Consider the following 70,104-nt stretch of genomic DNA (forward strand, 5'->3'; position numbering starts at 1 on the left):
AGGAAGTGGGCACTTTCTGAGGTTACCACGCGAGCCTACTGGCTCCAGGGCACAGAAGGAATGTGGTGGTGATGAGCCAGATGGGGTGAAATCAATGGGAAATAAAGCTGGTGCTGTGACCGGTGGTGGGGGGCTTCATGAAAGTGATGGTTTTGCAGGTTAGTATGGCCCCTGTGAGGCTGGTTGGCAGTGGGGTGAGGCTGAGGTCTGGGGGTAGTTGAATGGTCAGTGGGTGAGCACTGGACTTAGGAGGCCAGGGACGAAGGTAGGGGCCGCAAGGAGGGTCAGACTGAGGCCCCCACTGTGTCCTTCTCTCTGTCCCCCTCTGCATAGCAGCCTGTGTCCTTCTGTCACCTGATCAGTGTATAAAGGGGCTCAGCAAAAGCTTCAGATGACGGGTGCTGCCAGCAGTCCTAGCTGGCTTTGCAGGGCCCTGCGTCCATTCTTCCTTTAGAATGCAAGTGAGAACAGCTGCTGCTGGTTCGACCTCACTGGAGGCTAGAGCCAGGCGGGAGCACCTGACACCAGGCACAGCACAGCCCAGGGTGAGAAGAGGAGGTGACACCTCTGGGCTCCTTGAGGCCAGCTGCGTCCTCTACTCCAGGCCAAGGAAATCGGGTCACCCTGCCCCCATACACTGCTGGGCAGCCCCTGGGTGAGCTTCTCCACTCAGTCACTTTGCCGTGGGCTGGGTTTGGTCTACACGGCCCCTCCCATGATGTCACACACTCCCTTGCTCCCTTTCTACCTCCTGTATTTGCCTAAGCGGTCAATGGTGCCAGACCCAACTGTGGGGCAGAATCTGTCCCACTGAGGTCACTGCGCTGGGGTATGTGGGGAGCGCAGAGTGGGTCTTGCAGAAAGAAGAAGGTGGGGACGATGGGGAGGGCGTTCCCGATGGGAAAGGTGTGGGCTCCAGAGTGAGGATGCAGCACAAAACCAGGAAAGGTGTGGGGGTGGGTGTTGAAAAGAGGCACTCAATTGGGAGGGGTTCTAAAGGCTGTGGAGACTCACGCAGTGTGGACGGTGAAGGGTTCAAAGGCTAGGAGGCGCGAACCCTCCGAGTGTCTGAGAGACATGGCTCTAGTTGGTGACATGGAGGTCATGACAAGATGGCTGATCATGGGGTGGGTGACAAGCTGAGACTCTTTGGTGTAAGGGTATGAGTTTGATGGAAGTTAGAGCTGTGGACCGGGGGTCCCAGTATGACACGGGGGAGGCAGCCAGGGAGGAAGCCTGACTGGGGCTGGGGAGGGAGGCACGGTGCCAGCCGGGACGACAACCTTAGGAGGGGGCCGGGCAGAGTTTTCTGCTGCAGAGGCCGCGAAAGGGCTGAGCAGAGCCAAGGCTGGGGTTTTGCAGGGTGATGGGGAGGACAGGTGGGAGGAAGGCAGGCAACGACATTATCTCAGGCGTGTGGGGCACACAGAAGTGACAGTGGAGGCAAGAGGAAGCTCGTGAGTTTGAAGGCAGAAGGCAAGGAGACAGTGAGAGGGAAGCAGTGACTCAGCCAAGGAGGCAGGAGAAAAGGAAGAGAAAGGGCCAGACAGAGGTGCACCCGCACCCCTGGCTTGTGCCAGGCCCCAGGGTCCTCGGTCTGCAGCCAGGCTGTCAGCCAGACTTGGCACCTTCTGGGACCCAGAACACCAGCAGTTTTCATCCCTTTTGCCCTGGGTTCCTGTTTCCTTTGCCCGTCAAAGGCCCATCAGAACTGGTAGCTAAGGGTCATCCAAGGGTTGTAAACATCACTGATCCCTCTGACAGCCCATTTTTTAGATGCCCCAGACATAAGCAGACAGATGGTAGCGAAAGGAATAAGCAGAGGGATGGCCCAGCAAGGACTGGGTTAGTCATCCGAGTCCTGGCAGCAAGCGTTTGGCCAGCCTCTGCTGCGCGCTAACTACAGACGAAAGGTCTGAGCTGCAAAGTCTGTCTCTGCAGGGCCCGGTAGCCCACGCTGGCCCCACAGCAGCAGCATGCCAACAGGCCTGTGGCGGGAGGACTGTGGGCAGCCAGGAAGCGACTGTGAGGGTGACCTCACTGGAAAAGCAATCATCGGCCCCAGCGAAGGGGGTGCTGGCAGCTGGGCAGGCAGGCCGCTCTGGAGAGTGGTGACTGAGGGAGGAAAGAGCACTTGATGAGCTGGGGGACACAGTCTTGTGCAGGGATGACAGTACAAAGCTGAGAGCCGAAGGGAAGGCAAAAGCCTTTCCTGCTGAGTGAGAGTGGAGAGAGGCTTGGAGGGAGCTGGTGTTGGTGAGGAGCTGTGTGTGGGCCCAGAGACCCCGGCCAGGGGTGGCCGGAAGCGGTCGGAACACCCCCAGCCTCGTAACTGGCATTTTCTCTTCTGTACTGGGTGGATGGGCATCTACACTGGTGCAGTTTGGAGATACTGTGCAAGATGAAAACCTTCGCCAGCTGCTTCTCTCACACTGGGACACACACACACACCCCAGCATGAGCTGTGGTGCAGATATTAAAAGACAAGAGTCAGGCTCTGTGTGCCGAGGCAAACAAAGGTTTCTGAGACAAGGACAAGTGAAAAGAATAAGTCACATACCTGTGCATGGCACAATTTCATTTCTGAAACAAGAAAAAATGGTATCTATTATATTCTAGAAAAACATAAATACCTTACATGTTTGTGTGTGTGCATCACAGGAATTTTTTTTAAACAGCAATTTATTGAGGTGTGATTGACATACGAAAAGCTGCACACATTTAAATACAACTTGATGAGCTCCTAAGAAGTGTTAGTAGCAGTTGTTTTGGGGGTTAGATTAGAAAGTCGGGGTTCTGAAGAGGGACACTTTTATCCTAATACTTCTCTGTATAGTGTAGTTTAACACGAGAACATATCATTTAGCCTGAGAGTTTCAGTGACCACATTTGGTGAACGGAATAGTCAGAACGCAAGTCTGATCAGTATAGATTCTTATGGGGACAAGGGGACAGAATACAATGAGATCGTCCTGGTAAGTGAAGTTCTCTCTCCGTCATCTGACCTGACAGCTCCACCCTGTGAGTCACTCTGTGGTTTAAATCTGGAGGCAATGTGGGATGGGGGGAGGACACTGGGCGTGGGGTCATTCACTCGTCCAACGCCTGCAGGGAGGGACCACGGTACCAACGTCAGGCCCTCTCATTTCCCTGCATGAAGGGGTAATGACACTCGCTTTGCCCAATCACCGTGTTATGAAGGTACCTGGAACCAGGAGGGGGAGAGCCCTATACACAAATTTATGGTTTTTGTAAATCACTGTCAGAGGCAATATCCAAGGTCATAGTTATAAAGTTCAATTTCCTGCAGGTGGTGGGTGTGGAATAAATTAAATGGGTAGTCCTCAAACGAACATATTTTCGGGTAACAGTAAGTTGACCCCAGGAATAAAGTCCCTTTTGGAAAATAAAACTCGGAAGGATCCGTAAGTAGTGGATGAGACCACCAATTGCAGAGGTGTTTCCCCCGAAAGATGGTGAACATAGTTTATAGAAAACCTGGGGACCCCCACACCCAATTAGTGTCCCAAGGTAGAGGGTCCTTGCTGAATGTCAGTACAATGCTAAGCTCTTTACATAGTTCATCCTCGTGACAAGCCTGTTACCTCCACTTTACAGGACTGTGAGGCGCTGAGAGGTTTGGTCATTTTCCCAAGGTCACAGCAGGTAACTGGTAGACGCAGGGTTCAGCCTTTCAGTAGCCTTGAGCCTGTGCGCTGAACGACTCCTTAGCTGGGATGGTAGGAGCGCTGGCTCAGGAAGATAAGACTTAATATAGAAAAAGTAATGGTTTTCAACATCCGACCGAAAAAGAATGTGTTAATGAAGTTTCTAAACTTACCAGGTAACAAGAATCTTTATTCTTGTAGTTATGCCCCACATAATGATGTTTTGGTCAACCACATGCTGTGTACACCATGGTGGGGCCATCCGATTATAATGGAGCTGGAAATGCCTGTTGCCTAGTGACGTCACGTGTGTCGCAATGCTGGTGTATACAAGCCTGCTGTGCTGCCAGTCGTCTGGAGTAGAGGGCATATGATTTTGTACCGTACAGAATACATGACGGTAAACAATGTACAGGTTGATGTATTTACTGTAATTTTATCATTTTAGCGTGTATTCTTTTGACATATAAAGACAAGTGTGGTGGAAAACAGTATGCTGTGTCATGCCAACATACAGGAATGCACACCAAAGAGGCAAAAGGAAATTGCAGAACCGCCAAGAAAATGCACCGTGAAGGGCTTAGCAGGAGCTCTGCAGGCTCAACAAGCTCCTTAAAAAGTCTGGACACATGGACCCAACACCGAAAGGTTTAAATCATGGAGAGGGGTGTTCATGGTGCTTTACCTGCCTTACGAGAAAATCTGTAAAACAAAGAACCAAAGCAAGCCACCGGGAGCATTTCTGCAAAAAGTGACATGTCTGCAAGAAGAGCCCCAGGCACGTCCTTCAGGTATTCCAGAAGGCACCCTGCCATCATAGATGGAAACTCCATGGGTGTTATTGCCCAAGACCTTTCAGTGGGACAAGGTGTGGCAGTAGAGACAGTGATACTGATGACCTTGACCCTCTGTGGGCCGAGGCGTGTGTATGTGTGTGTGTGTGTGTGTGTGTGTGTGTGTGCATCTTAGTTTTTAACAAAAAAGGTTTCAAAAGTAAACAAAAAAAATTAATAGGAAAAACTTACAGAATGATATGAAGAAAATATTTTTTATTTTTTACAGCTGTACAATGTGTTTGTGTTTTAAGCTAAGTGCTATTACAATAGTCAAAAAGTTAAAAAAGTTAAGAAGTGTATAAGGCAAAAAGTTACAGTAAGCTAAGAATAACTTCTTATAGACAGAAAAATGCGTTTATAAATGTGGAATAGCCTAAGTGCACAGTCATGTCCCGGCTGTCACATCCAGTCCCCATTCACCCACTGACTCACGCAAAGTGACTGCCAATCCTGCAGGCTCCATTCACAGTGAGTTACCTGTCAGGTGTGCCAATTGTTGTCTGTTATACTGTATCTTTCTGTACCGTGTCTATGTTTAGCTGTGTTTAGATACACAAATACTTGCTGTAAGTCACCCTGTGATGTTCACACGAATACGGAATCACCTAATGATGGACTTCTCAGAACGTTACAGACTAAGAAGCAATTATGACCGTTAGGCATAAGAGTAATTGCTTCTCAGTGTAATGCACATGTGAACCACAGGGACCTTGTTAAAATGCAGACTCAGCTTCAGCAGGTTTGGGTGGGGCCAGTGACCCCACAAGGCCCTGGGCACAGGCCAGAGGGTCCCCCCATTGGAAACAGATTCCCCCACTGAAAAAGAAAGTGGGTTCTACTCAGAACCCACTGAAAAAGAAAGTGGGTTCTACTCAGAACCTCAGTTTCCCATGAGGCAGTCCCCAGCAGCTAAAGCCCCGCTTTGGGCCTGCAGACACCTGAATTTCTGGGCCTGCAAAGCTGAGGTGACCAGGTGCTGTTCAATTACCCAAGACAGACAGCTTTTCCCCAGCTTTGCCCATCGAACCCTGACGGGCTCTTCTCCAAGAGCGAGGGCCCCTGAGCTGGCCCAGGTGGGGCGGTCCTGAGATGGGCAGGAAGCTCTGCAGTGTGGGTGGATGGTGGGACGCATGTCCTGGCACAGTCCCTTGGCTCTGGAAATGTTTGCTGCGAGAGATGACAAATAAGGGTGTCCTGGAAGATGGGCTGCGTGGCGGGCACAGGAGTGGGAGGTGTGGTGGAGGCGAAAGGTTAACTTTGCCACTTGGGAATGGTGTTTATGGCTGGTTCTCCGTGTGAAATTCTAGGTGAGGAGTCTGTTTTCTGAGGGAATGGGCTGGTCAATCTCACGGACCCACCATCCACAGCAAGCGCACTGTTTGCTGAGTGAGTGATGGAAGAAGAGCTGGGGGAGTGAAGGAATGCCTGAAGCTGTTTGGGTGGCTGCGTGGATGATTCACACCCTGCTGCCCACTCACTTTCCAAAACCACGTGTCCCCAGGGTATGGTGGCAGTGAGCTGACCCCACTGCCTTTCAGCCGCAGGATCTTCGCTGTACAGTTCCTGGGCTTCCAGCAAGTTAGTTGCCTGTCTTCCCTGCTTCCTGGTATGAGCCGAGAATTTGGGCTGTCGAGAAAATGGAGTCTCAGTTTAGGTCTCCGGAGAGGTCATTTTAAAGACGTGTTCAAGGACAGGGTTGTTCTGACACTGGCTCAGAGGGAAACATTGGAGCTGCTTCATGTCTGAGAGCTGTGCTTCTGCCCCCTCTGTCTGGGTCCCATGCCACATCATGCCCGAGCGTGTGACCTCAAAACCAAAGGGAAGAGGCCAGGCGGCGAGTGTTCCGGGAGGGGTACATGAAGTCTGGAGTGGGTGGACCTGCCCCCAAGCCTGTGTTGGCAGAGGGACAGACCCGTCTGCCTGGCGTAACTGAAATTCAGCTCTTTAAGGCTGTGGGATAGGGCCTGAAACCTCTCCAAGCAGTGAGTGTCCACACTGGAGCTCCGCCGTCTGAGCCTGAGAGTGCCCTCCCCCACACTCTCCCTCTGTCCAGAACTTTCCGTGGACCTTGTGGGCAATGCCATGGAAACTGGGTGCCCAGTCCTGTTTGACGGGGAGTGAGGCAATGTTTGAAGATGGAGGCTGGCCACATCCAGAGCAGGTGGGAAAGGGTGTAGTGACAGTGATGTGTGGTCCTGAGACATTATTTTGAATCTGTTGCTGTGGGAACTGACCACAGGTGGGTGTGAGACAGACTTATTTTCTTGAGAAATCTCAAGAGAAGTTTTTTCAGTAACTTAAGTAACGGTCACGCTGCTTGTCAACTTAATTTCTGGAGAGAACACATGCCCTCGCCTCCTGCCTCTTCTTACCCTCGGGAAGCTGGGGACTGTTTGGAGTCAGGTCTCCTAGAAACGCCCTTTTCTATTCCAGCAGGGTCTGAGAAGGCTTAAAATACAGGCTGTAAAGCAATCAAGTCAACAAAAATAAGGAGGAAAGAAAAGGAAGTGAATGCATTAATCTGAGTGCAAGCTAGTGAGAATTAACACCTAAGGGCATCGCACTGGCCTGTGTACTTACTGTGTTTCCCTCAAAATAAGACCTATCCGGACAATCAGCTCTAATGCATCTTTTGGAGCAGAAATTAATATAAGACCCGGTCTTATAACATATAAGTTATATGTTATAAGACTGGGTCTTATAGTAAAAAAAAGACTGGGTATTATATCATATCATCATATCATCATATCATATCATATCATATCATATCATATCAAGACCCGGTCTTATAGTAAAAAAGACCGGGTCTTATATGAATTTTTGCTCCAAAAGATGCATTGCAGCTGATTGTCCGACTAGGTCTTATTTTTGGGGAAACACGGTACTGACAGCTGGGAGAAAGCACTTATACACTTGAACTTTGTTAGGTTCTTCACTGTGGCTTCATTGCCTGTACCTGTTTCTTTGCTTGTAAAATAAGGTGAGAGTGTCATCAGAGGTGCATTGAGAGTGTCCAGTGAGCTATATAATGCCTGCACAGAACCTGAAACAGTGCCCACCGTACACACAGGTATTACTGCCTCATTCACCTGGGGCTGCAGCCAAGAGCAGGGCAGGGGTGGGTGGAGCGGATGTGGTTCTCCCACCTTCTCCTCCCTGTCCATGTCCTGACAGATGGCCTCTGAAATTGCCTTTGATCCTGGTCTAGCCTCCTCCTCCAAGTGGACTATTCCCAGGATATTCGTTTCACGTCCATCCAATGGTGACCTCACACACATTTTCTTGACTGCATGTTTGAGCTCAGGAAGTGCACAAGTGGCGTTGTCGCCCGTTTGTCACTCGTATATCTGGAGGTGGTGGCAGGTCTGCTTCCCCAGCTCTCAGACACTCAGCTCCATTGCTGAGTCAGGGCAAGATGGACACATGTCCAGGAAACTCCAAACCCGGTGCCCAGCTTGTCCAGCAGCACCTACAGGACATCCCTGTCCATTCTCTTTGAGGATGAGGGTGGGAGGTACCCTCAGACTCACGGGCTCAGTGGCAGTGACTCACCAAAGATCCTGTGGGCAGTCAGGTCTGGGCCAGGCCCAGGCCTCTCACCCCTGGTCCAGTGAGCCTGTTCATGTACCCTGTGCCACCAACCCCCACAAAGGCAGCAGGTCCATTTTTGTGGCTCTTTGATCTTGATCAGGAATGGGAGAAATTTGAAAGAGTTTGGTCCAGATGGCAGCTCCTGGACACACTTCATTTTAAATGTGAGCCGTGAATAGTAGGCCTTGCTGAATAAAGACAGAGCACTGAGATGGCACCAGCCATGCCGGTCACCCTGTAGAAAGGCTTTACATCCACTGATGGAGTCTTTGCAACTGCCCCTGGGACTCAAAACCTTGCCTCTTTGCCATGAGGGCACTGAGGTTTGCCCATGGTCACATGACTGGCGAGTGGTCTATGTGCTTTAAGACCCTAGAGGGTGTGCCCACCCTGGGATTCTAATGGAGCAACGCGCGCTTAGGATCCCTACCCTCTTTCCCAAGTCCTGCCACGTCAGAACTAGCAGCACCAGTGTGAACTGGGGGTCCTCACACCTCCTTCTTTCCACTGTCAAGGCACTGTAACCTCTCCACAGGGCAGGGTGACAGCATCCTGACCAAGGCAAGCCCAGGTCTCCAAGGGCCTCTCCCCACAGGTGAGGTGGCCAGGACCCACCCCCACCCCCACTTTCCCTTTTAGCCCAGTTGGCAGAGGCCAACTTTGATTGTCCCAGGAGAAAGGATGAGATCGTTGTGGAGCTCAGAGATGTGGACAGAATTCAAGTGTAACACAAGGGGATTCCCGCTGAGTCTCCCACTCCCAGCAAACAGAACCAAGGGGCCTGAGTGCTCCCTCCCTGGCTGGATGTTCGCATGGCTGCCCCACCACCTCACACACAGGCTGTCCAGCAAGTGTTTGCCAACTGAAAGAGCTAACAGCACAGATGGACAGAATGCAAAAAACAGACTGGGAAAAGTTCTTGGCAATTTCTTCACAAATAACTGCTTTGAAAATCGTTTTAGATGGCAGAACTCATAGCACCTTTAACAGATCAGTCCTTTTATTCAAGGTTTTCATAACCTTGGAATGAAGTAAGGGTGAAGGGTGGGGTACATTTTAAAGATGCCAGAATTACATCACAATTGCTCTACAGGGTCAGTGCTCCCGGACATGCACTTTCTTTTCCCTGACATGACCTTGGGACTTGGAGCTTTGTACGTTACTCATGTAACTCCATCATAGGTAGGTCAGTGGACGCTCAGTGTAAACCTCCACAGGTGACCCAGACATAGCAATGATTTACAGATTTGCAAAGTCTTTGTTTCTACTATTCAGCTCTTGGCTGCTACAGATGGCAAAGGGGGATGGGGGCTCCAGAACATTCTAAGCCTGGGCAGTTTTTCTGGTTGGAATTCTTTAATCTCACAACCCTGACAAGAGGCCAGACCTTAATCCCCCATAGCATGATTGGTTGTCTTGATCTTAAGCTCTATAATGAAATGCCCCCAAATGTGCAGAGCAAATCTTATTAATGTGAAAACTAACAACATTATCGACTATGTAGGGACCAGAACTCAATTCATTTTCCAAGACGCAAAGAGAATATGCTTTTCCATCCTCTTCTACATCCTACAACAGGAATATCCACGGAAAGAGCTAAACGGAAGTCAGCATTTACTGAACATTTTTGAGTTCTAGTCGCACTCACACACGGTGACATTGAATTCCCGCTAACAGTTTACAATCGGAGATCTGGGACTCGCTCCAGGTGACGCACTGCAGCGAACAGAAGTCAGGACTGGACTCCGAAGTGGCGTCTTCCCCCCAGCGCTGTGTGGCGCTGAAATCGCAGGCGTCCGCGGGGGTCGGTGACCTGGAGCGTCCTGGGGCCCCCGAGCCCTCCCGGGGACCGCCTGGTCCTCGTGACTGCCCGCTCTGGGTCCGCCAGGTGCGCGACTGCGGAAGCGAGGCCACCCCGTGAGCCTCTCTCTCCCCCGTCCCCTCCGCCACTGGCGCAGGGCAGCGCCCGTCTGGCCAAGGGCATCGCAGGGGCGACCACAGGCCAGGACTGGACCTGCAGCCCCGGGCGCCAGCAACCCGCAGCGTCATCGGCCAGGTGTGGCCTCCGGACGCGGCGGGCCCCACGTGCGCTCGAAGTGCGGCTTGGGGCGCGCCAGTTCCGTAAATCGGAGCCCTCAGGAAGAAACAGGAACGACCGTGGCAGCGGACTCTACCACCCAGCAGAGGACCCTCATGGTCAGCAGGCTATTCCACCAGCCCGGATGGAAATGCCGGGAGCGGCCGCTAGTCTGCCAACCACGTGACCAGTAGCTCTTGGCGACCGGCCAATGAGCGCGGTGGTCAGGACCGTCCGCGGGGCCCCCCCAGGTCGGCGGGCGTGCGTCACGGGGGCGGGGCTCCAGGCTGGCGCGCGCGCGGCGGGTCACGTGGGCCGCGCGCCGGATATAAGGAGGGGCGGCGGCGGGCGCCGTCAGAGTGATGGCTGCCGGCGCGCGCTGCGTCTTCCTTCTTCTTCGCCGCTGAGGCGCCGCGCTGCTCCCTGGAGATCCCTGCCCCGCCCGTCCGCCGAGTGCTAGCTGCCTGGACCTCTCCGTCCCTGCTTGGCCCTCGTCTCCTGTGGTGAGTGGGGCGCCGCGGTGACCGGCGTTTTCTCCCCGGACGCGCGGGCAGGGAAGCGGGAGGCGGGCGGGCGGGGTTCCGGCCTCGTGCTGCACCCCCTCCCGCGGCCTTTTTGGCGGCTCCGGAGCGCGGGCGCGGCTTGTTCCGGTGTCCGCGGAGGGCGCGCTCGCGGGCGGGCAGGTGCGGGCAGGGGTCAGCCACGTGCGGGCCACGCGTCCTGCCGGGACTGGCAGGCGGGGGCCGCGCGACATCGTGGTCCCGTGTTCCCCCAGGATGAGTCCGCGTCCCCGCGCGACCCTGTCATGGCCTTCCGCGCCGCGCCGCTAGTCCTCCGGAGCCCGAGGTGCCCCGGACCGCAGATGCCCGCGCGCAGCGTATAGCAGTGAGCACCGTGTCTGCCGCAGTTTACGTTTACAGTATTTAATTTTATATAATATATATTATTTATTAGAGCGTCCGTGATACCTCATACTCGCATTCTGTTTACACGCCTGAAAGCCGCGCAGTAGTTCTTGTTAGTCAAGGCGGCTGCTCTGGGGATGGCGTCCACCGCGGCCACGCTGGTGGCCAGCACTGTGGCCGCGGCCGCTGGCCCACTGGTGGACTACCTGTGGATGCTGATCCTGGGCTTCATCATCGCCTTCGTGCTGGCCTTCTCCGTGGGCGCCAATGACGTGGCGAACTCGTTTGGCACGGCCGTGGGCTCGGGGGTGGTGACCCTGAAGCAGGCCTGCATCCTGGCTAGCATCTTTGAGACGGTGGGCTCTGTCTTGCTGGGGGCCAAAGTGAGCGAGACCATCAGGAAGGGCCTGATCGATGTGGAGATGTACAATTCGACCCAGGAGCTGCTGATGGCGGGCTCGGTCAGTGCCATGTTCGGTGAGTTGTCTGCATTGCCCATGCTGTACCTTTCACCCTACCTTTCACATGACGCCTTCAGAATGAACAATGGAATTTTGCCATTTCTTTAATAAAACTTGACTGTGTTTCAGGTTCTGCTGTGTGGCAACTAGTGGCTTCGTTTTTGAAGCTTCCCATTTCTGGAACCCATTGTATTGTTGGTGCGACCATTGGCTTCTCCCTTGTGGCAAAGGGACAGGAGGGTGTCAAGTGGTCTGAACTGATAAAAATTGGTATGTTTAGTTCTAAATGGTTTCTTAATTTTTATTCTTGTCACATTTCATGGCATAATATGTGGGAGAATATTGTGTAAAAGGGAGGGACAGACTAAAGTTCTGAAAACAGAATATTAAAATTTGAAGTAAGTTTTGGTTCCTGATTTTTGTTGACATTTGTTCTTTAATGTGTTCTATTCCAGTGATGTCTTGGTTCATCTCTCCGCTGCTTTCTGGTATCATGTCTGGAGTTTTATTCTTCCTTGTTCGGGCATTCATTCTCCGGAAGGTAATCTTTCTTTCCAAACCCCCTTTATGACCTTTAATGGGTCGCACTCAGTGGTATCGAAACCGATAGCATCCTTGTAAATGTAAATTGGTGTGTAGGTATGTGACCTTGGAGAGTTAAAAAATTCTGTTCTGTACACCTTTTGTGTGTCATTAAGGTCTCTGAAGGAAGTGAGTTTTCAGTATCCAAGAAGGCGTTCCGGAAGGAAAATTGAATGAGTGATGTCTGCAGAGGAATAGGGGAGACTGGGTTGGATAATTAGGGAAATTGATTTAGGGTGGCTTTGTCTAGCTGTATGCAGATTATTACTTTAAACCACCAGCATGCAGACTGTTGAATTGTAAGCTTTGGGTTCAGCAAGTCACAACGTCCCCTGTGGCTTTTTTTCAGCTGCCAGTAGAATGGAGTAGTCCACATAGTGAATTCGACAGTGCTTATTATCGTAACCTGTTTATAAGCTTCTAGATGGGACTACCTCGCACAGTGACTAGATTGATTTTTCAGAATAGGTAAAAAGAACCAGTAAAGACAGTTTTTGTTTTTTTTATTTGGCCCCCCAAAAAATCTAGACAGCCATTTCATTTCCTGTCCATTTGAAAATCCCTTTTCAGGGACCTGATAGCATTTCTTTTATTAAGACGTCTGGTGCTGGCTCCAAAGTGGACCACAAGGGGTGTTGTCATTGGACTGACTTACAGCAAGAATAAATGCATCTTTCTCAGGAAACAAAGCTGTCCTTTTCCTGAGGTGAATGGCTCTTAACTGTCCATTGTAAGTTCTTAAAATGCACCTAAACTGTAGAAATCTGAGTGAAGGGAGATAGGCAGCTTGATCCCCAGAGGTTGTTTGGTCTCGTTCTGGCTTCTCTAGGGAAAGACTGGCACCTCTTCTCTGCAGGAACTTCCTGGTGAAGTGATTCCTGACCACTGTTTCCCATGCCATGAGTCTGGCACAGTAGATCAGTTTAATACTTCGCAGACTCGAAACATCTGTAGCCTGGTGTAATCTGACTGAATGAACAGTGCACTGATAGTCCCTGACTCAGTTTGGTGTTTGTTCAGCAAGCAGGTACGACTGTGCCCACTCTGGCACTCCCCACAGCTGTCGCGTGTGACCCTAGCCAGGCTTGTCAGTTTTCTTACTAGAGCCACACAGCTTGCTTCACACCACACAGCCAGAGAATGGATATGGCTCCTTTGGGGATTCCTGTTAATAGCTCTATACTGGGTCTCTGCTGATCACCTACTGGAAGCACATGGTTCTGGTTTTGGAGGAGCTTTGTGTGTTGCAGGACAGAACAAACTTGTCTTTCCCGGAGGGGAATGGTGGTGCTCTGAGGTGTAAAAAGGGATTGTGAGGTGCTCAGACCTCTCATTAGGGGAATGCATGCCAGGGGTTTTTACCCCCAGTTACTGAGAGCTTCTCTTAGGTACATTAACTTCCTAGCTGTCTTCCTTGTGTGGGTATGAGGATGGGTGCGATCAAGAAGGACTAAAACAGTGTTTGAAACAATATGACTGAGGCTCTTCCTTATCTCCACTCACGCCCCCACCCCCCGCCCTGGGCACATGCACACAAGTACTCTGTCTAGTCTATCAGTAACATGAGTTTTCAGGTGACAAGTCTGAATATTTCTGTTTAGTTGGATTTTAAATCTCAAGAAAATATCCTTAGGCGAGTAACTTTTGGGGGTCCTGGCTGTTAAAATCTGCCAACTTTCCATTTTGGAAGTTAACATTGAAATTGTTTTTTAAAAAGTTTTTATTCTCCGAGTTTCTGTTTCAATGCTGTTGAATGGTCTCATGGGAAAAAGCCGACTGGAGGTGAGCTAGGTTCCTTAAGGACTGGGACAGTAATCAGTGACCAGAAGTAGGGGAGGGAAAGTTCTTCTCTTGAGTATTTCAAGACCAGTCAAAGAAAACGGGTCTTTCAGCATCTCCTTTCTGTTAGGAATCAAGCTGACTGTATCTAGGACATCTTTTCAAACTCAGGAACCTTTTTCTGTAGACAAAGCTTACTGCAACATTAAATATGTAAAACATGAACTATTCTGGTTGAAGATGAGGGGTTATGAAGACCCCTTTCCCATCCCAATAAATGGAGGATGAGATACACTATTTCCAGGTAAAGTTTTAAGGGTGTATTAGATGGGTCATATGGTGATAACTGCTCATAGTTTTCCTTTTTTTCTAGACTCTTGTGAACTTTGACTTTTTAAAACCATAAGCCTGTATTTCATAGTATTTAAACTATCAGTAGTGTCATTTACTCCCTACCCTATACCCAGCTAATTTATTACTGGTTACTTCAGTACGTAGTTGGCTATATAGAAAAACAAATATACGTGGGCTACTTCCTGTCAACTCTGACCAACCAATTACAGTTTGATTTGAAACCAAAATCCCAGATAGTACCTGAAAATCTGTTAACGGAAGCCCCCACTTGTGTCTGTAGAACCCTAATGGGTTTTGCTATTGGGGGTATCTTAGGTTCCTTGGAGAGTTTTCCTAAAACCATAGCTAGTTCTTACTGTAGGAGAAAAATGTACGTACACCTTAGCTTCGTGACGTTATTGGCTGCCCTTGGGGTGTGGCCCATGTTGTTGAGTTACTCAGGGACACTTAACAGCCCTGGGTTCTGTAGGTTATTGATGTTTTCAGTTTAGCTGTTTCTCTAACATTCTTTTAAACTGTGGATAGGATGCTAAAACTCCGCATAGTTGTCAGCGAGGGCCCATCTCTGCTGGTTTGGAATGGCACCTTCACTTTTCTCTCATGTCGTTGGTCTTAAGCCACTGCCTCCCTTTTCCCAGTGTACTGGTTATTCTTGTCAGAGCTTTAGAATCACTTTTGGGTCTTTTCCTCTGTCTCTTCCCCAGGCTTTTCCACTGGACTGTGACCAACATGGCATTAAACATTCGCCTAACATCTTTATAGTTTAGCCTTCTGTGTGTTCAGATCCGTGCTCTCATTCTTTAAGTGTTTGACTTCTTTGTTTTCCTGTAGAATTAATACACGTTTGTTATAAGTGGAACTCTTGTCCCCAGTCACACTGGCCTCCTTGCTGTTTCTTAAACATTTCAAATTTTTGCCTTGGGGCCTTTGTACTTGCTAACATCTCTGTCTGGAATGTTCTGCCCCCAGATAGCCAGGTGGCTGGCTCCTTCTCCAGCCATGCTCGTTGACTTACATACCACTGTTTTTGCTCCCCTGATACACCCACGTTGCCCCCTTCCATCGCTGTCTCTTCCCCCTTGGTTTTCTTCATAGCATTCAGCAGTACCCTACATTAACCCGCACTGGAATGCAAGTGTTTGTTCTGTGAGTGCAGGACCTTCGTCTCATTCAGTCCCGGATTTCAGCGCTCACAGTCATGTTCTGTTGAGTGAGGAATGACCTAGTACATGATTGTGTATCCTAGTACTTGGGTAAATTATTAGTAACGGTATACTTATCAAATGTTAGATAAGGTGGTTGTCACAGGTATATTCTACTGCATGTTGCATTACTAAGAAATCTTTGCAGATATAAAGTCAGGTAAGAAGTTCTAACATCTTATAGGCAACTTCTTGACATTTCTTATAAGTGTCTAGCCAATCCCCAGGTGTGTGCTCAGGTTTACGTCTGGACAACAGATACCTTAGAACACTGCATGTTGAAACTGATTGCCCACCAGTCACTGATATAGGTAGCCTTGTTAAAAATTGCAAAAAATAAACCCAAAAGAAGAAGCCAGACACAAACCTAACTGCAGGTAGACGTAGGAGATAGTCTTGATGGGCAGACTTCTGGGAGCAAATACAGAAAAAGCCCAGGCGGCCTTGGGAACTTCTGTGGAGGGAAGTTCCTGGCGCTGGGCTTCCTGAACCGGCCCTTTTACAAGGCTGTCTGATCACGAATTAACTTTCATAGCTTTTAAGCTATTGGTCTTGATGATGTTTTACAGGCAGATCCAGTTCCTAATGGTCTGCGAGCTTTGCCAGTATTCTATGCCTGCACAGTCGGAGTAAACCTGTTTTCCATCATGTATAGTGGAGCACCTTGTAAGTACCTGTCAGAACATTTAGATGTGAATTTGAAGTTGTTTATAAAACTTGCATTAAATGCGCAATTTACCCCTTTTTGCTTTACAGGGCTGAGATCTCCTAGAAGGTGGCTGGCCTGCACTGTTTCAGAAGGCTGCAGGCTAGTGTGTGCTGAGCTAACCTAGGTAGTTTCTCAACCAGAGAGACCTGCTCAGAGATTCTATATCACTACACACCTTTACCCTTTAGTCTTCCCAGGAGCCACGATAACACGCTCTTCTCCCTCCTCTGTCCTATCTGTGCTGAAAGTGCTGGCATTGACACTGGCCTCCTGCTGGCTGCCGAGTCCTTACTTGTACCTGGTCCTCAGTAATCAGTCACTTAGGACTGCTTGCTGGGTACTCTCATTTTTCTCTCCCAAGTGGAGCTACTTTGGTTTCTAAGTACTAAATTTACTCCTAAGTCTGCTTGACGAGAAGAGCCAGGAAATCTGACACCTGCCCTAAGTGCACTTGGAAGGGTTCATGCAATAAGGGGAAGTAATTTGTGAGCATGTGAAGATTGACACGTTGGTTGCTTTTATGTTGGGGCTAAAGCAGCCACGGGCTGAATTACGGTACATGTTTAGTTGAGCAACTGAGAAAGGGTGACAGCTTGTCACAGGCATCAGCTCAGGTGCTGTCCGATTCCTTGGGTGTCACAGTCTGGGACCATCGCGTCATGGGCTGTCTCGATTTTGACTGATGCACTGGAAGAAATGCCTAGGACACACATGCACAGAAGGGGAGGGACTGGAGTACCGTGTTTCCCCGAAAATAAGACCTCGCTGAACGATCAGCTCATGCATCTTGTGAAACAAAAATTAATATAAGACCGGGTATAATATAACATAACATCATATAACATAACATAAAAGACTGGGTCTTATATTAATTTTTGCTCCAGAAATCAGCATTAGAGCTGATTGTTCGGCTAGGTCTTATTTTCAGGGAAACACGGTAGTACCTGGAGGCTACGTACCCTTATTGTGTGCTGTGCACTTGTATTTTTAAATATTCTTTTTAGCTTTTCTTAGTGCTCATTGTAGCCCACTAAATTGATTTCATTTCTGACTAATGGATTGTAACTGAAGTAATGTCACTAACCAAAAATGGAGTTAGTTTAGTGTTTTTTAAACTTTATTGGAATAGTCAGGAGAGAAAATAGATAACATTTTGAGAATATTGGTCTCCTGAGGGAATACCAGCCTTCTTGCCAAGTAGTACAGGCGAAGAAGAGCTTGCATGCTGCATTTACAGTCTGTCTTAAATTGAGTTCTTTATGCTAAACGAGGAAGTCTCGCGTGAGGCTCTGAGCCCTGGTGTTTTATGTAGTTCAGTGAAATTAGAAACAAATTTCTCAAAAAACCATTTTTGCAAAGGGAACTTGGATATTTTTATTCTGACCTTTGTGGACCATTTACAAGAAAAAGCAGTCTCATTTCCCTTCTCTGACTGGAACGTGGGCACATTTAAGTTGTGGTAGCGATTGATTAAATTTGATGTGTATTTTATGTGACTTAACTACATAATCGAACTTTGATAGGATTATGATAATCATACAACTTGCATTTTGAAGGGACCTCAATTTATATCTGATTTTTAAATAGTAATCATTTTGGGGGGGCAGTAGAATTTGCATTTTATAAGTAATTTAATTCCTATTAAGCAAAACAACCACAAGTAACTAAGCTCTTGGATAAACTACAAATCAAAACATCTTTTAGGCTTAAATAGGATTCTGTGGTGTTTTGCTTCTGTCATTAACATAGGTTAGAAGCTTGGGGCCTCTTAGCATTTAAGTGATAAGCAGATGGTGACTAATAATGATCCCTAAGTCCAATGAACGTAGACAAGTCTCTAAGGGTAAGACTTGTAAATGAAACTACCACTAACCTTTTCCTTTTGTGAAGTAGCCCTTTGAACTATCCTTTGACAGATAATATCCCTGTTTTCTGTGTCTTAGTTTGGTAATGAGTTAAGAGATAATATCATTAGAGGATTTTGCAGGAGGCAGGACAATAGCTGTGATCACTCCACAGAAAAATTACATCAGTATGGCAGATGTGGCTACCAGGATCTTCCCCCAGAATGTGTGCCCCCTTGGAGCCTGAGAGTGCAAGGTTCCTATTTCTTTATAACTGGTTGCAAATTGTCAGTATAATAACCCCATCACCATCCAAGGCAAATAAAAGCTAGTTTGTGAAGATGTCAGTATGGCAGGTGTTTCAAGTGGGCTGGACTGGTGTGGGTTTCAGGTGACTGGATTTTTATCCCACATCTGTGCAACCCTGAGCACAATAGGTCCTGTGGACCTAAGCCTGGCATGGCAGCACTGGAAGGGGGAGGGGCTGGCTTGGGGACCCGAGTCCCCCCAGGAGAGTTTACACAGTGCTGCAGGGGCTGTGGCCCTGGGGTTTTCAAGATGCACCCTTTTATTTCCTAGTGCTGGGCTTTGACAGACTTCCTGTGTGGGGCACCGTCCTCATCTCGGTGGGATGTGCGCTTCTCTGTGCCCTTATCGTCTGGTTCTTTGTATGTCCCAGGATGAAGAGGAAAATCGAACGTAAGTGACCCTGTAGCACAACATTTTAGCTAGTAACCTGCTTATTTGTTTTTGTTTGGCCACCTGTAAGCATTCACTGTTTGCTAGATTGGCAAAGTCAGGAATGTTAGAAGGACAGGGCTCCCTAATGTCCTGGGTCCTCGCCTGCGGCTCGGCTGACGCCTAAATGGCCTTGTAAACACTGGGCACTGGCAGGGCAGGCAGCACATTCCCACCTGGCGTGGGGTTTAGGACCATGAGCGCGCACACCTATTAGGGAGCTGGCAGTGCGAGTTGTCACCTTCTGTTGCCTTCACTGAGCTATGCTGCTTCGCTTGAACTCAGAGTACGGGATTTGGGGGGAATTCATTTTTAAAAAAACATGAACTAGATGCAGTCCAAATTTGCAGTCCTATGCCATTCCCTGGTGGGCAGGGATCTGAGCACGGTTTCTGTTTGTAAAGAGGTGTAAAGAACAAGAGGACCCAGCAGAGCCCACAGAGCCTTTGCTGTCTGGCCCATTACCAAAAGAGATTGCAGCCCTGACACGGGGTGTCCTGCCTGCCAGTTTCTTCCCAAGACAGACGAGCTGTGGCAGACACAGCAGACAGGAAGATTGTCCTGAAGTTTCAGTGCAGTTCGCGTGGGTTCCTATTTTGAGGGGGGAAGGGGAGATGTGGAACTACTGAGTTTGGTGCAAACCAAACCCAAACCCTTCTTTTCCAGGAGAAATAAAGTGTAGCCCTTCGGAAAGCCCCTTGATGGAAAAGAAGAGTAGCTTGAAAGAGGACCACGAAGAAGCCAAGGTGTCTCTCGGGGACGTGGAAGCCAGGAGTCCTGTTCCCGAGGTGGGGCCGGCCACCGTGCCCCTGCGGGCTGTGCTGGAGGAGAGGACGGTGTCCTTCAAGCTGGGGGACTTGGAGGAGGTGCCAGAGCGGCCGCGGCTTCCCAGCGTGGACCTGAAGGAGGACAGCAGCCTGGACGGGGCCGGGAATGGTGAGCGGGGCGGGCGGTGCCTGTGTGCTGTGCGGGCGGGCGGTGGGGCCCCGCAGCGCTCGGTGCTGAGTGTTACCGTTTGCTCCTGGCCAGGCGTGGCGCGGCTGCCCGGTGGGGACCTTGTGCAGCTCAGCCAGGCCGTCAGCAGCCAGATGGGCTGCGGCCACCAGCAGTACCACACCGTGCACAAGGACTCCGGCCTGTACAAGGAGCTGCTGCACAAGCTGCACCTCGCCAAGGTGGGGGACTGCATGGGGGACTCGGGGGACAAGCCCCTGAGGCGCAACAACAGCTACACGTCCTACACCATGGCCATCTGCGGCATGCCCCTGGACTCGTTCCGTGCCAGGGACGCCGAGCCCAGAGCTGACGAGGTGGAGAAGCTGACGTGGCCGAGCGCGGACGGCAGGAAGCGAGTCCGCATGGACAGCTACACCAGCTACTGCAACGCCGTGTCTGACACCCGCTCGGCCTCTGATGTGGACGTGAGCGCCAAGGCCGAGATGGGTCTGGGTGACAGGAAAGGGAGCAGCAGCTCTCTGGAGGAGTGGAGTGACCAGGACAGACCGCAGGTGTCCCTCCTCTTCCAGTTCCTGCAGATCCTCACAGCCTGCTTCGGCTCGTTCGCCCACGGTGGCAATGACGTCAGGTCGGTGGCTGGAGCGTAGCACTGCTCGCTCTGCTTTCACACGCCTCACCTCTGAAGGCTGAAGGCTGTGCTTATGGCTTGGTGCTCCCGGCAGCATGGCGCACTGCGTGACGTGGTCGCATGAGGTCCTAACACTTGCTGACAATGACAGGCAGTCAGGCCTTTCTCTAGCGATTACAAAGAGCGTTTTTAACTGTCCCTGTGGATAGCAGACACAGAGAGCTTTCAGAGGGGCCTTTTGCCTTTTGCCTTTTGGCTGGGGCCTGGCTCCTTTTAATAAATTCTGGGATGTAAGATGGAAAATGTGCCGTCACTGCCCTGTGGGATCGATCTGCAGGCTGCTGACTGTGGTTACTTCTGTGGTTTTAGCGTGCGTTGGCTCCCAGACTTGCTTTAGGCTCCCTGGGGGCCACGGGCCACGTATGTGCATGGCGTCCGCTCAGACCAGTGCTCCTTCCTTTGTCCTCTCGTGCATGTGGGCTGTTCATTTGCTGTGACACAGGCCTGTTGCTAAGTGAGCTTTAAGCTCCACTCGAGACAGTAAGTCACCCGGCAAATGCGCTGGCCAGGCTCTGGTCTGCCCGAAAGTCATCCTGGTCTCACTTTCTTGCAGCAACGCCATCGGCCCTCTGGTTGCGCTGTATCTGGTTTATGACACGGGAGATGTGTCTCCGAAGGTCGCCATCCCGATATGGCTCCTGCTGTACGGTGGCATCGGCATCTGTATTGGCCTGTGGGTCTGGGGCCGGAGAGTCATCCAGACCATGGGCAAGGACCTGACACCCATCACGCCCTCCAGGTGAGCTGGCCTCGGCCCTCAGGTGCAGCGCTGGGGCCCAGCGACCAACTTGTAAGTCCTGGTGTTACTCTCATTGCTGCAGACGTTTTAGGTTTTGTTTACTGTCTGGCCCTGAAATATGATTTTGGTCAAGTATTCATGAATTCAACTCCAGTGGTCTCGTAACCTTAACTTTTCTGAGGAAAGGTGTGCTAAGAGTGAATTGCTAGGTATGCTTGACCTTATTTGTGTTACTTTGGGAGCTAAGACTGACGTTTCCCAAATTCTTCAAAGTAAAAGTGTGAACCTTAGTAATGGGCTTCCAGAAAAACTTAAAACGAGAGAGACAAGAGACATAGCATGGCTTGACGCAAAGTACATTTCAAGAGTTCTAGCAGTTAAAGAGGGCGGTGAAGCCTGTCACTGAGTGGAGCATAGCAAGAAGGCCTTAACTTTGAGGTAGTGTTAGTTTACCAGGAAAAGAAATTTCATTCTCGACAAGTCACCTTTTTGTGTCCACAGCGGCTTCAGTATTGAACTGGCATCTGCCCTCACTGTGGTAATTGCATCAAATATCGGCCTGCCCATCAGCACGACGCATTGTAAAGTAAGTGATGATGCCACCTGCTGTGACTTGACTGGTTCTTTCTGGTAATATGGGGGGTGGGGTGGAATTGTTTGTTTTTAATATTTCAGTCCTTTGGTGTGAAAAGTTTTATGTGGTGGGTATTGAAGAATTCCCAGTTTAGGACGAGTGACCACAAGAATGTAATTACTCACATCTTACAGTTTCTGTGTCTGTCACTCATTTAAGCAGATAATACGGATTCTCCCCAAATGATGCAGTCCTTTCATGTGCAGCCAGTAAGTCAGGCCTGCTTGACGCTAAGGCCAGTTTACTCAGAGCCTCTCAGGACTGAGGGCCCAAGAAGCGAGTTGAGTCCCAAGGTCACTTGGTGACCATGTGGCATCTACAGGGGAAGGAAGAATGCTCCCTAGAATGGAGCCTAGAGTCACCTTTTCTTCCAGGACCTCTCGCCAGGTGTTGGCTCTTAGGTCTGACATCAACTTCCTTCTAGCGTGATCTTTGGGAAACCTGGAACTTAAAGTAACTTGTTAAAGCGGCTAGTTATTATTAGTGCAGTTCATTCAGTTCCTTAGCTCAGGAGGGAAGAAGAAAGTGTCCTTTTCAAGTCATCTACCCCAGTTCACACAGATTTAATGATTGGGTTTTTATGTTGCCTTCATCTTGCCACAAGTAATCTTAATCCACGTCAGAGCAGCTCACAGGCTCTTCTCCTTAAGGTCATGTGTCTCTGCCAGGCCCCACTGCCCCTAGTGACCAGCCCCTTGCCCATTCCCTCCTAGGTGGGCTCTGTCGTGTCTGTTGGCTGGCTCCGGTCCAAAAAGGCTGTTGACTGGCGACTCTTCCGCAACATTTTCATGGCCTGGTTTGTCACGGTCCCCATTTCTGGCATAATCAGCGCTGCTATCATGGCACTCTTCAAGTTTGCCATCCTGCGGGCATGAAGCGGAGGTGGGGACCGCGTGGTTGTTTGGGCTGCCCTCTGCAGGGTGTGAGTGTCACAAAGGCCCACAGTCCCCTGCGTTCAGGAGCTGTGGAAGTGCTTCTTGAGCTGCAGTTGCTTCTGTGCTAAACCTGACTTGTCTCCAATTAGCTATTTCAATAGCCAGGTTCCCACTGGTTCCTATTGGCCGTGACTTCTGCACATCTCCACTTTCTGTACCCAGCTTCAATTCCATTATGTATGTGTTGTCTCTGAAGATAACTCGTGATCTTTAAACACCATTCAGAGCCGTTTGACAGACAGAGTGCTCTGCCTGGCGGTGTCACCAGCTTCTGCCTGCGCACGCACAGGACTTAATAACTGAAGGGCACCTGAAGCTCCCTGGGCCCTAGAGAGGCGGTCCTGTGTGCCCTGTGTCTGGTCAGCGCTGCTCGTGGGACCTGGGGGTGAGGCTCGGGCACTGACAGCTGACTCTGTGACGTCTTTGCGAGCGTCTTCCTGACTGACTGCTACGGAGAAGCAGGAAGAAGGCCTGTGCAGCCGCGGTGGTTTCGATTTTTGGCCGTGGGTGGATGAACGAGGGAGGTGGGGTGTGAGCTTTGGGCAGGGTCGGTGGGCAGCCTTCCATGTTCATCCATCTACCTCTTAACTGAATAAAAAGCTTACAGTTTTTAGAAGATTTGTCCTCATGGTTTTTGTTCGTGGCAGAGCACGTGGGCTGGGACCAGTTAGCTCACGCCCCTCTTAGGAGAGGGGGTGTCTTACCGAGCGGGGGTCTCCCTGCTCCGATTCCCAGCCCTATTACAGACCCGGCATCGCCGCCTGCACATCGCTCCCTCCGTGGGGACTGGCACCTGGCACCTCTCAATAGCACAGCCAGTGTCCCGTCGGCACGCACAGACCCACTCACTTGTTCACACCTCAGTTTTGCTGTGCGAACGGGCTTCTTTAGGGCTCGAGCTGTGCTGAGGGAAAGGGGTGCCCGGGTTGCGGACTCAGCTCCCCACCGAAGTCCTGTCGGCTTCTTCAGTCTTGCTCATCACCTCTCCTTTTGCTCTCTATCAGAACAGGGATGGGAAGTGTGTTGCTTTGTGAACTGCGTGGATGGCTCCTGTCCCGAGAGTGAGTTTGATGCTCTTGGGCAGCCAGACTGGAAGGGGGTAAGGGCCCTGTGTGCCTGACCTCGCCTAAGATCTTAGACCACTGGTCAGGCATCAGACCTGTACTGAGCTTTTCATGCTCGCTCAGTCCTCGACAGCTGCAGTGGGGCTCCCCGCACTTCACAGATGCTGAAACGCTCTGAGAATGCCTGCGTCTTCACAGTGTGGTACAGTGGGCACCAGTCTTGGCCTTTGGGGCTGGCTGGGTTGCCTTGTGTCACGTGAGGAAGAAGGGGCATGGTAGAGGGGCACTCAGCCCTGAGCTGAGTGTCTGCGCTGGCTTCCTGTTCTGTAGCTGTGGCACCTCACAGCCCAGACCTGTCTGCCTTGGGATTAATCAGAGAACTGTGACCCGGTCGGCATGTTCCCCAGGGCTCAGCACAGGACAGCCAGGAAAATACTGGAACTGAGGATGTGAAGAGCAGCTGGACCTGGGGAAGAGGGCCCCAAGAATGAGGAAGAGAAGACCGGAGGGAGTGTATCCCACACAGCATGGTGTCTGTCATGGCCAGGGGCACATGCTGGACGGAACTCTGGCCTGCTTTTCCTGGGTACAGATGCGACCCTTTATAACCAAGTTTTTTTGATCAAGATTGTATGTGTGCATATTAAGGAGTCAGATTCAACAAGGCCTGTGACAAAAGGCCTCCCCCCACTCTCAATCCTGGTATTTCCTGCTGTATCTGCGTGATGTTCGGTCTTCCTGTTTACCATCGCAGGCTCTGACCTCCCGCCTTCACTGTAATTTTGGTAAGATCAATGTCCCAAGTATATAGAAAGTAGTCCTGAACTGCTGCCGTGCAGTGAGCACACCATGACACTTCTCCCCACAAAGTTTTGTTTTCCCTGCAGTAATTGTCATTTTTCTTTCCTTTTGTTGGTTCTGGTCACTAACCCATCCTGAAACTCTCCACCGCTTGTCTGATTTCGTCTTAGGACCATCATAAGCGACAGGAATGGTGTGGACGGGTCAGGGAGCCTCACTCACAGCTTCAGCCTGGCCCCAGGCTCGCCGACTTGCACGTCTGCGTCCTAAAGTCTCCCTCTTCATCTTGGAGATTTATTTTACCTTGTGGGTTGGATTTCCTGCCTCCTGCAGCCCGAGTCTCTGTGGCTCTTGGGTGATCCCCTTGTTTTTGTGGAGAACACCTTCTAGCAGCTTCCTGAGAAAGAGTTGGGGAGTTTTTTGAGATCTTGGATGTGTGAACGTGTTTTCATTCCATCTTCACGTTAATTGATAATTTGAGTATGGAGTCTAGGTCTGAAATAATTCCTCTCCGAGTATTGAAGGCACCGACTTGTTGCTGCTACAAAGCCCCAGTCCCTTCCGATGATGTGCGTGTGACCCGCTGTCCTCGCTGGAAGCTTGTTGGGGTATTTACTCCTTAGTGTCAGGAATGCATCTGTGAGCAGTTGGTTTATTTTTCAGTGGACCGAGTACTTCACTCCTTCGAAGCCCAGATAGTCACGTCCTTCAGTTCTAGGAACTTCCTGAATTACTTTGACACTCTCTACACCTTTTTATTTTCTTTTTCACTTCTTGAGCTTTCTAATTTCCCAGTTTTTTGCTCAACACATTTTTCTTTTCTCTGACCACGTCCTTTTATGAGAGACATTTTCAACTCTGTTGTCTAAAGCTGCTATGAAATTTTCTGCTCTTTTTTCAGTTTCCAAAAACTAAAAAATAGCATCCTGGTTCATGGATGCCATTGAAATTTCTTCGAAAGTATTAATGCTAATTTTAATTTACTAAGATACTTCCCATTTTTCGCTCTGGTCTCTGTCCTGCCAAGGGCTTTGCTTTGCCGCCCCTTCAGTCATCCCATTTAAGGGGACACAGTGCTGGTGGGACGCTCAGTACCTGGGTGGCACTTGTGGGGCTCGGGGGCACTGCTTCCCAACCAGGGCTGGTTGTTGTCCCTGCCCCCAGAATATGAGGCAGATTGAGACTTGGCTGTCACAGCTGGGGGATGCTACTAGCCAGAGGTGTTGCTGTAAACAGCCTACAGTACACAGGGGCGACCCCACAGCAAACAATTATCTGGTCTAAAATGTCAAAAGTGCCGAAGTTGATACACCGGGTCTGGGGGGATCCCAGAGAAGAGATGGGTCTAAGCTGACTAAGGGCTCGGTGGGGAGAGGTCACTGTTTATGTCCCTTGTTCTCAGCATAGACAGTTCTTGCTTTGTGGCTCCATGGGGCGAGTCCGGTACCACAGTTTGGACAGAACCCCAACAGCATGGTTCAGATTTCAGCTGCCACTGCGTGTTAACTAGCACCTGCATAAGGTACAAACTAACACCAGCCCTTTGGTCCTCAGGTCACGTTCACACCACACACATCAGCATCAAGCCTGCCCAGTCATGGCTTTGAAAGTCTGTCACCAATCACGTGTGTGTAGTTGCTATTTGGTCCAGAGACAGAGCTTTACTGTTGCTTCTTTACCCTCAGCGGTGGATGGCAGAGTGCTTGTAGCACCACCGCTGGGTCACTCTTCAGATCTCTTAGGGGCTTGGATGAAAGCAGAAACTTGCTTTTTACCACCAAACACAGCTTGCATTGATCAAGCCCCTGGACAGAGGTTATTTCTACTTTCCATGGACTTTTTCACAGGCTCTTGAGGTTACAGTTAGAGATTTTGGTTTCTTTAGCTGAGGTTCGGAAGACGTAGAAAGCATCATGGCAGAAAGTGAAAGGGACACATGGTGTGGCAGAAACTCATGACTGCAAATAGTGGTCCAGATTCCAGCCAAGCAGAAGCCCTGGAGAGGCTGAGCTGCCACTGTCTGGGGGAACTTAGTGAGGAAAGGATGCACATGTCCCAGAGGATGTGGGTGGCCACATGTCACGTGCAGGGACCTCTCGGAGGTGGTTCAAACACTGAAAGAAAGGTACAGCGTGGGAAACCCACCCTACAGTTTCAGTCTCAATGTTTCTGGTGTTAATTACAGTGGACTGGATAAAGTCGGCTTATTATTTCTTGATTTCCCTATACATTTATAACAGTTTTTAATGTTTTGGCAAAATTTTTCGAGGTCATGGGACAGCCTTGTTTCCTGGAGACTATCCATCGCCTGGCATGGTCACGTGGGCCCACCGCCATGGCTGGAGGGGGCGGTGTGCGCGTTACATGTTCTCTGCTGCTTCCGGATCCGTGACCCTGCACTGTGCCCTTTGGAATAAACTTGCAGTCTGATGACACACGGAAGGTGACACCTGACTGCAGCGGTGGGCACAGGGTAGGGGGCTTACCGGCTGCTGCTTAAAAAGTTTTCTTATGGAGATTTCAAGGAGAGTCAAAACGAGGGTACGATGACCGCGTCAGTGTGCCAGGTGCCTGTGTCCTGCTCCCCAGTCAGTGTTCTGCCGTCCTTGCTCCCTCACTGAAGTTTTTACTGCAGTGTTTTAAACCGAACTATCTTGCCTGTAAAAAGACAGTGTTTGGGTTGTAATGTCAGCGCAGCATGCCTGACAGCTGGACTGTCCCTCTCTGGGCTACCCTCCTCCGTCTCCTCTGGAGGGACCTGTTCTCGGATCGGGAGCCTCTCTCTCGGTGGCAGCTTGGCCTTGGCCGTCTCAGGTAGGCCACCTGTCCCACTCTGTCCAGCTGCCAGGTTTTGTCTCCTCGCCTGATGACTGTCTACAGCAGTCCCCAACTGCTGTGTTGGGGTTGCAGAGGGAGTTGGAGGTCAATGATTCAGTTCGTCTTTACCTAGGAATTCTTGACTAATTAATATTTTAGTCATTTTTTTAAAAGTGAAAAATGGAATGTTTAAATTGAAAATGTTTTGAACAGTTGAGCATAGAAGGTAGAGAATGAAAGAAGCTCATGTGCGTTTCCATTTCCTGGCCCCATGACCCAAAGGTACCTGTCAGTAGCGTGCACACCTTGGGCATTTTGTGCGTGCGTGTGTGCACATACGTGTGCACGGGGGAGCCCGCATACACGCACGCACAGTCTTTCCTTCTGCGAGATGAAGCGGCTTAGCCCTTGCTGAAGCCCCTTGGTGTCTACAAGCTAACTGGGTCAGTGTTGAATCACCTCTGAGAACTAAGTGTCACAACTGTGCACGTGTTTCCTTGCAAGCTGGCTGAGCTCTCGGCTGAGCTGGCGCTTTCAGCAGCTCATTTCCTGGTTGGCAGGAAACAGAAGGGTTTCTTCTCACCTCATGCAAGTGATAGCTGCTGAGACCAAAGGTGACAGTTCAGACGTGCTCCTTAACCGCTGGGTCTGGTGTTCCCTATGAAATCCAGTGGTGTGGGGATGCTCGGCCTGTTAAGCCCTCTCCACCGTGTTTGTGCAGCGTGTGGGGTTTGCAAATACCTTTACTCTCCTGCCGAAATCTCGGTAAGGCTACTGCACTCCCGGCCCGAGGTGGGAAAGTCGACTCCGGCACTGCTCTCGGCCTGTCTTGGCCTCTGTGCGAGACACTGGTGTTTGAAAGGCTGCACAATGCTGAGGTGCTTCTGCAGACTATTCTTCTGCGACAGGTGGATGCTTTGGAGACTATTAATCAATTTTAAAATAATGGTGAAAATCAAACACTGGAGCTGTGACTGGCCGCAGTCCTCGCCTTTCTGATGACCGGGCTCTCGTGCAAAGCCCGTTCGTCATGTTCAGACAGGACGCCGGACTTGTCTGTGGCCTCCGATCAGATGGGGGGACAGTGTAGAGTGCCACTCGTCCAGGGGAGAAGACAGGCACTTTCTGGGGACAGCTGAAATTACAGGATGGCCCCCTCCCAGAGCGCCACTGCCGGAGACCTAGATAGCAGGCTCCACCTCCCACCGAGCTCGTTCTAGAAGCAAGTGAATGTTCCCTAATTGCAGGCTTGGGCTGAAACACCCCAGCAGTGTTCCCACTGTGCTAATTGGAAAAATACCATTTTCAGCTCACTGTGTCCTGCTTCACAAGATAATAGCTGGCAGCTGAGTTGCCAGTTTGGTTCCTAAAGTGAAATCGCACTTTGTAGCTTAGCGCTAAGGATGAGGGACCTTTGGAAATCCTAGGGAGACCTGTGCTGTGTCCAAGGACCTTAGAGACCAGGCTTCAGCCTGTAAGAAGCAAGTGCCTAAGGTTTAATGTCTTTCTCTGGGATCCTCTATTACATTTCGCTTCCACTATGAATTTGGGGGGGTACGGGGTTCTGATGATGTTAGTTAGTACTGTCCATTAGTGGAGCAGTCATCTGATGGGCCTTGTGTGTGCCCTGTGGGTTTGGAAATGACATAATTTTCCTTCACTGAGATCTTTGTGGCCGGCCCTCCGTCAGCCTCCGTGTGATGGCCTCGCTAGCTTTTCTGGGATGCTGTCAGCTTGCAAGTATAGAGGAGCTGTGACACTTGGCTTTTTCTGTCATGTCCACATAGAATCACTGTTTGGCACAGAGAACATCTGTGAATTCAGAGATTCCATTGGAATCAGACATATAAAGGCCATTGGTTACGCCCTGTGGATGGCACGGCAGCATGGTCAGGAGCCCCACTGGCCTGGTTCTGATTCCAGCTCTCCACTTGCTAGCTGTGAGTCCTGCAGCTTAGTTATTTTACGCCTCAGTTCTCTTGTCTAAAGATTGGTGATAGTAATGGTACTTATGTCACCGGGTTTCCAAGGATTATATACCGGGGGTACCAAAAAAATGTACACAAGTGGACACTTTGGTCAACGTTGCTCAAGCAGTAGTTTGCCGTAATCAGAATTGTGTGGACGCTGATGGTAACTACTTTGAGCACCTCTTGTAATTGCCGAAGTCAAACGTGACTTGCATTTACCTTTTGTTATCGGTATATATTGAGTATTACAATTTTAATACAATTTTCCTTTCTTAAAATGTGTATACCTGTTTTTTTGCACCTTCTGTGTAATAATGCATATAAAGTGTGCAATGCCTGACACTTAGTAGATAGTGTTTATTAACTCACCTCATCCAGATAAAAGTGCGCACCTTCTCTTGACATGGTAGCGTTCGACTCTACACTGATCCCCTAGGTACCTCCTTTGACTATGGTGACAAGTAGTTGTCCATCATGATACCTTTGTTTCTGAAATCTGAAATGGAGGATTTAATTTTAATGGGTTACTTTTGAAGAAAAGTATATAAATTAGGATTCAGTTAAATCGAGTGGCAGAAAATACCAAGAACAGAGAAGAAAGTTTATTTCTCCCCCAAGTGAAAGAAGCCCAGATGCTGTAATAGCGACACTGTGGTTACCTGGGTAGGAAGACGGGCTCCATCTTCAATGTGTGATGGCCGCCTCAAGACCTAAGGACCCGAAAATGCCAGTTGTCATTATTGGTGACGTTAAGTGTGATCACTCACAGTCCTCATGCCTTGGTGAGATACAAGTATGGCCAGACGGTGGGCTGGGAACCCCACCCGGTACCTACCTCTGCAGCAGAATTCCGTCAGAAGACAGAAATCCTAGGTATTTAACAGCGAATTTAATCAGAGTTGTCGACGAGGTGCAAAGTGTTAACCAGGTAACTGAAGTGGCCAAAACAAAAGTCTAAGGTGTGCCACTGGTGGCCACAGCAGGCTGGGGAAACAGACAGGTGGTGTTATGAAACTAGGAGCTTGGAGAGGAGCTCTGTGAGGCGGGCAGACCCCTGGGGAAGGGCCACCACTCGGCTGGTGCTGGCATCCTGGAAGGGTCTCTGAGCCTGGGACCCATACCCTCAGGAGGGCGTGGTGGCAGCTAGTGACTGAGAGCTGACTCGGGGCTACAAATCTGCAAACAAGATGAGTGGCTGCAGAGAAGGGAACTGCCATATCAGAGTGAAGAAATGTGAGGTGACCTTGACGGCAGGCAGCAAACAGGCCGGCAGGAAGTCAGTGGCCCCACTGGCTCCTCACAGGGAAGTCACTGGCCAACATGCGGTCCGTCCCAGGAGTCCCAGCCCAGCGTCCCCACGAGTAGAGGCTGGCAGCCCGCACGGTACCTGCCGGACTTCACCTGAAAGGCACCTGTGGAATGGGTCCGTGATCTGGGGTGAGACTTGGAGACTGTAAGAATCCCCAGCAGTCTGCCACCGGTGGCCTGTGTCCACCAGTGGCTCTTGCTTGGCTCAGTTCCTATGAGGCGGTTGTGGAATGACGGGTTTCTGTTCTCAGTCACCTCTCTGGTGAAGGAGAGCGTCCCTCACCCTGCCCCCCGGCCCAGCCCTAGTGTGGCCCAGCTGGACGTGTGCTTCTGAGGACAGGAGCAGACGCTGGAAGGCGCAGCTGTGCATCTCAGCCCATCAGGGCTAGTGAACCCACGACTGACTTGAATTGTGAAGGTTTCAAAAGGAACCAGAAGGGATTGATCAGTGTTACACACGTGGGAAAGCAACCTGAATTCACGGAGGCGTCTGGTGTCACAGGGTTTTTGCTCTCGTGAGGAGACCTCAAAGGCCGGGGTTCTCAGCCCTGGCTGCACATGACCTCATCTGTGGGCTGGGGCCTGTGTTCCTTCTAGGGCACCGGGGTATGACTGCCGTGGGTGTGACCTGGGTATCAGCACCTCTTCCTGCTCTCTCGGGGCTTCCAGAAGGCTCCCAGGCTTGAGGACTCAGAAAGCGGCAGCCCACATGGGCCACATGGGGTAAAGGAGTGTCCTCTGTCCTCTTCTGTCGGGCAGGGTGAAGGAACTTGTCTTGCTTTCAGATTAGCATTTTTTCTGTTTTTTTTGTTTTTTTGTTTTTTTTTTAAGAAGGGCACATCTCACAGTGGCCCATGTGGGGATCAAACCGTCAACCTTGGTGTTATCAGCTCCACGCTCTAACCAACTGAGCTAACCGGCCACCTCTCAGGATCAGCATTTTTAAAACTGCACAACAGGTGTTTGACCACATGGAATATCTATAAATTGATTTCTCCCCTTCAAAAACAAAAGGTATTCTCAAAATCCCGTCTGACTCAGCAGGTCCGAGTCCAGGCCACCAGGTTGAGAGTGCTTCTTGTGACGTTAGTCACAGACGCATTTGAATGTCATCTATAGGAAGGGAAACACGCTTTTCCACCTCGAGGTGGGGTCTCAGCCTGTCCCCAGTGCTGTGCTCCACACGCAGTACCCAGGGGCCTTTAAAACCTTTCAGATTTGACATGAAAACATTTAGGCACAGAAAAGGTTGTTTGGAGAGTAAGACAGGCAGTCCCGGGCCTGGCACATAGCAAAGGGTTCCAGGGCCCAATTGCTTTTGCTGCTGCTGATTTCTTTTTATTGCACTGCACCTGCAAGTACCCATAAGTGGCACACACCATCGTTGTCAGTCTCTGTGGACATGACCTCACACTTCTGTTTAGCATGTAGTCGGAGATTCCTCTGCTGGTATGTGGCTCGCTCATGACCACATACAGTTTATCTGTTTTCCTGGTCATCATTTTGGTGCGTCCCCAGTTTTGGCAATTCAGAGTGATGCTATGCCAATTCTCTTACTTGGGCCCCTGTGCGAGATTTCCTCCGGGGCCCAGGGTGAGGACAGGGCAGCTGCGTTGCAGCACGTGTCCATCTGCAGGCTGGTCTCCAACACTGACCCGCTGACACTGTTGTCGGCCTGTGTCAGACTCCTGTGCCTCTGCCAGCACGTGGTTGTCAGACTTTACAATTTGTGCCAAATACGAGGTCTGATGATTAAGTTCACAAATTCATCCTAGAAAAAGTGCTACATACCTCATTGCTGAATATTACTACGTTTGCCTTCCAAGTACTCCCCTTGGGAAGCTATGCATTGGTGCCAACTCCTAGTCCACCCTTCAAAGCAACTTTGGAACTCTTTTTCCAGAATGGCCATCAGAGCTGTCATCATATTACCCTTGATGTCCTGAATGTCATCAAAATGTCTTCCTTTCAATATTTCCTTTATCTCTGGGTAAAGAAAGAAGTCACTGGGAGCCATATCAGGTGAGTAGGGAGGGTGCTCCAATACAGTTATTTGTTTCCTGGCTAAAAACTCCCTCACAGACAGTGCTGTGTGAGCTGGTGCATTGTCGTGATGCAAGAGCTTTGAATTGTTGGTGAAAAGTTCAGGTCATCTAACTTTTTCAGGCAGCCTTTTCAGCACTTCCAAATAGTAAACTTGGTTAACTGTTTGTCCAGTTGGTACAAATTCATAATGAATAATCCCTCTGATATCAAAAAAGATTAGCAACAGCGGTGCAGCGAGTTCGCGAACTTAATTGTCAGACCCGGTGCTTCATCTCTTAATCTTCCCAACAATCCTGTCAAGTAGCTGCCTTCTTTCAAGGAGGAAATTGAGTGTCAGATATTAAGCCGTTTGTGCAGGGTCACAGCGAGTCATCCACAGAGCTGACCCGAGCCCAAGCCCACATGCCACAGCTCATGGTTAACATGGAGTCATGGCACTACACTGGAGCTTCTGATGGTAACTGGAGGTGACAAAGGACCGGGACCAGGAAGGAGTAAGAGAGGCTGCAGAACGGTGACTTAGTGGGTCTGGGTCCAGGTTGGCAGTGCTTCTCATGGCTTGTCCACCAACCAGCATGCAGAGCTGAACAAGGAAACGATGGCAGTGTAAGGATGGCCACAAATTCTGTGACCATCTTCCCATGGAGGTAGCGTGTGTGTCCCCATGCTTAAATCTGGGTGGGCTATCTGTGCTTTAAGCCACAGAATTTGGCAGACAAGACTGCCAACATCCAGGTTTAGGCCCGGCGAGGCTGGCGGCTTCCTAGTCGTGTTTTATGTTGGGGCTGGGTGCCCTGTAAACACTCAGGAGGCCTGTCCCTACCCCACGTACTAACGCCGGCACTTTGAAACGAGGCTTCCCCATCCTATCTGTTTTCCATGGCGTCCTTTTTGGGGTCTCACTGCATGACTGGGGACAAATCTTCCAGGTCCTGTCAGCCGTGGGCAGCCATGCAGCTGCCTGTCCCATTCAGTGTGGGCTCCTGGACATGATGTGGGGCCGCCCTTGCCACAGAGTCTGCTTGGCTCTCTTTTGTTCCTTTCCCACCTCATTGTTTGGAAAGATTTAAGTATCTTCCGTGAATGATTAAAAAGAGACTCAGAGAACCAGAACATGAACCGATTAGAAGTTGGTATGCAGTTAAACCACACAGTGAGAATAGTTTGGTGCTATTTTCCACATACTTCAAGAACAGACCTGAAGTCCTGGGAACTGAGCAGGCCCAGGTGACACATGAGAACTCTGTGTGTGACCTGTCTGTGACACATGGTTGGGTGCACTGAGCCCCCCGCTGCTGTCGGGTGGATGAACCCTGTGAGGTCTGAGCCCACACCTGGCTCCTTCCTGTTGTCTGTCACAGCTGGGGGTTTCTGCACACAGCTTACCTGCAAGCCTGATGTGTCTGTTCCTTTGCTGGGCCTTTGTCCTCACATTGGTGCACGTGAAGAGCCAGCGAGCTAAGTCCAGGCAGAGGCATGGCCGGATGGCCCTGCGCTTGGCGATCTCCTGCCCCGTGTGTCTTAAGCAGAGCTCTGCTGACCCCAGGGCCTTTGTGTGGAGCGGGCACCAGCCCTCCTAGATGGAAAATCTGTAAGGGACACAGACACTAGCAGTTGCATCAAAGAAAAGCTAATTCCAAGAAGACATTTGGGAGTGTCTGCTGGGACAGAGAAGCCACGAGCTCCTGGAGCCAGGATGCTGACTTTGGCTGACCACCAAAGGCCGACATTCACTGCTCCAGTCTCAGCTTCTTTATCCCTTTCGGTGCGGGAGCTTTGGAGCACCTGATCCGTTCAGCTGAAAAACTCCAAGGCATCTTGGTTTGACAGGGCCCTGGTGAGCCCTCATTCGGGGAGAGAAGGGGGTGGGACAGAAGCAACAGGCTGCGACCGCTGTCATGCACAGCCCTCCACACGTCTTCCTGTTTTCTAAACCAGCGCTGCCATGGAGAAATACAGTGCAGGCCCATGTGTGGCTGCGACTTTCCTGCTAGCCACGTTTTAGAAAGTAAGAAGACACAGGTGAAATTAACTTGAATAATGTATTTGATCTAACCCCAAAATCAAAACTACGGTTCAGCATGTAATGCACGTAAAAATTCCTGCAGGATTTCATACTTATTTTCGGGCCTTAAGTCTTTGATACCTGGCGTGTTTCCCAGCGTGCCTCGATTCGGACCACCCACACCCCCAGGTCTCGATGCTACATGTGGCCAGTGGTCTCCATACTGGACGGTGTAGCCCTTAGCCCCGCAAGGAAGGAAGGGCCATTTCCCCCCCTTTTGCTAGTGGAAAAGAGAGGCTGAGGGGACCTGTACTATCTCCTTAGCTGGTCCCCCCATTGTGCCCACACCTCCACAGCCAAGGCACAGTCGGCCTCCTGGGAGCTCCCGGGCAAGCAGGGAGACACTGGTCAGGCCTGTGCAGTGACAGCAGACGGTGCAGGGGTTCAGAGCAGGGAGGGCCCCCGAGGGCTGGAGTTCGGTCACGTTATCTGTCAGTTGTAGGGCAGCCTGGGCTGGGGGTCCTGGGCGGTGTCCCTAATAAGCCACGCAGACAGCAGATGCCTGGAGAGGTTGAGGACCCAGCTGCCAGTCTTCCGGGATCCGTGGGTCATCTGTGTGCAGCATTTCGGGTTTCGATGGGCTTAGTCCCTCCATAGGGGTTTCAAATGCCCAGTAGAAAGAGAAGGCACCTACAAATACAGTGATGCTGATACTAACGTTATAGGTGATCGGTCACCATATGTCACGTCATGTGAAGATGGCTTCTGCCCTGGCGGTGCAGCGTCCCCAGTGTCCCTTGGAGGCGGCTGGGTGCACATTATCCCTGCTGGAGACCTTCCCTTTGTTCTCAGGTGCAGTGTTAGCCTTCAGGGGGACGGCCCCATGCCAGGGCCCTGCTGTCCCCGTGTGTGGTCTGCTGGCCTGTGTCCCTTGGGCAGGGCCATTGACATTATTTGATGTGATCCATGAATTTATGTGATGTTTCTACCGAAGACTTCACTACAATGCCAGCAACTTCCTACCAACCATGAGGTCCGAGTTATAGACAAAAATGCAAGCAGGACACAGAAGGGCCTGAGTCCCCCCAGAAGAGATTAAGCTGCCAAGGGGGTGAGGGGGTGAGATGGCAAGGCCATGTCAGCCTGGCCCTGCCACTCACCATGGAGCCCTTTCCGATGTCCTGCAAACATCACAAAGACAAAAATACAGGTTAGGTGACTAATAACATCAATGGTTGCCTGACCTGTTAGACGTTACTTGTCAAATGTTACTTGATGCATTCGATCTTTGATGTGCTTTTCTGAATTGATACAAAATTTCACAGCATGACCTTGAGCCTGGATAACGTTTCCTGCCTTGAGAGTTGCCATGAAGATCGAGTTAAGTTTAAGCGAAAGCGCCCAGCAAGCCTGAAGGCCGCAGGCACCTCGAGGCTGTCATTGTGATTAATCACTTTTATTAATTTTCTCTTAATCTGGCTGCAGCTGGTATTCACCTGGGGGTTTCTGAGGACCTTCTCGTCAAAAGCCCCACGGCCTCAAACCAACCCCCTTGTCAGGACACAAATGTGCCTTCAGCCCAGGGCTTGCCTCATTCACACGGAGACCCGCCTGCAGCGGCCAGGGGCTGGCTGCAGCTGGGACTCGCTCAGCCTCCCTCCCGACCTCCGCCATGCCCTTCCTGCCTGCTGAAGTCACATGTTAACACCAGTCCCTGTGGGAGCCGTGAGCAGGGATGCATCGGCACTGGGTGAGGACTGGGTGTATTGAGGCAAAGGGCCAGGCCCGTGGCCTCTGTCCCCACCCACAGGGAGGTTGCCCAGTGGCCCAGGCCTGACCGCACAGGGCAGAGGCCTCACGGGGAGATGGAATGTGGACTGACCACGGCCCTCATGGTTCCTACTTTGTTGAGTCTGCTTTTCATCATGTCACTTGTCTGTTTCCCGTAAGGATGGTTCATGACTTTGAGTGTGTCCAAGTCCATCTCAAGTGTAAAGGGAGCTGCTGGATCAAAGGATTTACCTTGCTTTTGATTGCTGGTGCCAACTTGCCTTTCCGAAGGGGTTGTGCGAGTTTGCACCATCGCAGAATGTGTGACGTTCCTCTCTGTCCACAGTCTCGCCAATAGCGTGTGTTATCAACTGGTGGGAGTTTGTGAAAATTGGAATCTGGAATTCTAATTTGCATTTATAAGTGAGTTTGATGATCTTTTTATACATTTAAGAGCCACTTGTATTCCTTTTTTTGAATTAGTTCTTCATTTTTCTCTTACTGGATTATTGACATTCTTCTAGAAGCACTTTACATATTGGGGAGATTTGTGTCTGAGCTGAGCTGCAAGCCTCCCTCCCTGAAGTGTGTCGGGTCTTTTGGCTTTGCATGTGCTGTGTTTCCTCATTGCTTTTTTATTGTCATTGCTTTACGATTTTTTTCAAATTTTGAAATAATTTCAGACTTAAAGAAGTTACAAAGATAGCATGGAGCACCCTTATGGCCTTCTCCCAGCTGTGATAACACAGCCACTGAAAGCAAGTTAGTGTCACTCAGTGCCGTTGAGCGGCCTGTGGGTTTTACCCAGGGCCCCTGCGTTCTCAGCTCTCCCTCTTTCTGTTCCAGGATCCAATTGGGGACCCCATTTTGCATTTACTTATCACGTCTTCATTTCTCCCATCTGTGACACTTCCTTAGTCTTTTCTTGTCTTTCATGACCTTGACAGTTTTTAACAGTTGTGCTCAGGTATTTTATAGGTAGCCCCTCAATGTGTGTCCTGTGTTTTCTCATGGTAAGACTGAGCTTATGCGCTTTGGGAAGAATAATAGAACTGATGTGCTTTCTAAGCCCATCACATGGGCACGTGGTACTATCTCTGACCTTTTGGTTAAGGTCGTGTCTCCATGTAAAGGTACTGTTTCCCCCTCTTGACTAACAAGCATTTAGCTTAACAAGCTTAAGGCTATGCAAACATCCCATTTTCCCTTAAACTTTCGCCCACTGATTTAACCACTCATCTGTGGATCTCGCCTACAGCCAGGACCACCAGCTATATAATTTGTGAGGCCCAGAGCAAATGAAAACACAGGGCCCCTTGTTCAACAGTCGAGAATTTCAAGGTAGTGAAGCAGGGCACAGGGTTTTTTACCTAACATTGTGGGTTTTCTCTTTTCCTCGTCACTCCCACACGTGTTAATTGGAACTCTCCTGTAAGGAACAGCTGTTTGCCCTGTGCACTTGTTTTCGTCAATAAGAACTCGTGGGCATTTACTTTTTGGGTTACAAGCCACTACTATTGCTGTTTGGGCTGTGAGCACCCTCACCACTGCCATTCACACAGGGACAGTCTGCACTCAGAACCTTTCTCACGTGACCCTGGCTCATCCACACACGGGCTTGTTTGTGCTCCAGTTTCCACACCATCTCGAAATCTGAAGACGTCCTCAGGGTCCCCCTCATTTCCCTGGGGATAGTGCTCTCCTGTTATCTCTGACCTCAGCTGCTGTCCCCACGGTGCCATTTGCGCTCCCTGCATCCAGATGGTGAGTGCCAGCCCGTTAGGTGTCTACAGAGGGAACTGCTCACACAGGCACGCAGAGCATGGGGGCTTTCCTGAGGGTCTGGAGCAGACCAGGCCGGACGCAGCCTCGTCGTCCGGCGGCCCCATCTCGGGGGCACAACAGGTCCTTTGCTTGTGTGGCTGCTGTCACTGTCCCTTCCGTCTCTCCACCTTCTTCAAAGGAGCAGACTCCTGACTCACGCAAGAGAAGTCAGCCCTGTCTTCAGCTCCCACCTCCCTGGAAGGGGCTTATCTGGGAGGCTACAGCCAGGCCTGTAGGAGAAGGAACATTTTTTGCTTGTTACTGTTGCTATTTGTTCTTCTGGGTTTTCCAGTGCTGTCTGGAAAGTCTGCTTTCTAAGGCTCCCCATGTGGGAATCAGGGCACATCCCAGTGTGGGAGTGATGGAGGAAGGAGGAAGAACAGGCAGAGAGAGAGAGAGAGAGAGAGACATGGGTGAGAAAGGACTGAGGAAGGACATTTTTAAAACATTTTAATTAAAAAAATTTTTTTAGAAAAGGCAGCACCAGAAAAAAATGTCAAACTGTTAAAAATAATACAGTGAAAAGGAAGCCTCAACCCACCGTCAGTGCCACAGCTCACTTTCCTAAAAGAGCCGTGGTTACCAGGTTCTCAGGGGTTTTTGGGAAGTATTTTATGCACATACAAGCATAAGTTACATGCAGTATGTATATGTATGTGTGTTCTCCCCTTTTAACATAAATGGTAGCCTGTTTTACATGAGGCTATTCTTTTGCCTTTTAAAAATGTAACAATATATCTCTACTATTGTTACTGGAGCTGGTTGTAAATACCAAATACACACGCGTAAACATATATACTTTTTCTCGTGTTTGCACAGAAGCAAACCTAGGAGACCTCCTTCCTCAGCTTCAAGGGCACGGAGCTCCCACAAGACGGTCCTGACGTCAGGGTTAGGACGCGGGTGTGGGACAGACACTGGACCTTGTTCCTGAGGGCTCATGGCTGTGGTTGGTTGTGTTCTTGTCCCCAGTTACCTCCTGCCCACTCTGTGAGAGCTCTGTACCCATGTGACCCGCGTGCGTCCCCATGGGAGGCGTGGACTCCTTCCCCTCACTGGCCAGTGGATGTGAGTGGGAGTGAGATCACATCAGAGTGTGAACTGCCCGGTGGGCTCTGCTCTGTGTCCTTGTCCTGGGCCACGAGATTGGAGACGGGCTGTGCCTTCAGCCTGGTCTCAGAACCAGAAGATGTTCCGAATAAGGCATAGTTTACCCATAGCTTATGCCTAATGTGGGATAAGTCTCGCTTGCTGTAAGCCCTGAAATTCCAGGGTTGTTGTCACAGGAGCTGACCTCATGGAGGCTGACGTGTGCAGGCACTTTAAAGCCACAGGTAGCTCTCAGGGGTTGCTGCCTGCGAATGTGGCCTCTGTGTTTGAGCCGGAAGTTCCGGTTGTTACAGGAATCAAAACATGCCGCATGTGGCATCCCAAACTCGCTAGTGGCACTGCCGATTGTTTTGGCTGTTCAGAAAGCCATTTGGCAAGTGCAACAAGAGAACTTACTTACTTCTAGAAATCTAGTTCAAGAAACTCATCAGAGGTGTACAGGGAGCTTCTGGGTCCAGAAATTTGAAAAATTGGAAACAATGTAAATGCTCCATCATAAAGGAACAGTGTACATTTTATGATGGGTACTATGTGGCTGTTAAAAATCAAGTAGCTAAATATGTAATAACATGGGGGAGACTAGTGTTTTAACACTGAGTGAGATAAACAGGATATAGAACTACATCCGTGTGACAATTCTAATTTAAATAACAAATTTGGGATCGTGCTGTTTATAATTTTGTATCTTTACACTTACATTATGTGAATAAGCATTTCCCCCTAGTGTCAAAACATGCAAAATATGTATAAAGAAAACACTGTGAAGAAATAGGCAAAAATAGTGCTTCTCTCTGGGCAGCATTTTCTTTTCTGCATGTTCTATATTTTCCAGATGTTCCATGGTGAACATGTACTAGTTTTGTAATCGGAAGTAAGTAACTGCTCCTTAAAAATGAGAATTACTCGGGTCACCTCCAGGGCTGTGCCTTTGTGCTGTGGCTGCCCAGGGGCCTTAATTGGGGCTGCTTGTCTAAGAATAAGCCTGTGTGTTTAATTAGGTCACTCTCCTGCCAACCTAGAACCTGCGCAGGGCTCAGCTTGTGCCGCCCGAACCGAGGGCCGACCCACAGGGCCCTGAGCATCGCAGGTGCTGTGCCTGCTTGCATTTAGCTCAGTCTGATGGTGAGGATGGTGCCAGCACATCCCGAGGGGACCAGCACCCTCATGCCTCTGTAGCTTCTTTAAAAATGACTTTCGACCCTGCTGCCTCACTGGTGCATTGTTCGTGGTGGGATGGTGAGAGGAAGGGCCTCTGAGAGTGATCGTGGGTCTGCAGCAGCCCCTGCATTTCCTCACCTAGAAAGAGGTGAGGATGAAAATAATCACTGAATCTCTGTCCTGGGGCAGAGGTGACAGTCCAGTGAGAGATGGAATTGAGTACACAGTCTGCTGTCAATAAACACTGGGTGCTTCCACGAAGGGCGAGCACCTCAGGGCCTGGGATGGGACCTAGCCCGCTGTGTACCCGCCAGAGCCAGTGTCAGCTTGATTTGTCAAATGTCTTCTTAAAGCTCAGGTCCTGACCCTTTGCTGGGCACTGGAGACACCCAGGGAGCGAAAATGCCTGTGCTGGGACCAGTGCCCGTGAATCTTAGGAGGCAGGCTCCACCTGCCAGGGGACTGTCATTTGCACTGGCTATGGCCCTCCCTGGCTTGAGTCCCCCGCGGGCTCTCACTCATCAGAAGTGAGTGAGTGAACTGCTTCCCAGGTGACTCACACATGCTGAGGGTACCACAGTAGTGACGATTTGGGCAGGTCGGGAATGCAGACTCCCAGACCTTTAGACTCAGAAGCTATATTTTGACCAGGTGCTCCGAGTGACTTAATGGGCATTAAGTCTGAGAAGCTCTTACTAGACGCTGCTGCGAGCTTTGGTGGGTCTGGGAGATGCGTCCCTGGCAGGTGAAAGGTCGCACCCATTAGAATTCAGGTTCCAGGGCCTGTTATGCACCTGAAAGGGGGTTTGGAGGCTGGACGGCTGTGGCCTTTGCGGGGTCTCTTTCTAGGCCTCAGGCCCCATGTGGCATTAGTCTACCTGTGGTGTCACCAGGAGAGTGAACGAACGTGTGACCACCTGGTTGAGGAGCCCAGGGTCACCATGAGGGGAGCAGGCCTGGCTTTGCTGCTTCCCGTCTGCACAACAAGCACAGGCGGGGCCGCTGGTCCACTCTGTGTCCTAGTTCCTGGCTGGCCTGGGGTTTTCCTATAGTAGGAAAAGGGGGAGCACACTCCAGTCCCTACAAAGGCCCATTTTTGGTGAAATACAGCTCTCCTGGTGTCTGGCGTCTAAACATCCCCAGAGCCCCAGGTCTGTGATGGAAAATTCTAGTAAGAGCTGGACTTCCTACATCAGCATCTCCTCACTCAGGCCCAGGGCAGTGACACTGTCCCGCTCTTCACACCTTCCCTGCTACCCCCACGGCTGCTGGTGCTCTGGGTGCATTCATCTTGTCCTTACGACATTGTCACTGTCCTGTTCTGGGATCAGTGATGGAACTTGACTCCAGTATAGCTTCCCAAGCTCTGTCACACCTTGACATCCAAACTCAGGCCACCACCTCAGCACTCTGACGTCCAGCCTGGCCTGACGCCTCCTCCATGTCACTGCCTGTGTCCCGAGTCAAATGTGGTCTTCCTCTGCCCCTCCCAGCAGTGGTGGTTCCACGCAGACAGCCGGCCTCCATCCCTCACCCTTCACTGCTCAGCGTGCAAGTGACATGCTTTATTTCCTGCACATCCCCAACCCTCGCACCCACTGAGGGCTGGTCGAGGCACCCAGCATCCCTTGCCCAAGTCACTGACCTGGCCTCTGCCTCCTGGCCACCCCCCTCCACCCTGGGCTGCGGAGACCGACCCTCTGTGCACACGGGAGCAGGTCACTCTCACAACCCTTCACGTGTGACTGTCACCTCCGAGAGGATGTCTGGCAGTCAGCATGGCCCTCCCTGAACTCCCAGCCACATGCTGGAGACTCCCCCACTCTCGCCCACTGCCTCTCAGCCTGGCTGACTCTGATTCACCCTTTAAGACTTCCCCCTTCAGGAAGCCTTCCCTGACTCCCTGGGTTCTCAAGCGCTTAAGTTTGTCTTCTCACTGTTCCCTGAAAATGTGAGTGGTCTGTCTCCTTGGACTATGAGGGATGTAAGGATGGACAACACGTCCTCATAACTGTAACCCAGCTCCTAGCACAGGCCTGGCATGAGGCGACGCTTACGGAATGCAAGGCGTCTGACGACACTGATTTAAGTGCAGGAGGCGAGATGGAAACACACCATTTCTGAGTCCCCCACAGCCTCCTGCCGCCTGCGATCTTCAGCTTGGCTGGACCCTGACTCAGGGTCGCAGCAGGTGGTCCCCCCCTCCCCGGGCCAGGCCTGGGGGGAGCTGAGCGGGTGTGCTATCCCCGCTGCCTCTCCTCCCTGCCCAGACCTGCCTCAGGGCCCCCGCAGCTCCTGCCCTGTGCCACCCAGAGCGCCTGATGCAGCCCTCACAGGACTGTCCCCGAGCTTCGGGCACCTCCATGCCCTGCCATCCTGACTCTTCCCCAGGACCCACGTCTGCCAGGGCTGCACAGTTGCTGAGTAGGAGCCCTGCTTTTCTGTTTGGGGCAAATGAGGCCTCACCCCCTCAGGAGCCAATTTTACCTGAAAGAGGACCCCCCAAGGAGCCTTACATGAAGTCACGTGGGGGAGCCTTGGCCCCAGCGCCCCCCTCCCCAGCCCCCAGGCTGGGCTCTTGCAGGATGGTCAGGATGGGCTATGGGCTGCATGTCCACCTTGCTCCCTTCCCACCCTCCCAGGGGCTGTAAGCTCCCAAGGGCTCCAGCCTGAGCTTGGGAGTCAGACCTCGGTCTCAGCACTGTCACACTCCCACCCTTGCACACGCACGTGCACACATGCACGCCTATACTATACCTGCATTCACACACCACAGGCTCCAGTAATTTCCAATATTTTGATGGAAAGAAAGACAGGTTCTTGGAAATTTCCTAACCTTTCACCCCAAGTCTGTCCCTTTTCCGTCCCCCACCCATGGAGGGGCTGGCGTTGCCCTGGGTGGGACAGAACTGAACTTGGCCCTTTGTGCCTGATGGCCCTGACTCAGATCCTTCCAGCAAGTGGAGTCCACCCTCTGGTCTGTGTCCACGCCCAAAGGACGTGCCCTTTGGCAGTGAAGCCACATCAGAGCGCAGGGGACCTCTGGGTCACAATCCACTGTCCTTCCCACCCTCAGCACTGGGCTCATTGCTGCTGCATGAAATTCCTTCCTCTAAACCAATAAAAATCCTACATTTCCTTAAAGACCTCATCCAACATTCCCCCATTAAAAAACCGTCTTGGAGCCTGGCTCTGGTCCCCACCTCAGCCCCTGTACCAGCCTCCAGCGTAAGTTTCTTGTGGCATCAGGAGGCTTTCTCCAAGCGCAGGGGGATGGAGGCCCCTCCAGCTCCGCGCCGCAGGTCACACGTTGTAAGGCAGCTGCGGGCCAGCTGTGGGCACCCGGAATAATGCCTCTTGCTGAAGGTGGAGGGAGAGTGTGAGGGGTGACAGGGACAATCCCGCCATTGGCTGGGCCTGCTCCACTCCAACCTCTGTGGACAGCAGGTGCTAACCTGGGGGCTCACGGCAAGGTGAGCTAGCCTGTGGGTGGGGGCAGGCAGGGGTGGGCGACGGGCAGGGGCCTGGCACCAGTGCAGAGGCTGCCAGCGGTCATCTTCCCCCATCCCATGGAGGTTAGCAGTAACCATGACAACATTGTCAGTTTGGTTACAAGAGCAGATCTATTTTATATGTGCGGAAACAGACCCAGAGAGGTTAAGCATCCTGCCCAATGTCACACAACCCTGAGACTCCAGAGCCCGAGGTACTTCTGTGACCTGTGGGTCCCTTTCTCACCTGACGTCCCCACCTGCCTGGGGACATGTAGTGAGAGGAACGTAGGCTCCCCACTGGGAGGGACCTGACTTGCCCTCGGAGTCAGGAGTTGCTCTGAGCCCCAACCGTCTGGGTTAGAGTCCCTGCCCTGTGACCTGAGCCCTGAACAGCCTCCTCACCTGTCCACGGCCTGTGTTGTCCCTTCTGCTTCCCTTCTGCTCTGGGCAGAGTGTCACTGATGTGAGGAAAGGTCCAGGGCGTCGTGCACACAGCTGGATGCACAGGCCCTTGGTGACCTCGCTGCCCTTTACCACACGTCTCATCTCGGCCCGGGGCTGTCACTCACCCCACTGTCCCCTCCATTTTCAGAGCAGATGAAGGAGCTGGAGAAGCTGTGCTGGCACCTGACAGAGATATCCTGTGAGAGGCCTGTGGCCCACGGGGACCAGAGAGGGATGAGGGTGGTGGCTGCTGGGCAGGCTGGCAGCAAGATCCTGGGCAGGAGTGTCCCAAGTCAAGCTGTTTCAGTCTGGGCTTCTCTTGTGACCTGGACCTTGGGGCCCCTCTCACCCCCTTGAGACCACTCACACTGTGCCTCTAGGCCCTTCCTAAGCCACTCAGCATGGCCTCAGGGTGCCCATTTCTCACACTCCCAGCTCAGGGCTCTGCTAGGTGCCCCGACCTCCAAGGGCCCAGGGAGGCCTGGCTCCTTCCTGTCCCCCAGGGTCACAGGGATGGGAGCCGCTGTGGGCTGCAAGTCGTCAGCTCCGCCAAGAGGGAGCCTGGGATAAGAGCGGGTGCCCAGTGAGGGGGACATGGCAGGTGGGGAGGGGTGCCTTCGGCCCTCATCACCTGACTCCCGACCGCCCTCCACAGAGCTCTGCCTGTCCTTGTCAGGCAGCGCCCTCTGCTGGCCTGCGCTGCAGAAGCCAGCAGTGTGCTGTGCAGTGGTTGGTGGAACATGGCCCTGTCCCTCAGTTGCCACCATTACTGCTTTCAGAAGCATCTGGCTACCTGGCTGGGTCCTTGTCTGAGGGACAGGCAGTTCTGATCAGCTTCGGGGGTCAGGCAGACAAGGGGCCTGAGCTGACGTTCCTGGGTTATGATGGCAGGAAGACAGCCCACTATAGCTGGGACAGTCCCGGCTGCTGCAAGGGGACGCAGGCCACGTGGAGTCCCAGGCCAGCTAGAGCCAGCAGTGAAGGGTATAAAGTGCTATGTGCCATGTGACCCTCCCACAGCCCCCAGGGTGTTGTGTCCCGCGCAACATGGGCAGTGAGGGTGCGAGAAGGGGCGGCTTTGGGTTAAGTTTTTAAGAAAGAAACATACAGAGACCTAATGCAGTTAAATCTCAGAAGGCCAGGGGACTCAGTTCTGAAAGACTGGAGCCCAGATTTGAGCCAACTGGAGGTTTTTATTGATCAGTATACAAGGGAGTAGCAATGTTTTTCTGGCACAATCTGTGGGACTCATTTATTATGTTATAGAAACAACCCAAACCAATTATGTTGAACTTCAAACAGCCGAAGCAGAAAGTCCTTGAGGTGAGGTATAAAACTCCTTTAAGGGACATATATTACATGTTGAAATTGCTTCACAGAGCTGAGCAGAGAGAGCTTAATCTTATCACGCTCAAGACTTTTCTCCCAATTAGATGATAGGAGAAAGCCAGAGTCAGCAGCCGCTTTTCCCAGGCAGGGGGAAGGGGAGGCAAGGCCCCTTCCCAGATCTTTCTAAGGCAGCTCATCAGGGGTCTCCACGGGGTTCCGCCTGGCTTGAGTTGTCCCCCCGCACCCCGTGGGTGATCTTACTCATCATTGGCCACAAACCCTCTTTTGGAGACTAAATAGAGAGAAATATACAGTCCCAGAGATGCACAGTCTCACAGACTCTTCTTTCCTTAAGGAAAGACATGGGAGGACAATCTGCTAGGCTGCTGTGTGACAACACTGGGGGGCAAGCTTGTCACCTTTATCTTACAGATGAGGAAACTGAGGCTGAGAGGGCAAGAGCATGCATGTGGTCACTCTGGGAGTCAATGTGGGACAGCTGTCTAGACTCTAAAAGCAGGACCTGGTGACAGACAGGCTGCTGGGGGCGGGAGTGGTCTGGGTGTGGGCCTGTGCACGCCCTCTATGGGGACCGCAGAAGGTACCTGATGGTGGCCACTCCCCAAGCCAGGTAGGTAACTGTAGGAAAGCAGGGGTGGCTCAGCAGAGCACGGTGCTGAACTTCAGGCTTAGAGGTGGGCAAAGCCGCAGTGTCCCCAGTGACAGGCCCAGGGGACAAGCCCCAGCCCCATCAGGTGGGCACCTGTGGGAGACGCAGGTCCCGGTGGGATGGGCTCTCAATTCTGTGCGCTGCCCTCTGCCAGCGTCACCAAGCGGGACCTGGGCCCCAGCACCACGGGCAGCCTGCTCCATCGTGGTTTCCACCGGACACTTTTCTCCAGCAACCCACCTCCATGGCCACCTGCCTCAACTGCCTGCACTCTCACTCAGCTCACTGAGTTGGGTACTCCAGGACCCCCAGGTCCCCAGCCCTCCCTGTAGGTAACTGTGGGCAGTGTGAAATGCCTGGAGGGTGGGTTATACAGACAGGATACCTCAGCTGGGGCATTTTCCTCAACCAGCTTCACCCCTGCTTTACCGACCTCCATTTCCTCACTTCCATAGTAGGAAGCGTGGTACCCACCAGGAGGAAGGCCATGGTCACTCTACCCTCAGCCCACACACAGGACACTGGAGGATGACTGCTGCAGCTGGTCTTCCTATAGCGACCTGGACACGCCCTGGGTTAGGAGCAGGAGGTGGCCAGTGCAGAGACCCCCTGAGCTGGCAGCTCCCTTCCCCCAGCCGAGTGTGACTGTGCCCATCTTATGAGATGCGGCCTCTGAGGTTGAGGACCTCAGCTGCCCAGACACCTGCAGGAAGGCAGGCGTGAGAGTCACCTGTGCTTCCTGCCTGGGCCCTGGGCTTCACTCAGTGCTCAGGGCAACCCCGCAGTGGGCCCCTTAGCCTCATTTACCACCAGGAGGGCCTGTGTGACTCACTGTGGTGCTGCCAGAGGACTACAGCCAGGGTTTGGACCCCGGGCTGTTGACCTGGGACTTGCTCTGTCCCCTGCACCACACTGTCCCAAGTGGGGGACTCAGCTGTCCCCGTGCAGCCTCATCTACCTGGACTTTCAGCCGAGCAGGGCTGGAGAATTCCTGAGGGCAGAGCTGGGCCTGGAGCTGTCAGACGTCACGCTGAAGTAGAGAGCAGGCAGGTAGGGAAGCACGCGGGGCCAAGGGGAGCTGGCTCCAGACCCACCTTTTCCCAGTTGTGCCGCCTCCATCTGTAGGACCCCCTTCTCTGGGCACCTGGCTCGGCTTCTGAGGCATCACTGCGCTAAGGCTGCAGTGGGAGGCACCTAAGTGAGGACCCCTGGAGGCCTTACTCATGGAGCTTCTCCATCTCCACCTGTCCCCACAGATGGCCCCCCAGGGCAGACGTGGAGCAAGAATGGGCCCATGTGGAGCCCGCCTCCTGCCTCCTGTGCTGCAGCCAGAGCTGGCAGCTCGGTTCTCTGCACAGCAGAGCCAGGAGGGGCCACTGGGCTGTGGCTACTGGGGGCCACCGTGCGCTGGAATGGGGGTTCCCAGTGGAGGGGGCATTTTGGAGATTTGCAGGAGCTTCTTTGTCTTCAAGGGGATCACTCCTAAGAATTTACGTGGAATGCATATTATTTCAGTATAAATTGCTTTCCTTTCTGTTTCACTGGTGTTACAGGAAACTATATGGATATTTTAAGTTATACAGACAATAATTATATGTTGCCTTACAGCTGCCACACCGTTTGTTCCCCACGCTCTTCCCCGGATTTCACAAGGGAGGGCCTCAGCAAACTGAGACCGGAAGGAGAGATATAGGAAAAGCTTCCTTGAGGGGATGTCTCAGCAAACTGAGACCTGATGGAATAATATCAGTCCCTCCCCTTCAATTGATCCCCTGGGGTTGTGTGTGTGTGAAGGCAAATACAAGCTAAGCTGGAGCACAATGGGGACTCTCGGGAAGAAAGCACGTAACTCACAGACCTTGAGATGAACAAACTTTACCTCCTCAATTGTTAACTAATAAAAGCCATGTGTTGGCCCTATTTGGAGCTCAGTCCTTGAGGCCTGAGTCCCGTGGCCCCGCTTGCATTCTTCTCTTGGCTACTGTCTTTCTTAACCCTGCGCCGCCCTTCTCACTTCCCACAGCTCTTGTCACGCAGGGTGCGGCATCTGGTGCCCAACATGGGGCCCGATTCTGGGGCTCATTTGTGGGGCTCGAGAAGGAAGGTCGACTCCGAGTCAGAATTCAAAGAGGTTTCATGGCGTGGGGACCCGGGAGAGGTCGTGACAACTACTGGAAGAAAGTAGGGTAACTCCCAGAGAATTCAACCAAGGTAAAAGGGGAATTTGTCTCTTTCTATGTGCAAGCGAGTGAATGTGTGACTGTGTGATTATAGTTCCACGGCTATGGCTACGGAGCGTGCTTGAGCCCTAATCTGCGGTTCCGTGGTCCAGTCATAAGGCAAAACAGTGACTTAGCGCCTGGTGTTAACCAGGCCTGGGGTTTATACAGGAGCACCATAACTAAGGCAGACCTTACAGTCCTGCGAAGGACGCGGCCAGACAGGCATCTGAATCCATTCAGAGTGAAAGTCTTCCTCTCTATCCTGTTGTCTGTACATAATGGGGAATGTTAATAGCCAATATAGGCCTTATATTTGTTTGCTTAAACACCTTCTTAAGGCTGGGGGAGCTCGAGTATCAGATCAGAAATTAGAGGAGCTTCTCAAAGTAATTGAAACTTATTGTCCTTGGTTCACAAATTTAGGGATGTTAGATTTAAAAACATGGGAAAATTTTGGTACAGAACTCTGTGGATTATATCATAAAGGAGTTTCTCTCCCAGTAACCACCTGGGCTACATGGCAATCAATCCAGTCAGTTTTAGAAACTTTACAGACTGATGAGGAAGATGGAGGAGAAGGAGAAGTACAGGAATCTGAGCAAAAGGAGAAGGGTCTCCAGACTCTCCCACCGTGAAGTCCACCGTTGGAGGACTGTGCCCTCAGCTCCTTTGCGTGATTTGCCATTACGCCTGCTTTTACAGCACGTAAGTCAGACCCACCCTCGCAGCTGGCAAAAAACGCTACTTCTTTTCTTTCCGCTGCGCGCTCACCTCCCCCTCCTTCAGGAGGCTCTCACGCACCTCTGTCTGCGGTTCAGAAGGGAATCCACCAGGCGCTTATTGAAGGGGACTTAGACGCATTAGCATTTCCTGTGTCATTCGTGAGCGCATTGCTCCTGATGCGAATCCAAACAACCCTAACATTGTTCAGGAAATTTTACATGAGCCCTTTTCGTTTAAACTCTTAAAGGAGCTCAAGGGGCTGAAACTCAGTACGGCCCTACTTCTCCTGACACCATGGGCCTTACACGGAGTGCAGCTGATGGCAGTCGATTGATTCCCACAGATTGGAACATCCTGGCCAAGACTTGTCTTTCCTCATTGCAGTTTTTGCAATTTAAGACTTGGTGGATTGATGGTGCTGAAATCCAAGCTAGGCATAATCAGGCTCACAATACAGCTATTGTCAAAGATCAATTGCTAGGGAGTGGCCATTGGGGAAGTACCCAAGATCAATTAGGGATAAATGAACAGGCTGTTGACCAATTACGAAGAATTTGCTTAATGGCATGGGAAAAAATAGAAACGGAGGGTAAAGCCCCATGTCATTTCAAAAAATCTTACAAGGTCCTCGAGAACCCTACTCTGAATTTGTTGCCAGGTTACAGGGTGCTATTAGCAAACAGGTGACCAATTTACAGGCAGCTGAGATAGTTTTACAAATCGTGGCATATGATGATGCTAATGGTGACTGTAAGAAGGCCATCGGGACCATGAAAGGAAAAACAGACACCATGGGATACATCCGTTTGTATCAAGGAGTAGGAACTGAACAATTTAAAGCTGCCATGCTAGCTCAAGCCATGACTGGATTCAAAATAGGTCAGAATAAATTTCTTGGTACTTGCTATAATTGTGGAAAGCCAGGCCATTCTAGAAAAGAATGCAGAAAGAGAAATAGAAACAGTTCCCATTTGCCTGGTGCTACTACTGTTACAGGACTTAAACCACCTGGATTGTGCCCTAAATGCCAAAAAGGAAATCATTGGGCTTCTGAATGCCGATCAGTTTTTCATAAAAATGGGACCCCAATTCAGGGAAACGGGAGGTGGGGCCAGCCCCAGGCCCGGACAACAACCGGGACATATGTGAATGAGGCTGCTTTTCAGAATTATCAGGCAGTACCTCTCCCTGACTTTCAGTTCAACAATTTAGTCCTGCAACGGAAGGGAGTGCCACTGTAGATCTCTGTACAGCACAAAATATTTTATTACTCCCTGGAGAATCTGCTTTACGTGTGCCCACTGGACTTTTTGGACCGATTCCCCCAGGTACTGTTGGACTTCTCCTTGGTCTGTCTAGTTTGACATCCAAAGGAGTTACCATTCATACTGGTGTTATTGATTCTGATTATGAAGGAGAAATTCAAATTATAATGTCCTCGTCTGTTCCCTAGACCACTCAAAAGGGAGAACGGGTTACACAGTTACTCCTGCTCCCATACACTCTACCAGGAAAAAGGTGAACTCAAAAAAGGGGAACTTGGCCGGCCCAGAGGCTCAGGTGGTTAGAACTCCATTCTCCTAACTCCGAAGGCTGCCGGTTTGATTCCCACATGGGCCAGTGGGCTCTCAACCACAAGGTTGCTGGTTCAACTCCTGAGTCCTGCAAGGGATGGTGGGCTCTGCCCCCGCAACTAAGATTGAACACAGCACCTTGAGCTGAGCTGCCGCTGAGCTCCCTATGGCTCAGTTGGTTGGAATGCATCCTCAACCACAAGGTTGCCGGTTCGACTCCCGCAAGGGATGGTGGGCAGCGCCCCCCTGCAACTAAAAAATGGCAACTGGACCTGGAGCTGAGCTGTGCCCTCCACAACTAAGACTGAAAGGACAACAGCTTGAAGCTGAACGGCACCCTCCACAACTAAGATTGAAAGGACAACAACTTGACTTGGGAAAAAGTCCTGGAAGTACACACTGTTCCCCAATAAAGTCCTGTTCCCCTTCCCCAATAAAGTCTTTAAAAAAACACACAAAACTTAATAAACAGTCTAATAAAAAAAAGAAAATATTTCAAAAGAATGAGATTATGAATGTGATAGTCTTAGAAACACCTTAATGAATTTATTTAAAAAAAAAGGGGGGGGGGAACTGGAGGTTTTGGAAGCACAGGACAGGCAGGGATTTTTCTAGCAGAAAAGATATCAGGAATTCGCCCAGTTTGTCAAATTGCGATACAGGGTAAAAGATTTACACGTCTTTTAGACACCAGAACATGTATTTCCATAATCAGCTCTCAGGAATGGCCAAAGAGTTGGAAAGTGTAAGAGCCAAACATTAACACTGTGGGTGTGGGCCGAGCTTCAGGCTTACACCAAAGTGTCTGCATTCTTCCCTACCTCGTGCCAGAGGGACAAAAGGGATTTTTACAGCCCTATATTGCAGACATTCCAGTTAATTTGTGGGGTCGAGATCTGCTTACACAATGGAAAGCAGAAATTTGGATACCACCTGGACAATATAGTCCTCAGAGTCAACAAATTATGAGTCAAATGGGATATCAACCAGGAAAAGGTTTAGGAAAATTTAATCACGGAATTACTCAGCCAGTTCAGCTCCCGTCCCAAAGAGGACAAAAGGGAATGGGATATTTGACAGAAACATGAAAACCTTTTTTATAGGGGCCACTGTTGAACAGCTACGGACCCCCTTAGCCCTTAAATGGATAAACAATAAGCCTCTAGGGATAGAACAGTGTCCCCTCTCTAAGGAAAAATTAGAGGCATTAACAGAATTAATACAGACTCAATTAGAACAAGATCATATGGAGTCTTCTTCTAGCCCTTGGAATTCTCCGTATTTGTTATTAAGAAAAAATCAGGAGAATGGCACATTCCTCACACCACTGGTATTCCTTACAACCCACAGGGTCAAGCCATTGTTGAACGTGCTAATTGCCACGTTGAAAAAACAATTACAAGAACAAAAAGGGGGAGAAATAGGGGACCCCCCCAGATACAATTAGCAAGAGCTATGTTTACTTTAAATTTTTTTAGTTCATCTGGCTCAGATACCAGATACCAAGGCTCACCTTGGACGCACTGCAGCTGAGAGACATTTCAATAGTCTCCACAGCCCAAAACCTTTGGAAAATGTGCCTATCTGGTGGAAGGACATTCAAACTAATCAATGGCATCTAGGAACTTTATTAACATGGGGAAGAGGTTTTGCTTGTATTTCTCCAGGTCCTGAAGAACGACCTTTGTGGATTCCTGGTTGGTGTGTTAAACCATACCATGAACGATAGCCCACGGAAGACAAGACATCTATGGCTACACGTCCAAGACCCTAGAGTGTGGGAAGGCTCCCCAACTGTTCATGTTGTCTTACAACTTCTTCATAAGATTTTACAAAGAGCTAAAAGACTTATTGAAATTTTGATTGCAGCAATTACGGGAATTATAGCAATAGCTACTGTGGTTGGAGTCTCAGGAGTAGCATTACATTAGGCTGTGCAGACAACTCAATTCATACAAGAATGGCATGAAAATGCTAGTAAGACTTGGAATCAACAAGTTAGAATTGATTAGGAAATTAGTGTTAGATTAGCTGATTTAGAGACAACTGTAGTTTTTCTTGGAGATCAATTAGAAAATCTCCATACCATGATTACTTTAAAATGTGATTGGAATGTTTCTACTTACTGTGTGATTCTTTTCCCTTACAACCAAACTACGACCCCGCGGTTGGAGGTACGAGCTCACCTCCGGGGACATGCTCCCAACCTCACTGTAGATATTCTACAGCTACAACAAGAAGTAGATCAAATGTCTCATGCCACGCTCCCACTGCTCTCAGGAGAGGAGACACTCCATGGCTGCGGAAGAACTATCTCATTTGAATCCACTCATCTGGGTGAAAACCCTAGGTGGAGGATTTGCGGGTGTAATTGCATTTCTGTTAATTGTTCTTATTCTATTTTGTTTAGTCCTCAGGTGTGGACAACAAGCCCTCCGATAGGCCATAAATGAGGAAACTGCCAAGTCTGTGTTTTCCTACTACAAAAACAAAAAGGGGGAGATGTTGCCTTACAGCTGCCAAACCGTTTGTTCCCCACGCTCTTCCCCGGATTTCACAAGGGAGGGCCTCAGCAAGAGAGATACTGGAAAAGCTTCCTTGAGGGGATGTCTCAGCAAACAGGCCCGATGGAAGCATATCGGTCCCTCCCCTTCAATGGATCCCCTGGGGTTGTGTGTGTGTGAAGGCAAATACAAGCTAAGCTGGAGCACAATGGGGACTCTCAGGAAGAAAGCACGTAACTCATAGACCTTGAATTAACAAACTTTACCTCCTCAATTGTTAACTAATAAAAGTCATGCGTTGGCAGCTTCGGGGCTGAGTCCCGTGGCCCCGCTTGCACTCTACTCTTGGCTACTGTCTTTCTTAACCCTGCGCCGCCCTTCTCACTTCCCACAGCTCTTGTGCGGGATGTGACAATTATATTATCCATGAATGTCAATTCAGGAGAGAAAAGGGGAAATTAAAATATTTGTTTCTGAGGTGGGGCTGATGGGATGGGCTTCTGCTCAGCCGGTCAGCTGACTGCACTGGCGCCTGGCACCTCCAGCCCCTCTGGCTGACCTGTGTCATGGCCTGTCCCCGCTCTGGGGATGTTACAGCACGAGGGGCTCCTGCCTCCACCTTTGCACCTTGTGCCGCCTGAGCCCCTCTGAGCTGGGACGGCTGTCCTGAGCGGCTGGCTGGGCTCGGGCTCTCATTTCCCAGCACCGTGTGAAGGTGCCTGTCATTATGTGGGCATTCTGGGGGCTCAAGGTTTAGGGATCCTTCTTGTGGGTTCTTTCTAGTGGTTGGTTCCAGCCTCAGTGTTCACTGGGCTACTTTCCACTCCAACCAGAAGAGCTTCGGATTCCCTGGGGATGAGGGCATTCTGGTGGCTATCCACCCCTGGCAGGCTGTCACTGTGTGAGCTCCAGGAAGGTTCCGTGACTAGCTCCTTATTCCTGATGGGCTGCGGGCAGGAGGGTGGGGACCAGGAGGGCCACTCCGAGAGAGGGGTGGGAGTGGCAGCATGGCTCACCCTGGGAGGTGTCCCCCACCTTTGAGCCCCTTGGAAATGTCACAAATTCCCTGAGCTGCATTACTTCACGTGAAATTTTGTTTCTGCACATATTCCTTTTAAAAAATAGTATTCTGTGCACACTTGTGATAACAGTGGTGCCTGGTTGGCACAGGTGACCCCATCCCAGGTCACTAGGATGACAGTAAACGTGACAGCCCAGACATCTTAGAACTTGATGCATTAAAATGTATTAAGTAATCTCGTGATTTGAAACGTGATGGTTTCTTCGGTAGGAGCTGCTCTGTGGCATTAAGCCCTGGCCTGTCCTCATTCTGGTGTTCCTGTCACTTGTCTGTTAGTGGTGTCACCTGGCATTATATGGAAGCTTAGAATGAGTGTATCTGCGTGTGAAATGAGAAAGGACCATGACATGGCTCACTGGTTGCATTTTCCATGGATAAACAAGGGACAACAGACCGTGCTCTGAGCGCTCAGTCATTTTTCACGTCACCTCAGGAGTGTCCAGGGCTGGCACCACTAAGGCCTTCCCTTCCTGAGCTGGCTTTGGGACTCAAGTCTGCAGGGCAGTCTGTCCAGGCAAGGACCAGGACTCTCGCCTGTGTCCACACACCAGATTCCTAAGAGGACAGACAGCTTTGCATTGGGAAAACCACTCAGACCCTAGTGCCCACGTTTTTTGGAAAGGTGCTGAAATATGTGCGGTAGCCAAATCTGGAAAAATCAACCCTTAGTCTTCCCTCCTGGGGTAGAGAATACAGAAGGGGCCTGGGGACAAAGCCTGAGGGCGTGGAGGAGGGGCGAGGGGGCAGAGCCTTCCTGCTTTCCTTCTGCCTCTTCTCCTTAAACCTCCTCTTCCTCGGGCTCCAAGGGTGTCCCCACCTCCCTGCCAGCTTCAGTCCCCTTAGTCCTTCTCCCCTGAGCCTTCCTCAGATTGTCATTTTGACATTTGTGACTGTGTCCCCACTAGACTCTTGGCTCCACAGGGTCAGGTCATTCGGCTCACCATGGTTCTCTGCCATCCAGTGTTCTGCTTTACTGAGTGATCTGTCACCTGGTTTATTACCCTAGGTGGGCTTGTGGCACTGCAGGTGACAGACAGGGTGGGGCAAAGCCCCCTTGCAAGATTGGAAGGAGTGGGGAAAGGCTGTCAAGTTTTGGGCTGGAACCGTCCTGTGGGCCCAGGCAAGGTGGGAGATATCCTGCTGGGGGCTGTCTGTTGCAGCTTTTTAAAACCCCAAGGCTGTGGAGGGCACTGAAGGTCACACCTCAGCTCCAGGAGTGGGGACATGGCCTCAAAAGGAGGGGGGTGACTTCCACTTCCTTTCCCCTCTCCCCTGACTGGCGTAGTGGCTGGTAGCCAGGTGGCAGCATCCGATCTGGGCCGTCTCTTGTGCACTGCAGACGGGGGTGTATTTCCGTCCCAGCAGCTGAACCCCATCCTGAGCAGTCAGGAGAACAGGGTTTGGGAGGCGGGCCTGGGGTGGTGACCTCGTGGTGTAGCGACGAGCAGGCGCCTCCTGCAGGTGAGTGAGGGGCCTTTCGGGAGGATGGGCCTAACACGGGGGGTGGGGGGCTGCTTCAGCTTCCGCTGCTCTGCAATGTCTCATCTCTCCCATTTCCACTTTTCATCTCTGGGCATTTGGTGGCGTCACAGGTATGAGTCTAAGAGGAAGGCTTGGTTGTGCAGACGCCTGCCTTTTGGTTGTGACAATGTACTCACTGGAAGTTGGGTCTGTTTGCATGACGGTCGTACAGCCGTCTCATGAACCTCGTCATTATACCTGACCCAGAGCTGGCCGGCTGCCCTCAGTGACAGAGCCTGGTTCCCAGAGAGGCTGACGGTCAGCCCCTGGTCAGGGTGAGCTCCCAGATGGATGTCCGGAGGCCTCTGTGGTAGCCATCGGTGCGTCCCCAGACAAACCCCAAATTCTCTAGGCCAAGCTATCATCACTGTTTAATAAAGAAGATAACTGAATAAGCAGGAATAAACAAAATTTAATTGCCTTTTTTGGTGAATATTTAAATACGAAGAAAACTAAAACGTCAAGTATGCTGACGAGCGTTTCTATACATATTTACGTAACGATTCTGATTGTTCCTTTCCCAGGGCAGCCAGCTGCCTGGAGGGCTGGGACGGCAGCTCCTATGGCCTTCTCAGGCCCGGGGTCCAGGGAAGAGCTGAAGTGTGGACTGGCGACCCCCCCTTCCCCCCTCCCCCAGCTTCTATTTGAAGCACTTCTGCAAGGTTAGGTGTGGGTATGAGAAGGTAGACGTCCATCCCAATTTAGGGGTGCATTTCTTTAGAGGAGACCTGGGACAGGAAGGGCGTGAGTCATCCCTCACCACAGGGACACGGTGACGGAAGTCAAAGGTCACACATCCATCACCTGAGATCTCTGAGCAAAGGCAGAGCGGTGCAAACTCATCTGTGAAATGAGGGGACTTGACCAGAGGGTCTGGTGTGGCCCATCTGCTAAAGTGGATGCAGGAAGGAAAGGCTACGCCCAGTCCTCTGCAGGCTTGTGGGCAAACTGCATTCAGTGTGAGGTTTCTGCTGCCTTGAACAAGCAAGCTGGAGGCCTTCCTATGGGACACCCTTGAAAGGGAGCCCAGTGAGTGACTTCCCAAGTCCCAGGCTGGCTGGAAGAGGATGTGACTTGTCTCACGGAGGCTGAAACGCACTCTTAACAAGAAGTGTTGAAGTTATGACTCGAGGCTCTGGAAGCCCAGGGTCACGGGCAGGGCCTCGTTTCTGCGGAACACGAGGCACTCCGTGTCCTCCATTTCCAGGAGCTCATCAAGAGACGCCACCACCAGGTCGTGCTCCCGCAGCAGCTCCGGGTAGTGGGACACGGCTCGCTCGATCCTCACCGAACGCCGGACGGGGGTGACCAGCTTTAGGTCCCGCACCTCAGCCATCCTGCTCACCCTGGAATAGCGAGAGGCGAGTTCAGGACCCTGCCTCCTCTGGCATCCCAGTCACCATATCAGAAAGAGCGAGAGACACCACGAGATGGACACTTGTCCTGAGGTGGCCGGGCTGTCCATCTGCTCTGGGATGGCGTAAGCAGAGGGAGACACTGACCAAAGCGTAGAATGTGGCTTTACGAAGTCAACCACTCGGCAGCCGGTGCTTGTCTATTTCAGACTTCCAAAAGTGTGGACAGGTTTTGAGGAAAGTGGGCCTAAAACCAGCTGAGGTTGGGCGAATGAACACTAAGGTTCTTTCTAGCCTGACAGTACATTACTCAAAAAACATATTTCAGGCGACGAACCAATCCACCACCTGGGCACCTTCCTTATGAACTCTTAACTCATCCCAATAAAAAGGGGCCCGGAGGACAGGCTGCGGAGGCCGTTCCTGCTGTGACTGGTCTGCACATGCAGGGCCAGCGACTGCATCGGCCTGAGCCAGGCCAGCGGCTGGCCCGCCTCGCACCCCACGAGCTGAATGTGGAGGGGACATGGCACGGCTGACAGGAGCCTGGGGCTGGAGAGGCCCACTGTGCCTCCAGGTAAAGTACACGACAGTCGTCCTTGCTCAGATGTCTCCTATGACGTCACGTTAGTACTTTAGGAAATCACACTGAAAGCCTGACATGGTCCCTTCAATCACTACGGATTCTGCCTTAAACACGCTTGTTAAAAAGTGGTCTGTAATCAGGCCGTACCCAACCGCCCTCCGTGTCCTTACACATGGGCCAGGCCTGGGGAAAGGAAGGTGGGTGTGCAGAGCAGGACGCATGACAGGGCAGAGGGGGCACGTGCCTGTGGGAAGGAGGCGTGCGTGCAGACCTTCTCACCCTCAGCACCTCCCTTCATGCCAGATCGGGGCAGAACAGCTGGTCCCCCGCAGGCAGGTATCAGTACCCTGGCACTCGGACGGGGGGCAGCAATGGCTGGGCCTGCGCACACGATGCTGCTCACATCCTCTTACCTGGGGAGGGGGGCCACCTGTAATTTGATACCAGAATGACCACCCTGTTCTGCCTTGGGTTTCTGGGGTGTTGCTGGGGCCTGCTCCCTCCCTTTTGGAGAAAGATAAGACTTTCCAGGCTCCATCTCGCCGGCCAGCTCCTGTATCGATGTCCTGTGAGTTTCAGCAGCTGAAGACCCAGAGGTTGTTCCTATGTATGAGGTCCAAAGAAGGAAAGCACGATGTAAGTGATTTAGCATTCAGCTAAAACCAGTCAGATGAAGGCGCTGGAACATGTGACCCCCACGGCCCAGGGACTAAACAAAGAGAAACTGACTTGAAGGGGGACTTACAACGGGTTGTCCACTGAGCCCTGGAGCAGAGCCCACTGCATCCGACCGGCTCGTGGCCCGGCCCCAGCCAGTCTCTGGCTGCTCGCACTGGGGGCGGGTCCTTGACACCCTTCAGTCCCTCTGAGCTTCTGCGCCAGTCTCGTATGCACCCGACATCTCTCAGGGACCAGCTGCTGGCCTTTTACCCTGACACCACACATGGGCCATTTCTTTGGCCTACTAGGGATAACTCACTTGGCCTGGACCCCTCCTAACCTAGGGACAACCACATGGCTGTTGCCTTGGACAGTGGCTGAGAAAGGTCTTGTGTCAACTTGCATTGACAGCCCAAAACAACCAACATGAAAGAAGGAAATTCGTCGGAGACAGGCAGATACTGCGGCTGGAGGCTGAGAGCCCGAGAGGTCAGTGGGGCCAGCTGCACAGGGTGTGGCTTCCTGCCCACTCTCGTCCCTTTGCAGAATTCTGCCAACCATTATAAACAAACATCTGAACTGCAGCGTCACTGCCAGGAAGAGCCACTGAGCAGGTCTGCTCTGCGACCTCATCCCCACAAATGATGCGTAGCCACTGTCATTCTACATGACTCGACCATGCCCCCAAGTGAAATCTACTCTTAAAGGAAAAAGACGCGTAACCTTCTAAATCCACAATAACAATCCATTTTATCTCCTGAAGGCAGCTTGTTTTCTATCCGTTATCAGCAACTATAAAGTGCCACTCGCTGTGCCTGCTCAGTGTCTGTCCCGGGAGGGTGCTCTGGTGGTTCTGACCAACCACAGGAATGGTGGGCCAACAGCAGAGTCCTGCGACCGCCGCTCTCAAAGGGGAGCCGTGAATGTGGGTGTGAAAGTGTGGTGGGTTTCTTGTGAAGAAACACGTGACGTGGGCCCATATTCCTCTCTCTGGTTCCAAAGGGCGCTGGTACTGTCCCACCCAGGGCTCGGGGGGCAGGATACTCATCCAGGCTGCTCAGCATGGAGCAGCATATTTACTTGTAATGACAGAAATCTCGCATCTCGGGAACCAAGAGTGACAGGCATTTCTGAGGACTTAATTATTTCCCTTTTTCCTGTGTGACCCCTGGTGACTTTTACTTTATGGCGACAGGGAGTGATTTAAATACAACATGGCAGTACCGTCTGTGGCTCTCTTTGGGTCTTGCAAGATGTTAAGAACAACGTCCCGCAACTCTTGTATTGGCTGGAAGGAAAGAAGAAGAAACACGAACAGTATTAAAAACATTCTTGAGAAAAATGACCTAAGAAACTGTGTAACAGCAAATGAACTTCTTTTTGTAATAAAACTATTTCCTTTGTTAGCTCTTGTCTACCTACCTATAAATCACATTTAAAATGTTTCAGATTTACAGCTTCATGGGAAAAAATGAAAGAACAAAGAAAATGTTGGTTAAATGCTGGCATGTTCGACTAAATGAAGAGATATGTTGATGGAAAGTTGTCTATAATGAAATTTCTCTAAATCAAGTTAATTTTCTTACTGACTTATATGATCCCATTGAAGACGTATTCCCGTAGAGACTCTGGTCCAAAGATGTGAAGACAGCTACACAGAAACTGTGGCATGCATTCTTAGGGTTGTCCTGGTTTCATTTTGGTTTTTATCATAAATGGCACATACCTCATTACAGAAAAACTGAACAATAGGTCAAACTTAGAAATCACCCATAATCCCATCACCTGAATGCAACCTTTAATTAGCATTTTGGGCAATTTCTCCCAATCCTCCCTTTCTTTCATCCTTTATTTGGCAATGTAACCTAAAAGTAATTTCTCGAAAAGTAGTAGAGGGCGCCTTCCTTTTGCGACGTATGTAGGCCAGGCCCCGAGGCAGGACATCGTAAGTGAGCTGTACTTTCTCACGGGAACACTATACCTGGAGGCTGGTCTTCCAACCTGGATTCCATCAAATTAAGGGACAAACTAACAACAGAGCATAGAAGCAAATCTGGCCACACATTTTCACAAAATCTAAAATGCTTTAAGCTTAGGGAACTGGGAAGAAATGTACAGAACACACTGCAAAGAGCCTGAATTATATAAAGCATTCATCAAGTATCTTACATTTTTATAGGATCTAGTTAAAGATGATTTCTGTGTGTGTATCTGTGTGCGCACACGTGTGTCTGTGTATCTGTGTCTATGCATGTGTGTCTGTACTTGCCTGCATATATGTGTCTGTACGTGTGTGTATGTGTGTGTGTGTGTGTGTGTGTGTGTGTGTGTGTGTGTGTGTGTGTGTGTATGCCGGCAGTCTGTGTAGGTGTGTGTGAAACAGGTTAAATCCTCATCCTGCATAGCTGGAAGCCCACAAATCCTGTCTATAACAGAAAAATCAAGAAATAGCAATAAAGCACTTTATCTAAAACTACAGCGTAAACATAAAACCCATCCATCTGCTCTGAGGAAAGGGAAAGGGGAGGTGAAGGGAGCAGAGGCCTGGCTGAAGGAACCCTATCGGACCATCTGACTGTTTAAACTATGAGCATGTACAACTCTGATTTTGAAGCATCGTGAAAAGATACTGCAGAAAAAGAGCTATAAAACTATTTGATTCAGTCCATTTAAAAAATTATCTAGAGATACTTTTACTAGGTTTTAGGATTAAGAGTTATTTATGGACATTGATATGTTGGGTGTAATGTATTTTTAGGTTTTTATGGTGAGGTATGGCTTTAGAAGTATAGACATTGATGTTACAGTTTTCTACACTATTACTTTTCGTGAGTGAGTGGTGAGTGAGATAGTCACTGGACAAGTGATTTTATTAGTTACATGTAACTACGTCCTACGGCATAAAACATTCACGAAGGACACTGTACTGCACATTCTGTGCATAACTTTACACGTCAGAGCTCACATTACGTTACATAACCGCCGCACTGCAAACAGGACTCACACAACAGCATTTTCATACTCACTGTTGCCCCCTTTCTTATGGCCTCTTCGTACAGCCCAATGACATCAAAGGTGCCTTTACTTGCCAAGAACTTTGCTTTGCAGATCCAGAACTTAGCAAATTTTTCAGCCTCAGGAATACTGGACAAGATGGTAAATACTTCATGGGAAAGTACACCCTGCAAAAAACACCCAGAGAAAATGATTACCATCTCACCGTTACTCATGTCTGCTACTGTTCTTCGGGGCAGGGATGCAGAAATCAGCCCAATCAGTAATTATCTCTAATTTGAAAAAAAATTCAATTTTACTTGTTTCCATGTAATAAAATGTACCCATTTAAATGGTACATTTCAGTGAGTTTTGACAGTGATCATTAAATTTTAAGAGTTACATGAGACCAAATAGACAGAAAAACGTCATAGTTGAAGGAAGCACTGTGTCCTTCATGTTTACGTGTCTTCCACCCCGACCCACCCCCGAGTAATCATCATTCACAAAAGTGTGAGTGCTGAATAGTGACAGAATGAATTTCCACACGACTGATGGAAGCACGAAGGACAGCACAGGTACAGCCAGGGTGATATGTGTATGTGCTTGTGTGTCGGGGTCTGTGCAGGTGTGTGTGAAAGAGGTCAAGTCCCCCAGACTCAGTTATTGCTGCCAGCCCTGTGTGCAGCACCCATGTCCCTCTCACGATTGCTTTACCATTTCTGTGCACACAGACTCAGAAAGTGCTGTCACGTCCAACAGCCAGTACCTGCACCTCCGTGTATGTGTCAGTCACAAGTGCCTGGGCCTTTCTGGCCCCTTGGTCAGGACCAACTGTCCCAGAGGTCTCTGTGGGACTATGCCACAGTTGCCCTCCATGGACTTATCTGGGCACACAGACTTGCTGGTCCCACATCCCACTCCCCTCCGTTTTCCAGGAGCCTCTTCCTAGTAAATTACTTGTGCACAAATTATCGTCCTAGGGGCTGCTTCCAGGGAACTCATACAAGACACGAAACTACTCTGCATCCCACATTCTTCCTATGGAGATATCTGTTGTGGCTTCTGTTTTTCTGACTTGACTCTAATGAAAAACATTACCTATCAAACCTGAAGGACAAGACCAAAGCTAAATTCAGAGGCAAATTTATAGCACTCTATGTATTTTTAAGACAATAAGGCTAATATAAATTATCTAAGCTTTCTATTAAAAAAAGCTAGAAAGAAAACATAAAAATAGATGCAGACATTGATGTAAGAGGGAAAAAAAAATCCCCAACGATGGCCTTTAAAAAAAATTAAATGAGAAATCTTTAGCAAATCTGATTTAAATAAAAAGCACGAAATTACTAAAGTTGGCCCAAATAATACAAAACTGAAATAGACCAATGAGCATGGAAAAAATTGAAAAGATACACAGAACTATCCTCCACAGTCCATATGATTTTATGGGCAAGTTCTTACCAAACCTTTGAAGGGCAAAATAAGTCTCATGTTGGATAAACTATTTTCAGAGTATAGGAAAAAAGGAAAATACCCAACTTTTTTGACAAAGCATCATACTGGTACCAGGAACACAAGAAAAGACAACCGAAGAATAAGCATGAAATTTAGAAATAATATAATTGCAACTTACAAAATGATACACTTACTTTCTCTATGTACCCACACTAGATGTACCTGCACAAATACTGTCTGGAGGGATAATTAGCAATAGTGTCACTCCAGGGAGAAGCCTGGATGCATGACTCTGTGTGCACGCATAGGTAGGGCAGGAGAGGGCTAGTCACTTACCTGTATTGTTTGAGATGTTTTTAATAAGAATGTATTGATGTAGTTTCTTTAATACAATGAAAACAAAAGAGAAAAGAAAAGTTTAATTCTACAAAGAAGAAACAGTTAATGTTTAACTGATTTTGTGGACATATTGCTTGGACTAGACCTAAACTGAACGCATCCTTTTTTGTCCATGTCCGACACCAGCAGCCAAGGGGCAGAACTGGGTTTGCTTTGGGCAAGGACCGTCTAGAGCCTACTGGTTATTTTTTGTTAACAGTCTTCCTTTAAGATGGCCCAAGATCCGACTCAGATGCCACTTACAGTGTATGTAGGACCATCCAACTTTACACAAGCTGCTCTGACTTCGTTCATCTTCAAACGTCAACTGTTTTCTGTGGAACCTGACCCATTAAGAAGGAAGTTGCTTTGGGTCCCTCTAGAGCCAGACTACTTGGCTTAGGTTCCCAACTTATCTGTGCCTGTTTCGTTTGTGAGGCGGGCACAGTAAGTCACTATGGTTACAGGGGACAACAAGGGCTGTCATTTAGGTGCATGTCATCACTATTACCACTATCATTATGCTTCTATGTTGGAAAGACTAAGTGTCTGCTCAGAGGTCAGCACTATATTTAAGGAAGTGCCTCTGGGTCAAAGCCTTGGAGACCACCGTCCTCACTCACCCCTTCGATGAGCTGCAGACACTCGGTCAGAGTGCTGCTGATTTTACTGGACAGTTCAAGCTGGGCTTTCTGTTCTTCCTCTTCTTTTTCCATGCTCTTCCAGAATGAAATATTCATTTCCTCTACCATTTTTCTTTTTGTTTTAAGTTCCATAGGAGGCCGTTTATACATTTTCCCCTTGGATTTCTGCCATTCTTCCAGCTGTTTCCTGTTGTGCAGTTAAAGGGGAGGCATGGTGTTAGGTCTTGCTGGCACCTGGTCAAGCTCCTAGAGTATATGATACACATACGTTGAGCGCTATCACTGAACACCTTCGACTGCAAACTCAGAAGAGAATTAAAACAATTCACAGATGCTTAATGGCAGCAGTGGTCCCCCCACCCCATGACCGGAGGCAGAGGCCACAGAGATCAGCAGGACTAGAGGTGGCCAGTATCAGTCCTCAAATCCATGACCTCAGATTATCCCTCCTGATTTCCTCTGAGGACTTTCATTTCCCCTGCATGCGACCTGTGACACTTGCTCTCGGTCTCTGAGGCCATTAACTGAGCACCTGTTTCTCTAACACTAAGCTTTCCAGTTGCCACTGACCAGACCCAAGCCTACCCTGTGCCCGCAGTGACCCACTCCGGCCAGTTCCTTAGTCCTGTGCTGAACTCACACAAACCCTCCTCCCTAAACATGAACAGGAACTGCGGAGCAATTTTTCCAAGATGGTGACAAGCCCTAATCCTCGCTCTCCCGCATTGTTCGGTCCCGCCTGCTTCTGAGCTGCTGGGGGAGGCACCAAGACACGGCCTGAGTGCGGACACAGGCTCGCTGGCTTCTAAACTGCGGCTGCACGCTGACTCACAAATGAATGCTGCAGCCACATCTCTGCCTGGAGCCCCAGGCTATAGAACCCACTGCCTGGCCACATCTTCTATTTGATGTCTGGCAGGCATTTCAAGTTCAATACCATCCAAAACCAAGTTCCCAAACAGCCGACCCTGCATGGGTAAGTGTCCCCACCTAGCTGTGTGGGCCTAAAACTAGGGCTGTCTTGAGCACCCTCTCCTGGCCCCCGTGTCTGGCACAGCATCGTACAGACAGCACCGTGCCCATCTCCACTGGCCCATCGCGGTCCGTGTCACTGCCACCTTGCGTCTGACGAGCTGCAGCTGCTCTGAACTCTCATCCTTGCTTCCACTCGAGGCCTCATGGGATGTGCCCTGTGCACAGTAGCCAGCGTGACCCGCGTCACTGCCAGGAGCCTTCTTGGCTCTCGGAGACCTCAGTTCTCCAGGGTGAATGGCAGCATGTCTTGGGTCCTGCCTGCCCTCCAAGTTTGGCCGCCCTTCCCCTCATCACTACCCTCCAGGACTCCAGGCCCTTCACCCTGGCTCACCCCTGCTTCCGTCTGGCATCACCTGTCACTTCTGACGGGAAACGATCTGTCATTACCCTGTCCTATTTACTTACTTCCTGTCCTCTACACTGGAATGCGAGACCTAGCAAGGCAGCCCCTGGCTGTCCCAGCGCCTGGCACCGTGGGTGCTGAGGGCACGCGAGGGGCGGTGGCGCGAAGTGTGCCCCTGCACAGATTCCTCTGTGGCTGCACGTGATCAGCACCCACATGCCGCCTGCAACCCACCTTGTCACCTGATCTAGGTCCGCCACCACTGGCTCACGGCTTTTACTCAGTTTTCTTTTTGCTCAGAAGTTTCATCTTTCTTGTCACTGTCATTCCCCAGCCCAGGTGTCACTGCTGACCCTAGTTAAAGAAGTCCCCTGGCCTTCCCTTCTCGGTCACACGGCCCTGAGTTAAGGTGTTACTGCCTGTCTCCTCAGGAGGGCGGAGCGTGATGCTGAGGCAGTGTGAAGACCCACTCCTGCCCCCCGCCCCTGCCATCTGACTTTACACTGCCCTTTGCCTTCTTGGGTACCTGTTTCGCATGCCCCCCAGATGCCCAGGAGAAGCACTGGGGTCTCCACGTTGCCACCGCCTGGGCCTGTGCAGAGAGCGCGCGAAGTCCCTGGGCTCAATTCAAGTGTGTGTCAAGGTCAAACCCCAGCACGACCTCCCTTGCTGCACCCAGTAGGGTTACCTACAGACCTGCTTCTTACCCAACTGGCTGGTTCAGGTATGCAGGAGTTAGAGAATAACTTACAACTTGTGGATGCAGCCCCCAGCCCAGTCAAGCCCTAACACCTGACAGATTGGCTTCAGAACCTTTTTCAGGCTTGCGGCTAAAAACGCCCCAGGAGCCATTATTCGTGGCCTGTTTCCCATATTCCCAATGGGTACCTTGCCTAATCATCAACAGCACAAGTTTGGAATTAAAGCGAAGTACCTTCGATCCCCTGCTGCAGTCTTCCTCTTAGTACCCGGGCTCGTCTGGGTCCCACCTGGGACTCCCGTTCCATGTACAGTTGTGCCGCCGGCGTGAGTTTTGGGAGCTGGTTTGTGTACGCCATGGTTCTTGGGGGGAGCCCTTTCCCACTGGGTCCCTGCTTTCTGTGGACAGCTACTGTGCTTATTTGCACTGGCTGCACACGCTCTTGAGCTTGGGGCGCTGGCAGTGATTGAGGTAAAACTGCCAGGTGCCAGGTCAGGCCTTTGGCGGACGGTGCTGGACCTGTGTGGTACCCGGGGCCTGGAGGGGGCTTGAAGGGGCTTGCGGTCTTGCCCAACATGTGGATGCTGCAGTAGGCCGGGGCCTGTCCTAGGTCTGCTCTGCTCTGCTCTCTGTTCAGCAGCAGCATGTGACGGTAACTTTGCTCCACCCAGTCTTTCATATTTACTCCTAGTAACCGTCGTATCCCTTGTGTCCTTGAACCCTGGTTTCCTTGATGCTTGAGTCCTACTAAGGGTCTGAACACAGTGAGAGGGAACTGCCTTTGGGGCTTTTCCTCCTTCTCTGGAGAGCTGCTGTGACTTCACGGGGGGAATCCTGGCCCGTGTTCCTCCAACTAGCTGTTCATTAGCTCTGTCTTTCAGAATAGCACGATTCAATGAGCTTCTGGCCAAGGCTTCAGGAGCTACACTGCTCTTGGCCTGACGGTTCGACCTGGTCTCTGGCGCACTTCTGGCCCAGAACCCAGGCTGCAGCTTCCTCTCAGAGCGAGGGAAGGCGTGGGGCAAGTTCTCCTTGTTCACGTCCTGTGGACAGCCATGCACGGACTCACCCCCACCACAGGCCTTATCCACAGATTCTACACGTGCAGCACTTCCTGCATCTGTCACCTGCGGCTTTGTAGCTTTCAGCTCTTGCATGTTAAATGACCCCATGGTTTTCCCTGAAACCTCTCCGGTGGATGACCCAGCTTCGTGCTGCTGCTGACTTCTCCTGGAAGGCTCACCGTTTGGGTTGGAAGAAACATGTTCTGAAGTCAGCCTTTCGCCCAGACGTTTCAGTGGCTCCAACTGTGGCTCCTGGGACCCTGGGATATTGGCAGGTCTGGGCTGAAGTCGGATGCTAACAGGTCTTGCAGCTTTGACAGGCAAAGCAGCGTGGTTAGTAACATTCTTTTTGGGTCTAACAACCTAAAAAGACAAAATTATCAAAAAAGTCAATCCATAAAAATAGCTCACTCTTTTAAAATAAAAAAAAAAAAGTTATTTGGCACTTCACTTAAGGAGGCTGAGTTTTGCAAAAAACTCACTAACGGAAGATTTTTATGGTGAATCCCTATCACAGCATATCAGGATCTTCTGGTGACAGAGACGCAACGAACATGGAGAACTGGCTGTGTGAGCAGTGTGTCTCAATGGGACAAGGTGATGTCGCAGGAAGGCCCTCGGGGCCGGGAAGGACACAAAGTGCATGCAGGTCAGGGCTGCCCAGGTCCCCATGTCCTCTGCACTGCTGCACTGTTTAAAAACAACACCGCCCTCATCCCAACCACAGTGTCATTCCAGAACCTGTGGCCCCTCGTTGGCGAGGACGATGGGAGGCTCAACCTCCATAAGAACCTAACCTCTCAGAAGAGTCTGTCGTATTTGTGAAGTCAGGAGGGGTTTTAGGGTTAGCTTGCCGTTATTAACAAGTGTTTCCATCATGTGATTTAGTTTTGGAGAAGGAAGGTAGGACAAGGTTCCAGAGAACTTTGAGAACTAGGGGTGAGGGGAGTTAGGGCTGATGTGGAAAAGAGCGGGAGTGTCGGCACTGGCAGTCACTCAGAAATGGGAACCTGGCGGACATCTGCGGGGCATGCGTCCCAGGGAGATGTGGAGTCCTAGAGCCACCTGTGTTGCATTTGGAAGCGCTGGCCAGAGTCACCATGTGAACCTGGTGTGGACGCAGAGCCACCTGGCACCAGGGGCAAGGTGGCGCCCATCCCAGCGCGGCACGGGGGTGCAGAACGGACGCTGCCCCATGCAGCTGTAGCTGGGTTCCTCCTTGAACCCAGCAGTCACGTGCACCTCTCCTGTCCCTATGATCGCTCACTGCATAAGCGAGGAGTCTGCTAAGAAAGTCCCCAAATATGTGCTGCTCCTTAGTTGTTCCTTTCATACGTTTAAAGTAACTGAGCTGTAACTTGCATCCTGTAAACACATCCAGTGGGTTTTGGCACGTTCTTAGGTTGTACAACCATCGCCACCATCTAATTCCAGAGCACTGCCATCACCTCAGAAGGAAACCCCTACTTGTTAGCAGTCACTGCCATGTCCCTCGCCCCACAGCCCCTGGCAACCACCAGTCTACTTTGTTGCTATGGAGCTGCCTACTATGGACATTTCTGATAAATGGAGTCACAATATGTGGCCTTTGTGTCTGGCTTCTGTCACTGAGCATCATGTTTTTGAGATTCAGCCAAGTAGTGAGTGTCAGTGCTCCATTTCTTTACTTTTTAATTAATGAACTTTAATTTGTAGAGCAATTTTAGGTTCAAAGTCCAATTGAGTGGAAAGTAGTAAGAGTTCCCACAGGCTTATACTCCTACACGGCAGCATCCCCAAGTGGCTGAGACCACAGGCTCTCAGCTCTGTCACCTAATAGCTATGTGGGGACTCATTTCCCTCATCTGTAAAAAGGGGCTACTGACAGCACCTACCTCACAAGGCTGTAAGGACTCAGGAAGTTAATGCAGGTCAGAAATGTGCAGACACACAGTAGGTACTCAACAAACGTTAGCTAAGAAGAGACCAAAGTGCACTTAAGGGTTTTTTTTGGTTAACAAAACTAAACTTCAGTATATTATACTTTCAAAAAAAAAACAAAACTCTCTTACCAAACCAACATGTCCTTCTATTTGTGAGAAGTATCTTTGCATGTGTTCTTTTGGTTGCTAACATCTTTATTATTTTTATTACTAATCACCCAAAATGGATAATTTTTTTAAAAGACTAATTTCTACTTACAGATTTAGAAGGCGGAGGATTCGGGCAATTACTCTTGGCTTTCAGATAAGGCCTACAAAAGACAAAATAAGATTAATTCTTAGTATAGAAGGGCCAACAGGTTTGGAAAGTATAATGATTAAAATGGAATTTTAAATCATTACAATTTCTGTATATGGTAAAATAACTCAAAATTACATTCAATATAAAGCTTCCTTATTCTCCCTTCCTCAGAGGCTACACTTGCCTGTGATCCTCTCAAATATCCTACACATAAGCATAGCATTCTGACAATATTAATGAACTATATGTCTTCTCTTCATGTTTGCACAGCCTTATTCATTCCAGGACCATTCCTGGAAAGTTGCAATGTGCCAGCCAGGCACTGGAGATACATTGCCAAATAAGACAATTAACTGCTTCTTTAAAAAATTCCTTGTTTTAAGTATCTTCAAATAGCGAATTTTCAGGGGGGAAAAGTGATATAATTAATAATAACAGGGGCACATATGAAATCTAGCTAGTGAGATGGAGAATGCAAAAAAGGGTAGGAAAGCAAAGAATTCAGAAGGAGTTAATCTCCTTGGATGAAA

At 50.4% G+C, this 70,104-nt stretch overlaps 2 protein-coding genes across 3 annotated transcripts in view; one reads left to right on the forward strand and one right to left on the reverse strand.

The window, feature by feature from the left end:
* Positions 1 to 10,448: 10,448 nt before the first annotated feature.
* SLC20A1 (solute carrier family 20 member 1) lies at positions 10,449 to 53,788 on the forward strand. 2 transcript variants are annotated; one of them, XM_019714000.3, is made up of 12 exons: positions 10,449 to 10,675; positions 10,948 to 11,554; positions 11,668 to 11,808; positions 11,994 to 12,079; positions 16,025 to 16,121; positions 18,588 to 18,707; positions 19,413 to 19,682; positions 19,776 to 20,331; positions 20,945 to 21,130; positions 21,632 to 21,716; positions 48,533 to 48,720; positions 53,439 to 53,788. In XM_019714000.3, exons 2-11 carry the CDS (start codon positions 11,215 to 11,217, stop codon positions 48,692 to 48,694), a joined length of 2,043 nt encoding a protein of 680 aa, XP_019569559.3. In that variant the 5' UTR covers positions 10,449 to 10,675; positions 10,948 to 11,214; the 3' UTR covers positions 48,695 to 48,720; positions 53,439 to 53,788. The 2 variants fall into 2 exon arrangements, with proteins under 2 accessions (XP_019569559.3, XP_019569558.3); XM_019713999.3 differs by lacking the exons at positions 48,533 to 48,720; positions 53,439 to 53,788 and adding an exon at positions 22,478 to 23,315 and having other exon boundaries at positions 10,478 to 10,675.
* A 2,738-nt stretch (positions 53,789 to 56,526) lies between these two features.
* Positions 56,527 to 70,104, reverse strand: part of CKAP2L (cytoskeleton associated protein 2L) — a 16,111-nt gene continuing 2,533 nt past the window's right edge. The window contains exons 3-9 of the mRNA XM_019714015.3: positions 69,533 to 69,584; positions 66,522 to 67,714; positions 64,189 to 64,396; positions 61,762 to 61,917; positions 59,960 to 60,023; positions 58,489 to 58,678; positions 56,527 to 57,480 (exon numbers count right to left, since the gene is read on the reverse strand). Coding sequence (XP_019569574.3) covers positions 57,255 to 57,480; positions 58,489 to 58,678; positions 59,960 to 60,023; positions 61,762 to 61,917; positions 64,189 to 64,396; positions 66,522 to 67,714; positions 69,533 to 69,584 — 2,089 coding nt within the window. The 3' untranslated portion in view covers positions 56,527 to 57,254. The remainder of the gene's footprint in view (positions 57,481 to 58,488; positions 58,679 to 59,959; positions 60,024 to 61,761; positions 61,918 to 64,188; positions 64,397 to 66,521; positions 67,715 to 69,532; positions 69,585 to 70,104) is intronic.

The sequence above is a fragment of the Rhinolophus sinicus genome, chromosome 2, assembly GCF_057876585.1.
Source record: "Rhinolophus sinicus isolate RSI-liver-muscle chromosome 2, RSI-T2T, whole genome shotgun sequence".
Lineage (NCBI taxonomy): Eukaryota > Metazoa > Chordata > Mammalia > Chiroptera > Rhinolophidae > Rhinolophus > Rhinolophus sinicus.

What these genes read in the sequence shown, in the direction of transcription:
- SLC20A1 (XM_019714000.3), top strand. Translation starts at nt 11,215, where the DNA reads ATGGCGTCCACCGCGGCCACGCTGGTGGCCAGCACTGTGGCCGCGGCC. An exon ending in CACGGTGGCAATGACGTCAG is followed by an intron (nt 20,332 to 20,944) that starts GTCGGTGGCTGG and finishes ACTTTCTTGCAG; the next exon opens with CAACGCCATCGGCCCTCTGG. An exon ending in ACACCCATCACGCCCTCCAG is followed by an intron (nt 21,131 to 21,631) that starts GTGAGCTGGCCT and finishes TTGTGTCCACAG; the next exon opens with CGGCTTCAGTATTGAACTGG.